The following is a 72,089-nucleotide window of genomic DNA, read 5'->3' as shown; positions in this document are numbered from 1 at the left end:
TTATAGCTTTAGGAACTAAGGAAGTTTATCTCCTCCATATTTAATGGAAGTTTAGGCACCATATTAAAAATGAAATTAAGATAAAAAGAGTCATGTTATCACTGCCGTGTCTTACAGAAATTAAATAAAATACTGTGTAAAAGTAAAGGTTCTTTATAGCTAAAATAGGAGAGGTTTTTCTTTAAAAAAAAATTTTTTTTTCTTGTTAAACTTCATAAAATACTTTCTCCTTCTGGACTAGATTTTGCCACCCTCAATCAAAATAATAGACATGTCCCAGCAGGTCTCGCTGTTTGCAGTTGATTCACATCTAAAATTAAGTGCTTCTCAACAAGAGCAGAATTACAGCCAAGGAAGGACCTATGTCCTCCTTGTCAATAAGGCACTGGTGGTATTTTTTACGTATATATATATATATACACACACACACACACAACATATATATTGTAATACTTCTCTTATATTGTATGTAGCAGATGTTTACATCTCTAAAAGTATTGCTTGGCTTCAGTGTCTGAGCATTTGTGTATTACTAAGTTGGAAAATCTTCCTGCTTTGTTGAATCTGTGAGACTGTTGCAGCTTTGTATTTCTAGAGCATCTTTCACAAGGTAGAAGATACCAAGGATCAAATCTAAGACTTAAGTAACTTCCATTTTCCCTGATGATTCTGGCCTGAATCATGAATGAGTCGATGGTACTGCTTGAGGTATATTAAAACCATGAAAGTGTTGTTATTGGAGAAATGGGTTTGTTTCTACCAAATATCTAATTTGTAAATGTGATGAATGTATCATCCTGACATTTCATGGCAAATCTAGCCATGATGCAAAGGTGAAAAAAGAAAGTAAAATAAAAATGTAAAAAAAAGAAATCTCCAAAGCTATTACAAAGAGAATATTAAGGGGAGGGCATTGGGGGAGGCTTTGTTCTCCTTTAAACTTCCTTTTATGTAGCTAGTGGCTGCATAAATTCAGTACAGATATGGAGAAAAGCTGTGTTTTGCTTAGACTACAGACTTCCATTAGTACAGAATGTTAGAAAAGTTAAGAATCCCATTGCTACTGAAAGCCAAGTCATTATGGGTTACCCGCTACTGCCACTCTAAAAGTTGCAGGACTACTTTGTCACCCTCAAATTTCTGAAGTGGGAGAGATAAGGGTACTGTGGAACCATTCCTTCTAGGTCATTGGGAAGAGCATTCCCTTGGCAAGATGCCAGTTCCAAGGTCTTGTCACACCTCTGACTTCTCTGTGTAAATAGTGCAGGAATCTGTGTGCTTCCCTTTTATTTTGTGAGACAGGAGGGCAGCAGTATTTGCTGGTGTAAATGAGGAGATAGATGAAGTTCAGTGGCAGCCTGAGTCACTCTGTCCAGTGCTCATCTAAAAATGCTTAACAATCTTGTACCAAACACCCTGCATTAAAAAAAGAAAAAAAAAACTTCAACCCTCAACCAGCAGATAATTCTTTCAGCTCCTTCTGATGACTGTAGTCTATAATGGATTGCTCTTTTTAAAGCCTTACAAATCAAGTCACAAGTCTGGCAGAGGCAACTCTTTTTTCTTCTCTGATCCAGTCCATCTGAGCAGGGAACTGTACATTCAGATCTTCAGGAAAACCTTTTAAATTGAAAATACAAAATGAGATTCAGTGACTGCTTCATATATCACCTTTCCCCTCACTACCATTAGGTAGAAGGTAGGGGGGTCACCTACAATGAGTGACCTTGCCATGATCTTGCTGCCTTTTATTTACTGTCCATTTTAAAGTATGGAGTAAGACTGGACAATAAAAACTTCTGCTGAAATTTAGAATGTTTCCTGTCTGATTTGCGTCACTAGAAGTCTTTAACCATCCTGCAACCCTCCCCACCTAAGCCTCACAACAGGAGAGAAGAGACATATTGCTCAGGAAGACATCATGACATTTTCTTCTGTATGTTCTGAACCTGACATTGCTGGTGGTCTGGTAGGAGAAATGCAGAACATTTTTCATATTAAATCACAGACTGTGAGGGTCTGATCAAGCTGCTTGTGACATGTAAAGGATCCCCTCTTGAGTCAGATGATGAATTACAGCGTCTACAAAAATTGCTCATCTAAGGAAAAATAATCAAAGACTTTTACAGTAGATAGTAAACAAATGTTCTTTTCATGCTGTTACTACAAGCTGGGCAACCTCATTATCCAGATCAGGGAATGCATAAGGAAGAGTGTTTTCCAAAATAAAACCTCTCAGCTGAGCCAGTTATGTATTTCACAGTTGACAAAAGTGAATTGTGGCTATGTCTCCCACAGGAACTTAATTAAACCACCACACTCCACTATCAATCAGCCAATATCCTCCAACAGCAATGTTACTTAACCCTTCCAGTTAAAGGAATGTACCTGCCTGTGGAGGATCTCGATAATGGTTTTACATATTTTGGCCTCTGAGGTTTGCTTTATATCACCATTCTAGGAAAGGAGTGTGGAAGGCATGCAAACTAGAAATAAGGAGTGTTTTAGATGCTGTTAGTCACATTAAAAATTTAGTCACCAGGGAAGCAATCAGTTATTTACTACTGCTAATATACATTTTGGGCAAACTGCTGACACAGGTTTTATTTTACAAGATACCTGCCAGTACACGATTTTTACTGCTTGCTATTCTGCCCTTTTACTGCTTGCTGTCCTTTTATTCTAAGTTTCAGTTTCAAAACAGGATGTAGACTGTGTTGGATTTATACATACTTTATACATAATCATGCCATATTTTATACAAAAACACCAAGAAAATGAATCTTCTGGTGTCCCATCGTCCATAAAGGAAGAGTTACCTCATTTTTTGATGTTACTCTTTCTCTGTGGGCCTTTGGAGACTGGAGTGCATCCAGGTAAAACACTTGCTCTAAATCCATCACAGCACTAGCCCATGACAGGAGTGCATGAGGAGGTGGATTTTAAATTGTTAGTTGGAAGAAATTATGGACACACATACACCATACCCTTTAAATGCAAGAGCCTTATCTCATGTGTTCTCATAAACGAACGACTTTTATTCTCAACTTGACTCGCTTAGTGGACGACCAAAACATAGATGGAGATCTATAATTACAAGGCCTTGCAGTCAGCTACAACCTTCTTTAACACTATAAATCAAAGAGAATCAAGGTCAGCCTTTCATGTGAATTTAGGGACAATTCTGTTACATTTTACTTCATATTAATCAACGCATTTAAGGCTAAGTCCCAACAGGCAGAAGGGGAAGTCGTTTATGGGATCGGGCGTGATATGTGAGGTGGCATAAGAGAAGGAATCTTTTCTTTCCTGTTTGCAAAAAGAAAGTCTGATGGCAATTGCTTTAAGAGGAAAGTGGGGCATATTAACACTGTACTATGCTCTTTTATTTCCAGTGCACTGAGTGACAATCATTCTATTTTAAAGTTTATCACTCAAGATGCCTTAGCACTATTCGAGTAAATCTCTGAGAATTCACAACTTCCATTCTACTTCAGTAATAAGGGAACAAGCTTGGGAAGCCTGGGGCTGATTTCTGCACTCTGTCAGTATCTGGCACTCGTCTCGTAATGAGGAACCTCACAGACCCTGCTATTATGGCAGTAGGAAGGAAGTGCTAAAATTTCAGCAATAATAGGGCATCTCAAACTCTCTGGCTTATGGGAAGTATCTAAACAGCTACAGCCTGGTAAAATAAAAACATTTTTATCAGGGCAAGAAATTGATGGGAGATGAGTTGAGCAGCAGCTTAGTAGTAGCTATTTTTCTAGTTCACTAGTTGAAAAATTCTTGGTCTTGAGATATTCAACTATCACACACATTTCTTTTAGGCTTTCAGGGAAATATAAGTGGCTTTTAAAGCAGTATTGTTTTGCCTGCAAAGGTGACTTTATAAAGTGGTACCTTCTTACTCATTGTTTTTTCCCCAGAGGTTACATTCTTTATCGCTTTTTCTTCCTTTCAATGCTCTACCTTTGGCAAAATGAAGAGTACAATATCATGCACCAAACAGATGCAAATAAAGTAAAATTGTTCTGCAAATATGAATGATAATATAATTTGGACAACAAAGTGTTTGCCACTTGGAGAAACAACCTTTATATTTTCCAGAGCACAATTTATAAAGTGTTGGCTGGATGTGTGTCTGTGGGAATGGAATGGAGGGGAAGAAAATAATACAAGGAGGGTGAAGTACAAGTTTTTATCTATTCTGTGGCCCAGCTCTAGGAGACGACAGAGAGGACTGCTGCTATGACACCTTTTATAGAATAAATTTTCATATCTCTGTTGAGTAGACAAATCAAGCACACTGAAGTGAAGACCTACCAAGAATTCAAGCTTGACATTAAATTCTTTAAAAACATGAATACTGTTTGGGCCATTGTCCAAAACATACAAGGAAAAGCTTCCAGTCTCTATGAAGCCACTTTATCCTGTCGCAGTGTCAGAAGTCTGCCTTAAATGTTGACATTACTATCACCCCTGAGAGAGCCAAATATGGAGTCTGAAGCTATTTAGCTTCACATGAGTATTTCTTGTGAGTAGGACTGCTAGCAAAAGCATTGCTACATCCAACTGGTCCCCACTCAAAACCATCTCCTCTTGTATGATTCCTGTGCAAAACAACTTCATGTTTGAACAAACCTTATTTTCAATCTGAGCACTTCATGCTTTTCCCAGCAGACATAAACATGACTTTTTGGCCTACAATCTGCTGAGCATACTGGAGAACGACCACAGCAATTTCATCCAGAGAGGGGCAGATAGAAAACACAGATTCAGGCACCGGGGAGGTGACACATGGTATAAGATTCACTGTGCTGAGCTGAACATCTATATAAGCTTTTGTAATTCAGGACAATTGGGTCCCTGAGTAAAACATATCAACCGTGGAAATCAAAGGGTCAGGAAATTCAAAATATTTTTCTTCCTGTAAACAGGTTGGGGGAAGCATTTTCTCTTGAGCTGAAATGCCTTACCTAAATTCTTGTGCAACACGAACTTAAACTTTTCCCCGAATCCAGCCTGAAGGGCTAATTTAAAATGCTACCATACATCCCATCAAAAAACTACCATAAGACAAGGAAAGGCTCTGGGAAGTCAGATCAGTTTTCCTGTGGGCTCTCATCAGCTGCATTGAACAGGTTTTCCCAGCACCAGGCGGGTTACAGAGAGCTTCGGTCTAAATAGGAGGGGCAGGTTGGTCCTAAAAGTCTCTCTGCTCATGAGAAAGTTCAGAGTGGTGGCCCCTGACTGAGAGAGGCCTTTCAGCAGCCACAGAGTGTTTAACCTCAAGGCCTGATCTTGGCTAATGTGGCGGGCTAGAGGTTGAGAGGCAGCCTTTGAGATAACACCTGGCTATCGACCGCGCATTAAGGCACAGCGCAGCATTCCGCCTCCTGCGCTCCTTCGAGTGGTCAGCAAATAGGGCACAAGATAAAAGGGTACCATCTGCTTTTTCACTTCTTTGCAAGGCTAAAACAGACATTAATTTCTTCAAACAGAAATGGGGAAGAAGCTTCATTTTTTTTTTTTTTTAATTCTCAGAACAGCCTTTCAATCATTTCAGAATAGTCTTTGAGCGGCACCTGAAAAGGTACAGAATATTTTTTAATACTTTGGCTAATGCTTTAGTGCAAATACATGAGCACTGTTTTAGCTGTACCCTAATTGCTGCATTATTTATAATGATTGTGACAAATTTGTTTAAAATGGGAAATTAATGACTTATAAATTAATGAAATATTAATCTGCAATTTTTTCAAACAAAATATCAGAACAGTCCACTGTTCACATATCTTAATATTTAAATGCTCCTTTTGCTGCTGATAAATGTACAAAAAGTTAGAATAGGGAAACAATGTTGTTTTAAGGAAATATTACTCCCCATATTTAGAAAGAAACACACTTCTTCTCCCCTCTTTTGTTGGACCCCTTTTAAAAACATTTATATTAGAATGACATTTAAAAGAAAGGAAGCTAGAATATCAAAAGCAAATAAATATGTAAATTAATTTAAAGTTAGAGGCAAAAGAAAGGAAGAATTTCCTCTTAAAATTAAACCCTGCCATAATAGTGGAAGAAGGAAGAAAAATAACTAGAAACAAAGACAAGGCTTCCAGATGATTAAGCCTGTTTCAAAACCAAAATTCAAGAATAATTTAAAATCAAGGATTCTTTTTTTGTTTGTTTGTTCCTAAGGTCAAGGAAAGTGATTTTTAATAAAACAGATGGGATTAATTCTCTTATATTAAATATATATAGGAAAAATATTAAACCACATTGGCATGATTTATGAATCTGAGAAACCCTATTTTTGGATGCTACACCTTTACTGTTCCCAGTACATTTGCCCATTTGCAGAAAACAACTTGCTTCAGAATGACCACGTCTTGCTGAAGAAACACACAAGTTACTTTGAGCAGCTCTTGGCCTGCCAAAGCCCAAAGGTGCAGCTGAAAGAGGTTCTGCCCCATAAGCAAGCCCTGCTTTTACTCCTTGCTGTGGCAGGAAGATTACTTGTGCCTTAGCTTATCCACAAGAAGTCCCCTTCTGTTGTAGTTTTCTTTTGGCTTAATGCAGAAACAAGTATTGCTTGGGGTAACAAAGACTCAAAGAAAAATAGCCTTTGTTACTTTTTAGGTTCAATTTTCTACAGTGCCAAGAAAATCTACCTTTGAACTCTACAAAAGTGAATAAAATTTTGGCAGTGTGAGTGGAACTGTAAAACAAACAACATGCTCAGACTAAGTTAGTATGTGCTCCAGTTGAAAAAAATGGAAAATGGGAATGATAAATGGACAGTTGATCAAATAATCCCTTCTTCCACTATACAAGAAAGGAAAAATCTATGTGAAATATAGCATACAGAGAGATGATTGGTATCCCTAGCAGTAACATTTTTTCATTATAATGAACAGAAAAGTATCTTTGGCTGTCACTACTGAGAAAGTGAATGCAATGTGCAATACCTGCACACCATGCAAACTAAACCAGAACACAATTATTTAGTACAAGTGCTTTTAAAATGAAACTGCATTTGAAAACCTCCAGAAGATTTTGGTTTTTCTTTTCATGATCAAGACTGCTTCTGTACTGGAATTTCATGGGATGGTGAGCTGGGGATACTGCTTCACTCACCATTTTCACAGGGAACTCTGACCTACAATTACAGAAAGTGGTATTGGGTTGGAATAGCTCTTCTGCAAATACCTATTTTTAAATGTATTATCTAACTGGCATATATGAAGCTGAAACAGTTGAACATAGGACTCACATACAAATAATAAACAGAAAAGATGATAAAGCCCAAATTAAGCAGCTCTTTAGAATACCTAGCAAATCCTTGCTGAAGAAATTCCATTTCTAGTAACAGGGAAAAGAGAATTACTGGAGATCTCAGAGCTGTATGATGCATGCAGAAGCTACCTGAATTAAAACAATGTACAAGCTTTAATAATCACACCATGGAAACCAAGAAGTAAATTCTTCATTGCTGTCTTCCCTAGCAGCAACAGCATCATATTACAGTATGAAGGTCAAATAGTCTGTGAGTTAGAGGTGTCAGTCCTGAAGGAATAGATAACTGAAAATTTAGCTGATCATTTCATCCTTTGTGTCAGAAGAATAACTGACTGGTAGGAACAGATGACCTCTTAATTAAATAAAAATGTTTTCTGAAAAACAAAAAAGTGGGAAAGTATTGGTTTATTGTATTCAATTGTGTGCTGTCAGTACCTAAGACAGTCTCCTTACAAGTAGGGGTTGCATATTGAAAACACTCAAAACTGTAAGGGAAAGCAAACCCTGCCATTTCTCAACTTGAGATCTGGATTCAACCCAATCAGAATCAGAAGCAAACTCCAACATCTGGTGCACTAGCAAGCTTATGAGATCTTCTGCCCCATAAAAATGTGTGACCCCAAGAAAGCCAGGAAAAAAAATCTCACTGTATTTCAGCCCAAGATACTTTTTTTTTGTTATTTTGAAGATGTGTGAGTTTTATTTCACTGTGTATCACTGCAAGGGAGAATGGAGAAGGTATACAAATTTCAGGAACATTATCATTTCTAAGCCCTCTGCTGTGTCTTCTTTGATAGGATTTTTGTAAGGTTATCTGACACTAAACAAGACATATCATTAAAATATCACAAAGCTTTAGAAACACTGCAGAAATCTCCTTGCTCTTGTTCACAATCATTAATGCACACATGTATCATTCAGAGAGAAGAGGTTTTGGTCCATGGCTGTCCTGTGGTGACCCACCAGAAGTCCTCCTTGGAGCTGTGACAGCCATGGCATGTGATCTACAGACACCAGGTCTTGCCTCCATCATTTGATTGTGCCAGATCTGACTGATGGAGAATTTTAGCTTTCCTGATTTTTCTCTGCAATTTTACAGCTTTGTATGCCTCCAGGATGACAGCAAACTTTATCAGAACAATGGAATATTTTGGAAGTCAGAGCAATGGATTTTTATTTTTTTTAAGCCTATCAATCATTTTCACTCTGATCAAATAAGCTTTTTAAAAGCAATGGTCTTTTTTTATAGTTGAGGAAATCCCAGTCCCTTTCACTGTATTTTGGTTGCAACCTGTCTCCATCTCCACAAAAGACACTACCTTCCTTCCATGGATGCTCTTGCAAAGCTCCAAGAGCTTGTGGTAAGTTTATTTGGGTACTTCTGCAGTAGTACAGAAATGGTTGCCCTGGCTGCAGATTTTGAGTTTCCTGTCCAGCAGATAACTGGTGTGTGCCTGGTATGCCTCATCCAGAATTAATGCTGGACTCCAACCAAGCTGATCATTTGCATGCTTAAAAGTTTTTTCTTTGCAGTTCTCCCTTTTCTTGTCTCCAGATATCCAAATATGCTTCCCATTATCTTTATTCCTTTTCTCTGAAGAGTCTCCCTGGCATATTTTGGTTGCTGACAACTATTTGAAAATAAACTTGGTGTAATCAGCAACAGTTATAAAGGAAGACCTCCCCTAAGAAATTAGATTGAAAACAAGAAAGCTGGATGCGACTTTTTAGACAAGTTTGTGCTTTTAGAATTCTGCTTTTCTCCAGAATCTCAGCATCATATAGAAAGCTATGGAGAGCTAAAATAAAGCAGAGTATGGAAGCTGTCATGTGAGTTAAGGACTACCCCAAATATCACACATCCCCACTGTATTTTATCTGCCACTGCCACCATCCAAAGCCATCTTCTATGAAAGGATCTTCCAAGGTGACTTCTGGTGACCTCTAGGGCTTTTCTCTTGTCTTGGAAGGAGAGGTTTTAAAGCATGTAATAGATATAAGGGACTGGAAGAGTAGTAACTGGCTCTAAAACTGCTGACTGAAGGGGATGCAAGACATCTCAATGAATCCAAATAATTATATATGTGCTCTTTTAAATGCATGCTGTTGCAGTCTGATTTGCAAATCAACTTAAAAGAAAATAAATAGCCCCTCTCATTTATCAGTGTAACTACAAAGTTATAATGCTGCTGTATTAAACCTCTGTACCCAACTTGTGTATATCCATTTAGTTCTACAGATCAATAGCTTAGTCTCACATAGTTTTCAGAATATTTAGTAGTGCTTTCTACTCAAAAGCATGGTCCCTCCACACAGCTCAAGTGTACAAAGTGAAATATGGAGTATTCCATGGGACTTGCTGCTGAGCAGAACTTCTGGCATCTCCCAGATCAGCCCTCCCCTTACACATTGCTTCATGCTGTGGTAAATAAAACCCATGCTGCAAACCACCCCAAAGAGATTTTGTATATTCTGATGTTCATGCAGCAGATCTGTTTCAGTTCTCACTCAGCAAGAGGTGCTAGGAACTTGCATTCCCTCTGTATCGAAACAGTTGACTCCACATGGAAAAGAGACACTGCTCCTCCCCCTCAGCAACCTAAAACCAGAAACAAACCACTGGTGAGAAGCAAGTCCTTAGCTGAAGCAAACTGACAGCATTTTATTTTTTCTGCACAGATTAGGGGTGCTCAAAGCATTAATAAGAACATAATTATGGAAAACTTGCAAAATTAATCTTTCATCATACATTTTCAGACCAGGACAGGTCTGTCAGAAGATTTACTTATGCTTGGAACTTGTCAGGCAAAGTCATCCATTATGTTTATACAAAGCTGGAGAAACTAGTGAGCTTCAGGAATTTTAACATCAGGTAATATCATAATCTGTTACACCAACAAAACCTTACTTTTCAGCTAGAAGCAAATCCCAGTCAAAACTGGTGCATAAATGAGCCAAATGAGTTATTTAAACACATCTGCATAAAGTGAAAACATTAGGTTCCACACATATCGGTATTGTATCAACATGCATGTTCACTTTGGTAAGGACAATGTAAACTGCTTGATTAAACCAAGCTAATTGCACTGTTTTAGATTTGTTTGCTGTTAAAGCCATGTTTGTCTGATTTATTGCCACAAAAGAACATGATTCTGTATTTGGGAGAGGTCCTTACATAGTTCAGAGGTTTTTTTTTTTGAGAGTGTCAAAGTGATGCAAACTTCCACATCAGTTTATCAAAAATCAAAAGGGCAGTCATTTAAATCAAAGCAACACAAACAAAATCCTCTACAAAGGGGACTTGAAGCACACCTCACTGAAACTTTGGGAACTACAGAGAAATAATTTAAAGCAGCTAAAAAGAAAAGAAAACAGTGAAATTAACTATTATGACTGCAATAAACTCTGGTTATTTCCCTTTGGCATTTTCAAGATCATGAATCTATCTATCTATGGCATGGAGGATGTCTGGGTTTAAAATATGTCTTGTTTTTCTGTGTCTAGTCCATGCTTTTTGCATGAAAAGTATGCATTGTCTTTGTAAGTGTGGGGCAGTGATGGAAAGACAAGTCAGAGGGAGGTAAAATGGCAAAAGAGAGTTATGGGGGGTTTTGTTGGTGGGTTTTTTTTAAACTTACTGCTTGTTTTTCTACCAAGTCTCACTGACTTGTTAACTGCTTAGGTTGCCTCAAGGGTGTCATCAATTAATTGAACTCTGGCCTTCAGGAATTTGATTGATAGGCAGGTGATTGAAACACAGACTGTCTCAGCATTAATGACCCTTCCTAGAATGCTGGACATTACTCAGCACCCCAGAAAAACTGCAGTGGTGAGAGAAGGGTGGGTTTGATGTCTGGAGGTGTTGGTGTCATGCTTGCACCATGCTCTAAAATCTTTATATTTGAGGGTGTAGGAAACAGCAGTAAGGCACACAGAAAGTTCTCTTCTCAGAAGAGAGCCTGTCTCTCCCTGCAAAGACAGTAGCTGCTTGGCTTGTAAAACCCTGAACTGCTTATGATTCCTATCAGGACTTTAATATTCCCAGCTAATTTTTGGCAAGGCTTAAAGCTCCTTAAAATCTTAGCTAGGCAATTATAAATCAGTCACTGAATAATCCCAGTAGGTGGGAATATCACCTTCTCCTTGCTACCCCTTCACAGTAAAGATGTTTACCTTGTCCAACTCTTAGAAAGAAAGTCCATGGTTAGGCAGATATATGATTGTTCATATTACAACAACACTAAAGAGGCCACAGTGGTACTGAAGGAGACTGAAAAGTACAGATTCTCCAGAACCCACCTTTCTGCTCTGTAACCAAACCACCTGAAATTGTGTTGTCAGATACCCTGTCACCTCTGGAGACACACCAAAATAATACCAGAAGTTAAAAAGAAAAGTTTTAAAAGTAACAGTTGAACACTTTTTTTTTTTTTAATCTCATATATGTCTTAACAGTTTTACAAGTCATACAACAAAGGTTGACTAGACAAGCAGAAAGAGTTGAAGGATGCTCTTTCTTAGTCATGGTTTCTTTAGAAATTTAATATCTATGTCTTTAGGAGAGCCATATCTAGTAAGTATTTGTGTTTTGAATTGTTTCACTTTACCTCCAAATGCCAAGTGGCCTGCAGTGGAAGATGGACCTCTACACATCTCTGCAAACCCTGGGCAACCTGAGCAAGAAAACACTGTTCACACGCTTTTAAATGGCTGTTCCTGCTACTCTCTGTACACATCTCAGCTACCTTACCTGTTCTGCCCCTCAAGCAGGTTATGAAGATGCATTTAAAAGAAATACTTCTTTTCTTCCATGTGCACAACAATCTCTACATCAGGGGTCGTAAATTAAATATCAGTTTATTAACTACTAAAATAAATGCAATAGATTCAACAGTTTGTATTTTAAATGGTTAGAATGGTCCCAGGCATGGTTTCATCTAGTTCTCTGTAGCAGTAGGAGTCAGCATGAGGTAAAGATCATCCCTGCAAGATGTCAGCAGTGTGGCTGTGGGTGCTCTGTGACAGCTGACCTCACAGCCAGGGAATGCTCCCTTATAGTTCAATTGCTGATGTAGATACAGCCAGTGAGGACAATCTTGACACAAGGCCAACCATGACCAGAGATGGGTGGGGTAGAATATACTACTCTAAAAAAATGTGGTTTTCTAAGTAAGAAATGCAGGAAAATGCCTATGTATAACCCCATCTAAATAAGCCCTTTACATGATGATCCTGTATGATCCTGGGTATTAGCAAGCTCTACCATTCCTATGCTCCCAGTGCTAATGCTGAACAAACAGCAGATATTCAAAATTGCATGAAAATGAGAAAATCATGATGCAGCACATTTATTTAAAAAGCAAATACTTCCATTAATTCTTATACAGTTTCAAGAATTTATATTGTCAGAAGTATGAGACTAAAAAGACTGCTAGATTAAAAGACTAGCATTGCTTCTTAACTTCCCACCTTATTTATATTATTCTTCAAGCCCAGTCAAGAATCTGTCATCCTGATTCATGCTGACACAGTGGGGATATTCTCACATTGTTGTTCCCAAATCTGGACTGGATGATGGTGAAGACACTGCAAAAGTACCTTCTACTTTATATTTTTGTGTTTTGTGCTCCAAGAAATAAAGCACTGTGTATGCTGAAACAGCAATGGCAAAAATTGTAGCTTGTAATCATTAATCCTGTAATCATTAATCCTGTGATTTTAGTGATTTAAGCAACTGGACATGAGCCACAAGCAACCAGGAAGGATGTTTTTTTCTCCTACAAGAAAGCATTTTTACAACAGATAAACACTGCCTTGAGCTCAAATTTTCACACACAGAGCAGTAAATTGAATTATATTGTGCTAGAGAGCTCACTGGATTTCCTAATTATTTCCAGACTTGTTAACTTTGGGAAAAAGGGGAGAATGAGAAGAGTGCATGGGGAAGCAGTGGAGCAGGTCATTCCTGGAGAGCAGTGGAAGGGGCCCACACATATACATAACATTGCTGAATTTCCCAGGGAAAGACTTTTTTCCTACTGTCACTGAAACAAGGAGTGGAAGACCCTGAGCTCTCACTATCCAGGGTCCCAAGACCTGTCCCCTTAAAAGGCAGAAAAGAATCTGCTCTTTTCCTTATCCTTGTGAGATGATTTGGGAAGAAACTTTTTTCTTCTTCCCTTTCTCCTTCACTAACTTTTGTAGAAAGGGCAATTTATAAAATTATCAATGTCCAAATCCCCATAATTGAAAAGGATTTTGACATGCAAACTCCTTATCTCCAGGACAGGAGCAATGCATTTCTCATCACTGATTCGCCACACAGGGAAATTTTTGACTTACAAAAATCACTGATATGAACCTTTGATTTTTATGGTTGAATGTTCTTGATGTGAATGAGAGGTCAACAGTCTTCTCCCCCTCATTGTTTTTTCTGTATACAAGGACTTTCTGGAGGTTTATGATGTCACCTTTAACCCAAGTTATAAATACACAACACTGAGATCATAGGACACATTAATTTCCTGCTCTGACATTACACAAATTTAAAAATCTGTGAGAGACATAAACATATAAACAAAAATTCATTCCTAATTTTAATCCATTTGCTTCTGAGTTCACACTATTATGTTGGCAAAGAAACAACATTTATTATCAATTAACACAGCAAAACCAGAAGGCAATGTTCATGTAAAATCCTTCTCTTAATATCCATGTGATTACTCAAAACAAGATGGACTCTAAATTCTCCAGATGGGTTGAAACACACATGTAAAGGCTGCATATTGCAAATACTTGGCATTTTTCTAGGTCAGAATAGCCCTGCTGCCTTCAAGTAAACTGCCTGCATATGCAAATTTAGGCACAAGAACTGGGGAAAAAAAAATTCAGGGAACCACAGAACATATGGTTTTGGTCATCCCAAATCTATTTGCAGTTTTGAGTGGTGAATGTTTAACAGCTCTGTCTGTGAAAATGTTTTTCCTGGTTTGAATTTTGTAGAAAATAAAGAAATAATAATTTTTCTGACTTATATGCAGTACTTCCTTTAATTTCCTTGCATGCACCTGAGATTTTGTTCGGTTTAAACGAAACATTTTTTCAATGTAGGGTTTTTTCAGTTTCCTTTTGAGAAAAAAATACTAAATATTAGCAAGAATACAATTTCCCATTTGCTTACATAGCCTTAATCATTACATCCTAACTGCTTGCCAGATTGGAGCCCACCTAAGTGAATGAAATGATCCAAGTGTCATTATGTCTTGAGTTCTCACTTCCCAGTCAGGGTGCCCAGCAGGTCTGTGGGTCTCTTGATTGTTCATACACTCGGAGACTGAGGGAGAGTACTGTTAGTCCAAATTTTATACTGGTTATGGTTTCCTGATTACATTTAAGAAGCTTTGTACTTTCCGAAAACCAGCCCTAGAAATTATTTGCTTTAAGGATACTCATGTCTGCTCCAGATGCAAAGTTTAAGACAATCTGTTTTCTTTTTCTGCTCTCAGATTCTTGCTTGTTACAAAATAACTCTGCAAAATATGAAAGATATACAGTTACTGCTAAATCCTGTTTGTTTTTAACTTCCCTTTTTTTACAGTTTCCTCTGTAGAAGCATTTAGAATATTCATCCACTTCTTACTTGCTTTTCTAGTCTGTGAAGATTTTTCTCATCTTGAGAGATCACTGAAGTTGATTTAAAACATAAAATAGAAATGGACTCTGATTTTTGTGAAGTGTTTGCTCCTTAACCTGTCAGCAGATTCCTCTGACATAAGAACTTTGCAATGCATCAGTAACCATTTTATGTTCTTGATGAACATCCTGTACTGGCTACAGAAAACCTGCAAGATACCAGAGAATCAGATTGTCAAATATATTTAAAGGTAAGAAGTCATGTAAAGCAGTCCTAAGTTTAGTCTGTTTTGGAGATAATGTCTTCCCCTAGATTGATTGCATACAGCCTGAAAAGTGTGCTCATGCATCCACTCTTGCTGTGTGCTGAAAGATAAAAATCCCATTTGCTGTATTTTATATTGGTGGTCTTTCACACTGGTAATGGAGATCTGTATGTTCCTTGTAAATCACATATATAATGACTGCCAGATAACAACCCACTTAACTGCTGAATGAAGTGTTTCTTAGCTGGAAACTGAGCTGTGCCATGTTCGTGATCTAGCAGCTTGCAGCACGAAGCCCTGGGTGAGTCACTGGTTTGTCTCCCCATTAAAACAGCACATGCAGAACTCTCTGTAGGATGATGCTGTAGTCGTGATCCAGCACCTCTTGTTAGCCAAAGCCTCTGTACTGTGCTTTAGCTGAATTTGTTTGTTTGCTCATGTTCCTCTATCACCACCCTCAGTGTGGTAACCAAGTACTCCATGTACATCCAAGACAAGTTATAACATTTGCTTTGGGTTCAGAGAAAAGCACGAGATGCCTTCCCTCTCAGAGTTTCCTGTTCAGTAGGTAGGGTTGCCATCAAACCAAGAGTGTAGCCACTTCTGAGCCCACACTTGTTACTGCTTGTTGGTCAAAGAGTAGTCATTAAACTGCAGGAAAAGGACTGCCAGGGCTTTTCTGCCAGCTTCCCTCTGCTCTCCTTCATAAACTATTTTGGTACCTACATACTCTGATCTAAGGGGTGGTAAAACACTGGAACAGATAGAGTCCCCATCCCCAAAAATATTCAAGGACAGGCTGGATAGGGCTCTCAGCAACCTGATCTAGTTGAAGTTGTCCCTGATCATTCCAAAGGGATTGGTTTTGGTGACCTTTAGAGGTCCCTTCCGATTTACACTGTTTTATAATTCTATGTGATTTTATGACTCTGTTAGACCTAGGTTTTACTATCAGGTATGTTTGGAACACTAACATGCACAATGCTCTAAATTTATTTTTTTCATTCTGATTATTTTTTTCAATCTGATTTATTATTTTAACCAAGTGATATTCAATCCTGCTACATCTGCAATGCTCACACCTAGCCTCCCATCCTTTCTGAAGCCCTCACACCACTCTTGCTGGTCAGGGAGCTGGTAGTCCCCCGCAGAGAGATGGTTGTCACCATGCAGTCTGCTGCAACAGGCTTTCCAGGTGCACAAGGTTTAGAAAATGCCCAGAACAACATTGTTTTTGTCCTTTCCTGGAGAACTGCATGTCCTTTTCTAAGCAGACAAGGAGTGTCCCTACAAAAAATTCATGAACTGCTATTCTCCATCCCCTTAGCTGCCCTGGGGGTCCATTCCCTCACCAAGTGGTTACTCAGCTTCTCCTCTTCTTCTCCATGAACCTGCTGGTTCCAGTAGGATCATAAACACAGCTCTCTCCTCAGAGAGGCTCACATGCAGCCATAATCCCAGAGGGGCCAGATGTGGCTGTGTCCCCAGCAAGACCCACGTGTGGCCACCTCCACAGGGACAAACAGACACATCTGTCTCCCAGCGTGGCCTGCACAGGCAGCCAGGGTGCTCTGTGTCCGTGCTGGGTGCAGTGGCAAGGTGGGCACAGGGCACAGCAACCCTCTGGCAGGATTTACAGCCAGCTCCGAATCCGCCTGCCCGCGCTTTCCACGGGCTTATCCCAAACTCTGCTTAACACATCCCACGTGGGCCTGCATGGGGCTTATGTAACACACAGCCATCCATCTGCTGCCTCCCTGAAAAGCTTACTCACATGTCTGCTGGGCTCTGCTACCCAGAGGCTGGCTACTAGAAACAGAGCTGTAACTTATTGACAGTGACAACAAACCAGGAAAATCTCTCTGAACCTCCCTTTTTTTCTGGTTGCCAAGCCTATGGCCATCTCGGGGAGGAGGGTACTCGGGGCAGCCAGGGTTATGAAGCCTGTCTAATTGGGTTTCTTTGTATATCTTTATCTGCCAATAGCATTGCTTGTTATAGATGGATAATGAGATGGTTGGCCCTTGCAATTAAAAGATAACTATTGTGTGAATATTAAGAAAAGCTTTAGTGATGTATAGTTATGTTATTGTAGTTTAGATGTCCTCTGTTCTCCCCATAGTTCCCTTTTCCCCCGTATTTTGACCATCAGACAGCTGGTGTGGTCTAGGACAGGTAAAAAAGAAGGGGGGCACATGTGTCCCTTACCTGGGGCAGCTGGGAATGGAAGAGCTTGTTGCTTAGGGGGTGCAGCCTGGCAACACCTGATCTCCAAACAAGTTACAAGAAAGCAGTCTCTACCGATAAATGGCAAAGAAGAGCTGACTGACAGACTTTGGGAGGGGCCAGGGCTGGCCGATGCAACCCCCAGGGGTATGAAAGATGGAATATCCATCTTGAAGATGAACTGGCCACGTTATAAGCACGAGGGGCAGTTCCCAGTGCTGTAGCTTTTTCCTTATGTAGTCCTTTGTTGTATTTTTGTTAAGATTTAATAAACCTTTTTAAATTTCCAAGGTGAGCAGTTGTTTCTCACATGCTCAAAATGAAAGCAGGGACTTAGCAGGCCAGACCTATCCACCGTCCCTCACAAAGGGGATCCAAGACAGGGGCTTTCATCTGAGGCTCTCCTGAACTGCGTGGCCACGTTGAGAAAGCTCACAGCCATGGATGGGGCCACTGGCGCTGCCCTCTGCTGCTCCCTTATGCTCCCCGCCTTGCCAAACTCCTAACACAGGATGGACAAATATTTATTTGCCTTAGATCCTATGGCAGGAGTGTTTAAGCCCAGAAGGTGACAGACATGCAAGTTTGTGTTTTTAAAACACCAAGGAGTTTACAGAACAAATACAGCTCCTCATCTTAAGCTGAATATTTTTAAACAAGGCTGTCATAACGTCACATTTGCCAGCACTTCATGGCTAAGGCAGCACTGGGGGAAAATGGCTATAATGCTGTCCCAAAAATGGGAACAGCTTAATGTAAACAGAGTTTTTCGTCAGTGTTACACCAAGAACTGCAATAATAAATAGAGCTAGGGGGTAGTCCCACACTTCAAATAATTTGTGGAAACCAACTTCCACAAACTCAGCCCATTTCATATTTGTGCAGTTGCTGACCATAAGGATGGCAATAACCCTTGCTGTGTCTTGGACAAGTGCCGTGCTAATCACTCCTCACATCATCTCCAGCCTCAGGAACTGAGATCACTTGACACTGCACAAGTGTCCAAACTAATGAATTTCTTCAGCTTTCAGGACAGCCCATGCAGTTTGACTGGCAGGTCGGCACAGCAACTGGCTGCCTGGGTGGCAAAGAGGAGCTTATTTCTATACCTTCTGGAAGTACCATTACCCAGACAAAACATGGTCATTTCAGATTTGTGTGCAAAGATAAAATCATAAAAATATACCAAAGTGGGGTTCCATTCAGCAGCACTTAAAAGCTTTATATTGGAACATGCAGAACTAAAGGACAGAAAATCAACACTACTACAAAAATCCGGCTGCTAAAATTATTAATGCTTTCTCTGAAGATGTCTGATTACTCATTTATTTTCTCATGTTGACAACAGGATTCACCATTAACTCTAAAAGCACAAGTATGACCATGATATTTAACACCAAAAACCCCACAAGTAATAGTGCTTAGTGTAGAAAGAATCAGCATGTTCAGTAAATTTTCTCTAATTTATTTAGGATTTTCACACTGGATATTGTTTCACAAGAATGTGTGTGAATTTCTTCTCCACTTAACTGCCATTCTCAAAAATAGCATAAGCCAAATAATTTTCTGGTGAAATTTGGCTTGCTTTGACGGCAGCCAGGAATAGCTGCTTTGCTAGCTTTGGAACCAGTCACAGAGTAACTAAAAATTATGTTGCAAAATCCACAGGAAGGATTTTTTTTCAAGTTTTTCCCTCCAACAGGATTTCCTCGCTAAGATTTCTCATTTTTGACAAGAGTAATGCATTTATTCCCCGTTTTTACTGCCCAGAAAAGTATGCTCGAGCATGGCAGATTTCAGGGATTTCTTGGAAAGTCATGTCCATACACATGGAGGTCACCTGTGGTTTTGCAAGAGCCCATACTCCTGGTTCCTGGCAGTGCCACACATGTTCCCAAAAACACCATCTCTGAGAATCTCGTGTTCTTTCACAGTGAATTTGGGCAGCAGAAGTGAGACACATTTCACAAAGAAACTATGCAAGTTCTATTTAAAAGGGAACGAAGCCACATGACAGATGTTGTCCAAGGTGCATACTTACTCCCGACCCCATATCTAGCCTGCCTTTTTCTCCTACTTTGCTCCTATTATGTGCTAATGACCAATTTAAACAGTGGCAATTAGTAGCAGCATCTAAGAGAAACAACAGTGAGTTACAAGCTTTTGGCACATTCCTGAGACAGCTCTTAAAGACTTGGAGAATGCAGACCAGTATGAGACCCCAGCCCAAGCACAGAAAATCCAGGAAAGTAATATTATATTGCCATGTGTCACTTAGGAACTAAAAATGAATATCCCAAAGAGTTTGATTCCTGGCTCTTAGTAGATGGTAAATATTATTATTATTTTTAAACCAATGTTATTATTGGAAAGACATTAATAATTTGAAAATAAGATTAGTGTTGAAAAGACTTCTTTGGTTTTGGCATTTTATAACCTTTAAATCTGGGTAGACTATTCCTGGACAAGAATTTCAGCTGGAATTTTATTTTCATTTTTTCTCTATTTACTCAGTGATCCATTCCAGTATACACAGTGCAGCATTGACTTTGCCTTGGGATATCATCTATATCTTTTTCAAATTTAAATGGTTTCAGGAAAATAAATTTATTAAGCTCTAACTACAGAAATAAACCAGGCTCATACACCATTCTTTGGGAAGCTCATACATATTCAAGTGGCTGTGGCCATCATATTCAACACATCTGTAGAAAGGGTGTAGTAAATCCCTGAATCATTCCATGGATTACTCTGTATTTCTTGGACATAAATGGTTTAAAAGCATTATTTTCTTATTTTCTTTGGGTTTTTTGTTTGTTTGGTTTGTTTTGTTTTTTGGTGTTTTTTTTATTAAGTAGGGTGAGTTTGAGATACCAGATCAACACTTCATAGAACATCCCTATGCAACTTTATGGTCAGTTCCTGGTTCTTTACTTGAGAAGTAGCTCATTTCTTGAGGAGCGACAACAACAGCAATCAACTACAGAGAAATGAGAACTGATTTGAGGGTGATTCACCGGCTTTTATACTATTTTTTAAACAAAATTTCTCACAAAAACCTATACAATGCAATGGATCCCAGATCTGCATGGCAAAAGTAGATAGGATTCCTGCAAACAAAACCAAGCAAAATAGAATGTGCTATATACATACATGCTCATGTATTAACCACAGCCTGGAACTACATAAAGAGCACACAGAAAATTAATCTGCCATTGCCAGGATGTTCAGAAGAAGGAAGAATTACTAGGAAGAAGCCAGTGATCCCTTTTTCTTCTAATCTTTAGGAGATGGGAGCAGATAGACACTCTGATAAAGTGTCACAGGCATGAAATCATGCAGCAAGTATCTTCAGTGGAGTGGCCACTTTCCCAATAACTGAAATGAGAAGGAGGAACAGATTTGGACAGGAGGAAGCAGATCCACTGTGTACCATCCAGCAGTCCCCACAGCCTGCTTGGCAACCTCAGGAGTGCATTGCCCTTAACAACCTTTTTCCAATACTGACTTAAAATAACAGAGTTGGCTTGCATATAATGTGCTGGGTATGTTCTAAAAATAGGAGCACGTGGGCCTTGCCCCAAGCAGCTCAATATCTAAGATGTCAACCCCTAGATTAAGGGAGGGGAAGAGGGATAAAACCTTTTAAAAACTAGTATCAGCTACTTTGGCATGTTATCTAACCACTATTATCTGGGAATTTCTTGCTCAGAGGCATGTTCAGTGTGAGAGAGAGCCAAGCTCCAAGCACCCAGAGGGCAGCACAATCAGAGTTTGAACAGCTGCACAATCTACTGCAAGCGGCAATTCATCCTGACATCTCACAGGGACAGAAGTAATTTTGTGGGAGGTCCCTGAAGAGCTGCTCTGTCTGTCCTTCTTGCCCCAATCTGACCCCAGATACTCAAGCCATATGGCCAGCAGTGTGCATAGGCCCTTGCTGGGTAGGGGACTCCAGGTTCTTCTCTCCCCTCTCCTTCAAAGATTTATGAATTGTGGCCAGACTCAAGCAGATTAAGGTCCAGAATCTCCATTCCTGTCATTCAGAAGCTGTTCACATTTATACAGCACCTCCCTATTTGTGATTAAGATGCTTTCCTGGGAAATGGAAATTTGAGCTCATCAAGACTGAGCAGGGCACTGATACCTCCCATTCAATTCTCTGCCTCGTGGCCAAGGGCTGTAATACTGGAATGCTACCAAAAGATAGGCAGGGCTGGCAGGAGCTGCCTGTTTTCTCAGGTTTGGGGAACTGTCTGTGTGAGTGGATGCCAGGTGTGCAGGTGGCCATCAGTGACTCCTGCAGCCCCAGCCAGGTGCCTACTCACTGAAGGGAGGGACTAAACATTGCAATCTCTCTCTCCCACTGCACAATGCTGGAAATTTCTGTACCTGTACTATGAGGACTGAATTCCTCTCTAAAGTCTGACACCTAATCCATAAGCATCTAAATACTTTAGCTGATCTAGTTCTTAAATAGAATCAAAGAATCAAAGAATCCTAGATAGATATAAGTCTGAAGCAACCTTTAAAGGTCATCTTGTCCAACACCCCTCCAATGAGCAGGAACTTCTTTAACTAGATCAAGTTGCTCAGAGCCCCATCCAACCAAATGGAATGGAAGATGTTCAGGATTGACTGAAATTACTGAAAAGTGCAAGCACATATTGGAAAAAAAAATCCATTCTATTTATCTCTTAAATATACTCAGGAATTCCCTTCCTTCTCCTCACCCAATTCCAGGAAGTTTTACTGCTTTTCTCTAACAAATGATACCCTCCAGGGTATGTCTCATACTCTGCTCCTGTCCTGCAGTGGAAGGTGCTCTGTGCCTGTAAGAAGTGCCCAGTGCTGGCTCTTGCTGTGCAGAACTCTGGGTGGGTGCCTGGAACCAGGCCATGGAGCACACGCTCCTGCCACTGCACCTGAGCATCATATGATCACAATTTCCACAGGCATGATGCTGCACAAAGCTGACAGTTTCAGAGGAATCTGCATGATATAACCAACTTCATAGCTTATTTCTGAATATATCTAACGCAATTTTTTTTCAGATTTCTATTGATGATAAAATTGTATTCTGCAAAGTAAATCTTGCTCAACTGTTTTTAGGGCTAGTCATTTTCAGTCTGAAGAGGATGGGGAACATTATGAGAGTTTTAAGTGTTACTTTTTTAAAGAGAACAAATAAAAAAAAAAAGCCTTTTGGCCAAGACTACCTGGAAATAATCTGTGGGTAGCTAGAAGTGTTTCTGTTCTTACTATTATTATGATTATTATTTCTGAAAATCTGAGAAAATAAAACAGAAAATTAAACAGGGCAATGCAGTAGAGAAAGGTATAATGTGCTATAGCTAGTGTTTTCAAATTTCTGGAGTCCTCTTGTCATCAGAAACAGCACATGAACTCCAAGTATAAGATTTCAGGTTTTTTAAGGAGAAGGATTAAAGGATCCATAGAACTAAAAAAGTGATGCCTCATAAACATGCCATAGGATGAAGTCTGCCAGTCTCCATGTAAGTTGGTTTTTTTTTCTTGGCTGGTAGCATGAATGACAATGAAATGCATTGTGAATTGATAATCTGTAGATTCAGCTGATAGACATGCCTGAGTCTTTTTTTCTTACCCTTTCCTAGGTTTCCATCCTCATGGGCATGGGTGTTAAATGTTTCAAATGTTATGAAATTTTACACAGACTGGTGGTTAATGAAGTTTTTAGAAGTTGTGAAGCTCAACAGTGTTGTATTCTTAGATTCTCTTAAAAGCCTCATCTACCCCCTACAGTCAGTGATGTTGTGGTAGGGACCCAAAGGAAAACAATGTGAGTTCTGATGTGTGCTACTTAAAAAGAGTGTATCTATACTGGCATATTAACATGCAAATTCTATATGTGGATCTGCCAAAAAATATAAGTGTTCTATCCAATATATATAAATACACTCTACTTCTCTGAAGAGGCATCATTTTAATCAAAAGTATACTTGGAGCATTTCTCACTAAGAATTTATACTCCTCTTTTCAGTGTTTATATTACTATGAAACAGATTGCCAAGTTTTAATAAAAAGGCAGTTATCTTCTTTTGCTAATGGATTAAACACAGGACATTTGAATTTCAGTGTTGCATCCAAGAGCATAGGTGGCCCAAGTGTTTTTGTCCTATTTCAATGTCCAGTTATAACACCACATAGACAGAAACACACATTTCTGCCCGCACATAAAACTGCTGGTGTTCACAGAGGGGATCAGGAGGAGGTAAAGAGTTTGTTAACTTCTGTCCACATCAGAGTGCAGCACTCCTTCAGAGAGTACCTATCAAGAAATAAGTCTGCCTCTCAGAGTTGACAGTCCCTCATTATTTCAAGGAGGTCTGAAGGTTTAACAGCAAAGCAAAACATAACTTAATGCTTGTGCTTATCAAATTTGTATTTTGACTCATACAAAACAAAACAATTTTGCATTTGACTATCCCTACTTTGCCAGTACACAAGAGGCGATGTGGTTCAATTATTTGAACATCCTAATTTGTCCATGCAGTTTGCTTTGCTGACTAAAGCAATCACATGGCTCTATGTGAGGTGGAAGGCTGACATGTGGAAAAAACCTGGGATGAATATGATGAGTGGGGCTTTCCATTGTTTTCATGCTGGGATTTGTGCAGATTTAAGAGTCTTCCCAAAATCTGCTGTAAGAGTCTCAAGAGAAGGCTTCTGTTGAGCTGTTGGTACTTACTCCTTTTTATTTAGCGCTGCAAAACTGGTGAAACTTCATTAGATACAGAAATAAAAATGCCAAACAACTGGGATTAGGTGTCAGAGAACAACCTGGGCTTCTGGCTGCTCTGTGGATTTGCTAATTGCAAACATATCCCTCCTGCACCTCTTATCTTGTCTTTTATCTGAGCTCTCCCTGAGTTCAGGTGACAGGGTTTTGTCCTTTAATTGGGCAGATCCCGAGGCAGCAGGGCAGTGCACTAAGCCTCCTTTCCTATGATCTGAGAAGCTCGATTCCTTCCTCCCAACTTTTCCAAGCCTAGTACAAGTGGGAAAAATGCCTGACCCTCCTTAAAGGTGCTGGACCTGCTATCTGAGCTGACACAAATGCACGGCCATCCATCACAGAGTGTTGTTGGGGAAAGCTTAGCTCCCTGCTGATGCACAAGAAAGCCCATATTGTTTGAGGGTTTAAATAGCTGTTTAATACATTCAAGCTTGGTTTTGCTGTTGTTGTTGGGATCTGTTTGTTCTTTTCCAAAAAGCTAGGGCTAACTTTCAGAAGAGTGAACTCTAACTCTGTGAAGAGCTGCAGACAAACACATTGGGATTGTGTTGGACCGTGTTTGGAAGCATGTTCAGGCAGTTTTCCTTGTCTGAGGGACCGTGCTGTACTTTGAAAACAATTCTTCACATGCATGTGAAAACATATTTATGAGTATCAAAGGGTTTCATGACATAAGACAAACACTAGAAATGGAAACCTGATGGCAATTCCTTTCTATATTTCTTCTTCAAAAGCTGAAAATTTGGCAAATGGACTAAACCCACACTTAGTAATGAGGAAACTATAGCAAATAATTACATGTGAAAATGATCCCCTGGTCATGTGTGTGCATAGACAATGAAAGCTGTCATTTATGCATATGTGTAGCTGTTAAATGATAACACTGTAAGTGTTGGGGAATCACAAAGATGGTTATTAAACTATTTTAGTTTCTGCTAGAAAAACGCAAAGTAGTGCCACCAGATAACTTTTTAGGACAACAGCTGATGACCTAAAGAGGATAAAAACTGAATGGCTTACAGAACAAATCATTCTACTCACATAGCTAACTGTAAATTTCAGATTTTTATGATCTGACCTTTGAGTTTAATTCTTACAAAGTAAAATTGATTCTTAGGATAGATCCCTACCCAGAAGCTCTTTTAGAAAATGAGGTTAAAATAAAAAAGACATTTAGGGTGAGTTATTTTTTTGCTTTGTTCCCCAGCTGATGCTCACAAAGGACTCCCAGCCCTATCCATCCTCTGATACGTGGTGCTCTCAGGCAAGTCAGAGCTGCTTTTCTCTTCTTCATCAATAGATGTCAATAGAAAGCTTCCTACTCCTAGAGACTTCAGCCATTTCAGGGCTCTCACCACAACATTAAGGGGGAAATAGTCACTCCCTTCCCAGCAAGAGTTCTGCAGTTGTGTACTTTCAGTTTGTCCTGAGGCTTGTTCCTAATAGGACCAGGCATACTTCTATATTTCACACTCTGAGACTCTGAAGCTGAGCCAATGTTTGTGAGCTTCAGCCATCTCATGACCCAAAATTTGATGCAGATTCAGTGAATTCAACAACATTTTACAGATTTGCAGGAACACGACTCAAAGTCAGCCCTTTCCTTGATGAGTGCTAAAGAAAGCACAAGTTAAAAAGCTGGGCAGGACACATGTTAATACCTTTTTTGTTTCTTCTCTCTTTCTTTGGTTTTGTTTTTTGATTTCCACGCGTGAAAAGTTCCTCCCAAGAATGGCAGTTACACGCAGAATAACCTTCAAAACAAATGACCACATAGTACAGGACTTTCCTGACTGAATTCTTGCTCGGATGTCAAAAGCTGGCATTGAATCAGATGTGTTCTATATAAACACCCAGCCTGCAATTAAAATTTCCTAGAAGAATACCTTTATCACCTCAGTTATTTCAATTGCCAATTAGGTTTCTGTCTTCCAAATTGGGGTTTTTTTGAGTTACTGAAGGCATATTGCATATTGTCCAGCCACATTCATTGCAGGTGAAAGAAATTCAAATGTATTTTACTTATCCATTAGTGTAGTACTGCAGAGAATCAAAACCTGGTGATGATGCTTCCTCTGACTTTCCTTCATTTACTTCCTTTCTTTCTTATGCTGCAAGATCACAATCCACAAGTGATACTGAGCACTTCGAGAAAGAGTCTGGTAGCAAACTATATCTGAACCTGCTGTGTAACTTGCTTTGCTACTTTCCTCTCAGTCCCAGCTAAAAATAAATAACTAAGAAGGTGGTGGTAGCAGCAGCCAAGAGGGCAGAAATGGCAATACACTGTCTCTCTTCTATCAGCCAGGGATTTGGATTGCGAGGACAGGCGCCTACCAGCTGAGTGCACTGCCTGCATTTTTCCTCCGTTCACCTGCCCAAAGAGCAGATCACAAATCATGCCAGTTGTTCACAGAGGCACCAGCAAATGTCAGCATGCTTGGAGTGCAATAGCCAGCAGCCCTGCTGAAGCTAGCACATAGCTGTGATGGCAGCAGAAGCTAGCACATAGCTGTGGTGGCAGGAAGTCTGTGTCATAATCTTCTTCTGAGCAGCTTCTCTTTTATGATTATGTTTTGGATGGTAAGTGGAAGAGTGAACTCCAAAGAGTTATGGAGGATTCAGCTACTGATAAATGCTGAAGTAAAGAGAGTTAATGTCTGGAAATCCAAGGACCTCACATCAGAGAAGCTCTGTGGCATCTCCCATTGCCCTCAGATAAATTTGCTTCCACTGTTTTGCCTTTCAAGACAAGCATTTTCCAAAATATTTTTAATTTCCTTATCTTCAAGATTTCTTTACAAAGAGGCAAGGAGATGAGGTACCTAAAAGCAATTGCAGGGGTTTATTCTAATCAGGTATTTAGAGCCATATATAAATTGCTATTGTCCCTCATTTGGTCTTACAATGCAAAATTTGAAGTTATTATGGTAAATCTATTACATATTATTCTCTGATGTTCCTATGTGGCAAAACAGAGACCTTCCAGGCGCCAAGGTATGTTCTTGGAAACTGCAAACCAGAAGCTTTTAGGGAAAAATCAATAATAAAATAAAATTAACAAGACCCACGTTGGTATCTTGCCAAATGCATCCTTTCGCACAAGACATTGTCATTTCTCTGCTAGACTAGGAACTGACTAAAAGCAACAACAGTTGGAATGTAAGAAAGAACCCAAGAACATGTTGCTGGTGAAATAAGATGAAACCCTCAAGGAGAACAAGCTTAGACCTGTTCCAAATCCCATCTCATCACCTTGATTGTCTTATGGAGACCCTGCCTTCTTCAGGAAGGAGGATCAGATTTTCCAATTCCTATGACTTCCAGAAGTTCTTCATTTCAGTTTGATTAAGCTGATGTCTGGGTGTGTAGAGAAGGCAGCCTTTGTGGTGTCTGAGCAAGAGATCAGGTGCAGTCAGGGTGAGCTGTTCTCTAAAATGGAAAAGAATTTCCACCAACCTGGAATTCCTTATTTGCAATGAGAGTACTTGAGTTGCCACCAAGGGCTTTTGAAAGCACAGCCTTCAGACTGCTGTTCACACAGCCTGAGCATGGGCTCAAAGTGATCCCTCTCCAAAAAGCCCATGTAATAGCTGATTCTGCCAGACTGGCTGCCAATCCTCAGTCACAGCTGTGATTCACTTTAGGGGGTGGGCTACCTTTCCTTACCTATAAAGGGGACACATTGCTCTTGAGGACCTCAATAGTACAGGACTTTCCTGACTGAATTCTTGCTTGGATGTCAAAAGCTGGCATTGAATCAGATGTGTTCTATATAAACACCCAGCCTGCAATTAAAATTTCCTAGAAGAAAACCTTTATCACCTCAGTTATTTCATTTGCCATTTAGGTTTCTGTCTTCCAAATTGGGGTTTTTTGAGTTACTGAAGGATATTGCATATTTATATGTCTTACCAGAGTTATATTCCCTATAAGTTGTAATTAGGGGCCCCATAAATTCTTTCTGACAAGCTACAGAGACAGAGTTTGTAGGGAAGTCTGAGCTGGCACATTTTCTGGATCTTAAATAATTATTGTTAGAACTAAGGAGGAAGTAATTACTGGTGGTAAAGTCCTTATATTCCCTCTCTCTCTTTCTTTCTTTCTTATGATGAAAAATATTGAAATCTTCAAATTACTTTTTCTACTTAAGACAGAAGGAAAAAGCAAAATAACTTTTTTTTCTCCTAGCAACAACCCAAAGAAAATGGCTTTGAATTATTTTTCACTACAACAAAAGTCATTTGCAGCTGAAAAAAAAATAAATACAGATGTCCCACATTGATGAAAGTGAAATTAATAGGTGGTGGAGAAAATTTCCTAAGCCAAGATTTTCTAAAAACTTTTGAGTTTTTCTGCGATTGACAGCACATTCAGAAATGTTGGACAGAGATTCTCCTGCAACTGGCAAATTTGACCAGGAAAAGTTCAAGTACAGATGTCACAGTGGCACAAGGCTGTGCTGCTTTTTAAAATTTCCACCCCTAATGCTGATTTCTGCCACATGAGTTCTGTCTTTCTCTCCTGTTGTGCATCACACTCCTCCTTTGCAGGCACTTTGGCCAACAGGCATCCCCTGACTCGAAGAAGTTCTGCAGAGATGTGTTCTGTCTGCCTGCCAGGTGGGGACCCCTTATCACTGCAGCCTGTCAAAGATCCCCTTGTGTTTAGCAACAGTTGCTCTTGCTGTTCTTCTTTCTGGTTGGTAGCACTGTTATCTCCTCTGCAAGAACAATACTCATGTCTGTCATTTCTATGCCTCTGAATTTCTTATTTTTGTTGGGATGGATGGAAGTGCTGCCATTCCTGTTTGTTGTACACCCTCCAGGACTGACATAATGACTCATTCTGGTGTGCTCTGTGATTGCCAGGTCAAGTTCTTTTCATGCAGGGGAGAGGCTTGTAGAAAGATTGGATAAGGAATATTGCCCAACTAATGCCCTAACGTAGCTTTCCATGATGTGACTGAACAGTATATCTCAAAAGTCTGACAAATAAGATTATTTTATTTGAGTAAAAAATGAGAACATTAAAAGAAACAGAAGTGGCTCATAGAAGTATTCCTGTGGCTTTTCCAACAGCAGCATTGGAAACACTGTGGTGATTTGATGCAGACGATAAATATGAAGGTGAATATGTTGAGCATGGAAGGAAGGATTCACACCAGTCACCTGTGCTTTTCCACATAAAATTCAAATGGTCAAGAAAACATTTGTTTCCATGGCCATTTGAATTTTGGCCATTTCAGACCATCAAACTATGTTCTGATTGTAAATCATTATTCAGCTGAAGTTATACAAGAATTGACCATAAACACTTGGGGTTTTTTTGGCCTGGGGAGGCTGGGAGCATTTTTACTTTTCCTAATTGAAAGCTCATTTTTCCACCAAAGTGTAAACAAGCTGACACAGATCTTGAGTCAGAAATACAGGAATCTAAGTGTAGTTTGGCTAGTCCATACCAGAGGTCCATCCAGATGAGTGTCCTGTCTCCAAGAATGTCTCTAGCAGATGTCTAGGGAAAGCAGCAAGAACTGTGCAGGTCTGCAATAATATTTCCCCAAAACACAACCTCAGTCTCACAGTAGTTGTAGCTTAGGAGTGTTTTAGTCTGGAACTGTTTTTTTTTGTCTACTGTTTTCAACTCAATCACCAGTTAGCATCCAACTCATTCAGTCACAAGGTGTCCCACAGCTTACCACTGACTTATGGAAGAAACAGACCGTTCTTTTCTTCAACACCCATTAGCTCCATAGAAGGTCTCACTGTACTGTTTTGACTGCTTTTGTATTTTAAGAGACAGTGGATTTCTATTTCCTATTTGTCTTCTATAGCAGAAGCATGATTTTAGAGAGCAGTACTGTTCCTCTTGTCAGGTGTCTCATGCTCTCCTCAGTCACTCCTTACAGAAGCTGCGCCCTGCTTTGACAAATCTTCTTTTCCAGCCTTTTCCCAGCTCTGTTAAACCCTTGTGGATGCAGAGGCTAGAACTCTGTGCACTGCTCCAGCACCACCAAGGCTCTTTGGCAGCATAATCATAAGTAGTTTCTGCCCTCTGTTTGCCGCCAATGCCTAACAAATATTTGTTTTTTCATGGTTTCTGCAAACTGAGATGGTGTCTCTGTGGAAGTGTGTATTGCAACACGAAGATCTCATGTGTGCAAAGCTGTGGCAACAGACCTTGACACCCGCCACTGAATAGGTAAATTAGAATTGCTTTTTCTTTAATGCATTATTTTACATTTACCTACATCAAATAGCTTCTGTTTACTCAGTTACTTTATCTTGTCAGGTTTTTCTTCAGCCATGAAGAGGCCCTTGTCCTTACCACCCTAAATAACTTACTATCATCAGTGTACCTTGGCACCTCATTATTCACTCCTTTTTCCATATCACTTATGAACATGTTGAACAGCACAGGCCAGTACACAGATCCTGCAGGATTTCACTCTTGACTTCTCTCCACCTTTCATTCCTAACCTTTTCTTTCCTGTCTTTTAATCAGATAGAGACATGTCAGAGTTTTGGTTCTTGTCCCATGGCAGCTTAGTTTTTGTAGCAGGCATTGGTGAGGAAACCTTGCTGAAAGCTTTCTGGATTTTCAAGAAGGAGAATACAACTTCAGCTTCCCTGATCTGTGTGCTTCAAAGAACTAATATGAAAGTTTGTAACTGCAAGCACTGAATACATGGAACAAAACCTTAGACATTTTTTAAAAATTGAGATCACTCTACACATAATTCTCCTTGCAGCAATCAGCTCTGCCATGTCTGCCCTGTCTGCTTAGCTGACAGAAGACAGTGATGCTTATTCAGCCTCAGCAATATCCTTTCTGCTAATCCATACAGCCTTACAAGACTGACTGTTGTTTTAAGCTGTGACATTTTTTGCTCCAGAGTTTGATTTTGTATAAGGCAATTGATAGCACAATTGACCCAAGGCCAAGAAGCGTGTGATTTGGTTGTTTGAATGATACCTCCTGGAAAATAATCATCTTTTCTGCTCATTATTTTGGACCTAAAACACATCCTCAATAAAAATCCTCACTGAAGTCTGCTTTGAAAACACACATACCACATTACGAGCGTGTACTAGGCCAAAATATTTTTGACATGTATATACACTCAGAAGGTTATTAAAAAATATTCAGCTTGATATTATTTGAAATGAGAGAAACACTGAGGTATGAATATCAGGAGTTTTAATCAAAATTCTATTGGGACTTTAATTTGGGATTGAAGCTATACAAAATATTTGCATGTGAAGCAAAATCCACCAATATTTGGATTTTCATCAGTTCTGCTTGGATGAAAAACTGTCAGGCTCTGCAGTTTTGGCAGTCAAAAATTTCTTTTCCTAAATGTTGACTGTGTTTCCCACCCATTGCAAAAATTGCAGAAGACCCAGGGGGGCTTCTAGCTTGTATAAAACCAAGTGCCAAAGTAAAGAACTTCCTCAGGGGTTCCTTGTTTCTCCTCAGGGGTAGTCTGTCACCTCCAAACCTATGCTTCATTTCCATGAAGGAATAATTCCTTATGGCAAATTTCCATGATTCTGCCTTGGAACAGGACAAGTCCCAGCAGCCATGGATGCTGCAGTCTTACATCTTTGTTTAAACATCTGCTTAGATTAAGAAAATATTAGGACAATACTGGTCACAATGGTCTTTCCGTAAAAGGGCTGTAAAATGTCTCTGCTCACAGAGTATTGTTTTCCCCAATATGCAAGGGAAGGAACCAATGGCAGGTGTAAAATTTCAGTGTGTGTATATATATTTTCCCAAAATCCTTTGAGCAAAATGTCACAGCTTGTGTCATAGCTTCAGAGATGCAAGAATCTAATTCCTGATGATGAATGTTCTGAAACCTTATTGCATGACAGAAATACTGACTCCCTTCTAAATAAATTCTCCCTTCTCAGCTTAGAATTCTCACATATAAATCTACCAGAAAAGTCATCAACTTTTATGTTGTTTTATTAGCTCAACATATCTTTTTTTTATATAACAATAAATTCTTTAGTGAAGGGTGTTAAGCAATTAACAGGGGAAAATCCAGCCACTATTCCTCTTTCTGTTGTTCATCTTTTTAAGAAGAACTTTGTTAATACACTCTTTATGTTTCCAGATATTTAGAGAGTACATCCCAGTTATAAGTAAAGTTTAAAAATTAATTTTTAATTCAGCACTGATCCCTTCATCAAATGTAGATGAGCTCTGTTGTGAGACTTGCTCATGCTGACCATGTGCTGTGACTACTATTGCAGGATCTCTTTTCTCTTCATTGAGACCTTGGGGTCTGTGGCTGAGTCAAATAGGAAGCATTGCTGCCTCCTGCCTGAGGTGATGACTCCTGAAAGTGCAGAGCTGTTTCCAAGACAACTATTCAGGAACTTGGGGCAGCTATGTGTGCATTAGCACCCCTCCTTCTCTGAAAACCTTCTCATTGGCACGGATACCCTCACATGGGAAAGGAGGGAGGGCACAGAAGAAAACCATGCCAACCAAACCACGCCAGTCTCTGTATCTAAAGAGATGCTTCTGGCAAGTGCATGGATGAGTTATTGCACACCAACCTCTGCCCTGCAGTTTCAGTATAAGAATAAAGTAATGGTGTTGTGCAGTGGATGAAAACACATAAAGAAACAAACATATAGATCCTTCCCATATACACAGATGAAGGCAAAACCAAAGTTGAGCAAGATTTAATTTTTACCAATGTACAGATATTATTCCTTTTTTCCTTTTTTCTTTCTCTTTTTTCTTTTAGGGACTACTCGGCCATGTGAAATTATTGTGTGGAAATTCAAACCCTATTCTCCCCTGTATTTTAACTATAAGACTATCCTGCCTGCTAAAAATAAGTTGACTCCAGCCTGAGCAAAGTATTGGACTGAGTTTTGTGTTAGTAATGAAATCTTATAGCCTGTAAAGTTTTAAGTTTCATTGTGAACCTTTCACTCTGTTCTAACTTCATAATTCCTTGAAAGCCTAATGCTGAAATATTTTTCCTTATCAGTTTAGGTGTCTCTGAATGTACATGTACATACTCATAAGTACTCATATAAAATAGCAAGTTATATATGTAAACTTTATATATATAGAATATGAAGGCAAGATTGTGTGGCTATTGGTATGAAACAGAAATGACAATATTACTCATGACTGATAAAACCATGAATGCTTTTCTCAAATGAGTGTGAATACAATGTTTCAGCCAAGCAAAACTGGTACAAGATTAAGATTAAGATTAGGAACATTATAATTAGATATATAAGTGGGAGCAGTAACTGGAAGTTTCTCTTCAGTCTTAACTGTAAGTCACAACTGCAGCAATCCATTTATTTCAGCACAGATAAGTAAATGTACAGGGCTAGTTTACTGCTAGTGAGTTACAGTGAGTAAAGTAACAACTATGGACACTACCATTATATACATAACTACACAACTTTGTATCAGTATAGTTCAATTTTTACTATAAAAAAGCAGGAAAGAGAGGGACAATCAGCCCACACCTAATTCTTAGTGGCTTTTATAGTAAGCCTCATTGAGGTCTTTGACAAAGGAAAGGGATTTTAACTTTGTGAAAGTACTGATCTCTGCTCTCAGGATTCTGTAAAAAGGCACAGTGTAGCAGCTCTAGTCAAAGCCTGGTTTAAGAACAGAGGCAGCTAAGTTGCATTGCCAGTGCTCTTTGACAGTGCTGGAAGAATTAGGCCACACCTGATGTCCAAAACACAAAGGTTTTAGGTTTCTGAACAGACACCTGTGCATGTCCAGCACCAAGTGCAAAATGTCCCCAAGTGCCACTTCAGGAGGAGAAATAGAAGTAGCTCATGTTCAGCCCAGCAATGTTTAGAGGGTGTTGCTCCAGGCACAGGTATAAATGTCACTCTGTCTAATGAGTAGCACCTTGCAAAGCATTGATAGAAAAGCACATCCTTTTCCAAAGAAACCACAGGACTGGAATGAGCAAATCTTAGACAAACGCGAAGCAGTTGCTATGTGCAATGCCTGGGCTGCTGTGTGTTATGTATTATGCCTGTGCATACGCAAGGAGGTCCAGAGGAAGTCAGAATCATTAGCACAGAGATTTTAGATAAAGTTCATCCCACCTGATTACAAACATCTTGTTACATCTGAGCTGGGTTCCTGTAACTGCCTTTTATAATTCTGGGAGAGTTAGCAGTGCTTGTAGAAAGTAATTTATCTGACCTGCTTTATATATCTTCTTTGGGGGAAAAGGAGAAGTTTCGACTTTCTGCAGTGGGCTATAAAGCAGTAACTAGACAACCATCCATGTGTTGTAGCTATGTATGAAAAACACGTACAAAAACCTGTGTACATGCATGGACCCCCACCTTTTCAAATGGTGGCTGCTCAGTTTGTGTTTCCCCAGCTGCTGGTAAAGCTTCCATATACAAAATGACATGACCCTGGCATGGCATATTCATGCATGCATGATGTATTCACATTTCTCTCTATTTCAGCATTGTTCTAGTCTTATTCTAGCCTTGCCCCTCCCCACACCCCGAATTCTGCCCCTGGAGGTATCCTAAATGATGCAGGGGAGATAACAACCGTGGCAAGCTGATCCTTAACCTTGCTTGTTCAGAGAATCATTTTGGGGTGTCACTTTGATCTGCAGCTTAGGCGTCCTGTTAACTAAAAAGGGCAAGAGCAGCAGGAGCAAAGGTGGTTTCTGCTCGCGAATTTTACTTGAGAAAAATGCTCCCTTCCACTCTAACAACTTCTCCTTTCACGCTTGCCTCTTTTTTGATTCTTAGTTAAACAAAGATAAATGTTTCTGTATTTTAAATCTGAACTTTTGCAAGCATCATGATAGACAATCATATCCTTACAAAAAACACAGCATGGTTCTAATTAATTTTTCCAAACATCAGTATCTCAAGGTTTCAAAATATTTTCCTTTAGAAATGCTAATCATCAAAAAAAAAAAAACAAAAAAAAACAACAACCAACAAAACCTCTCTGTTCACTTCAGTGAACCTCTGTTCACTGAAGTCTAATTGTTTGCAAAGATTGTAAATCACCACCAGTTAGAAATCTGGTTTTTTTAAACGTCCTTTGTTTCTTTTTTTGCCACTTTTTATTTGTGGGGGAAGGTATATGGAAGTAATGAAGTTAGTGGAAAAAAAAAAAGCAACAAGGCTGACAGCTTTTTGGTCAAGTTTCAACTCGATGTGATTTCAAGTGGCAAAGACTTAGAAACCCTCCCAAATCAGAGCTGACAGGGAGAGACAACGCAGTATCTGCTGAAATGCATTCACTTCCCCAAAACTGAAATGCTTCACATTTCAAAAGATTGCAAAGTGCAGTCTTATGCAAAACTTGCCATTTTACCTTTTGGGATAAGACAGCAGTGCTGGCAGCTAATAATATACCACATCAAATATACTTTTTTTAATAGGAAACCCTTATAACATAGCTTGGTCTTAACACCTGGTGTATAGAAACAACGAACAACAAGATCTTAAGAACATGTGGACAAAATCTGCTCATGTGCTGGCATTTTAATTATGCTTGCCCTGACCCTTTTCCCATGTTCTATAAAACAGACCAGCAGAATGGGGGATGGAGGAACCCACCTCAGTAGCACCACCTCAGCTAAAACAGATGAGCACCATGTTCAGAATACTATTAGCAAATAGAAACAAAACAAAAAATATATTGGAAATTAACAAGGAAGTTGAAGCTGATACTCAAAATAATTGTGTAAAGAGCTGTCACATAGTTTCCTCTTAATAGCTTCAAGGACACCTTCCTCTGGCTTTTAAGGAGGGTCACAGGCAGTGTTTCATGCTTTTATGGAGTCAGACTGTTTCCCTTCCCATCCTCCATGCAAAAGGCGAGCAGGGTGAAATGGATTACAGGGATTACAGATGCTTGTGATCGAACACACCACTGAATCAGAGACGATGAATTCCAGCCCCCAGATTCAAACCTGAAAACAGCCTGGGTGGATTTATTCCATTTGGAGTGTGAATGGAAGAGCCAAAGTTCAACACAGGCAGGACCCTGCTGGCGGCCAGGGCACCTCCCCGGGCATGAGCACTATGTGAGGAACCCTGCTAGCACATGCCAAGGACAGCTTGGCGTCACTTTTCCAACGGGGAAATTGTACTGCATGCAAAATGCTATCACATTGCAAATTCTCCACAGTGAATGTGTTTTTTCTCAGAGTTCAAGCACTCCAATAGTCAAAGCCTTATCTTACCACTAATAGCACTGCTTGTCTTGTTGGCAGTATTTTCCAAAAACTAATTAAAACAAACTGATAGCAAGTCCACCTGGGACATGTTTTTCCCTCATGAGTCCTGTCATTTAACAGCTGAATGAGGTTATACAGATTGCATCTAGGAGTTTGAAAATCAATAACCAAAGAAACAGTGCAGGGAAGGCTTATTTCCTCCAACAGTAACACTTGAGCTAGTAGTGATGATGGAGTGAGCAGAGCATGGATTCCCTGCCCTGAGCCTCCAAACAACAAGAAAAGAAGCAGGTTAGCCAATGAGCCAAGCCACAGCTGTCCATAACACCTTGTGCAGAGCAGTAAAGAAGGGGTAAATGCCTGAGCAGTGCTGGGAGGGGTCGGGTTACCTATAGGCTCCTCAGGGATGATCTGAGGCTCTTTCACAAGGACAGGCTATTGCAGACTATTGCAATGACAATGCACTTCCAGAGAAGTGCCAGTGGAATACAGTCTCTGCCCCCCACCTCGTGTCAGCAGGAATAAGGCAGCACCTACAGCCCTGATCCTCAGGGAAAGCAGTTACCCGCCCTTATCACTCTGCTGCATCTCACTAGGAGTGTGAATTCACAGCTGCTCCAGTATTAACATCAAGCCCCTAAGCCTGAGCAGAGGAAGGAAGCTGAAGTGGCAGGGACTATGACAGATGTTGCAAAATGTCAACTTATTCATAACAGAAAGTCAGGCAATCTTTTGAAAGCTTTTTTTTTCTTTTCCCTCCCCCCCATTTTTTTTAATGTGCAGACTTCAAAGCAATGAATTGTGGCATCTGTAACAGCTACCAAACCGTGCCAGTTGAAGCCAGTGGAGCACAGTCTACAGTGATAGAATGCAAGTCATGCAATTATTCCAGTTTGCAGTCCTGGTTTTTGAAAAAACATATGGTCTGCAGCAAGGAAGCCAGGATATTTTAAAAGAGCTCCTACAGGGTTTCAAACTTTGATTTTACAGAGGTGTGGGAAAAGAAGCAGACTCTGATATTTAAATACATGTGTTGTCGTTTTGCTTATTGAAGAGAGCTGTTCTGTGCTTTTACATATGCAGGGAGTATCCTGAGTTTCTAAGACTCAGGCAACAACATATAGGTATTTCACACATTTCCTCCTTTTTGTTAACATCCAGGGAAACAGGGTGCAGTATTAGTCCCATAGTGGACAGCAAGGGACGTGAACAGCTTTCTAGAAAGCCTAATATATCAATGCGAGAAAATTTTTCTTGATTATCCCAGTGAAATTGTTCATCCAAGTAATCTTAGTTACTGATTATATTCTGAAACACTGTTGTCAATGCAAAGTGAGGATCCATGAGATCCCATCAGGACTTACAGCCATAAAACCTGGTGACAAAATAGTGTCAAATGCCCTGGTTGAAACAGCTGTCAGGTCAAAAGGGATGATGAGTATCTGTGCTGTGTCCTTGCCTGTTCACACTGAGGGCTGCCAGAGAGGAAAGGTGAGCCCAGCCAAGCTGTGATACCGTGAACTCCAGCTTGCATGTATGGATGATTTATATGTGCAAATGTCCCTTCGGTCTCCTCATTCCCTCTCAGCCATGAAGTCTTCTTAGTCTAAACACCAACTTTTAAAAGACCTGAACCTCCAAACCAGGCTTCTGTGTCAGTACCTGTGTCCAGGACACTTTCTTTTGGGTTTGGTACCTATATATGCTATAACAGAAAGAAAGCAATTAGCTTCTCTACGGCTTTATCTTATAGCCAGCTACCTACAGTCCTCCAAAAGCCCTTATCACTCTTGGATGTTGAAAAGCTAATCCTGGATATAAAGCAAGCCTTATATAAAGCATAAAAAAATCAACACTAGGCACCACCACAACCACGGTATAGCATGTTTCTGTTTATTACATGAGTTCTAACTCCGTTTCCAGCATCACTTTTTTTATTGTCTGCCTTTAAAATATATTTTAAGTATCTATTGCCCAAGGCTAAGCTCCCAGGAAGTGTGGGACACCTTCTCTAGCTTTCAACACCAGAGAGTATCCCTGTCACATCTGGTTTAAACCTACACCTGACACAAATCAGAGCCCTGACTAGTAACTCCTGCAACAGGTCCAGATTATTTGACTGAGCTGCAGCTGCAGCAAAGCCCTTTGACCTCAAATACAAGGAAAGATATTAAACCTGTTCTGAAAAGTTGACTGGGTTAGCTCCAGAGTGTGAGATCTCAAGTACATATTTTTCATGAAGAGGAAAGAAACAACAGTCAGCTCAGAAAACTGGATTTGTTTCTTATCAGGCACCAGGTGCTGGTGCTTTATGGGACTGCCCAAACTCTTTACCACATGGTTGTATAAGCTTTCACCAATACTCTCTATCTCTAGAGTCAGTATCTTCCTACACACATCATACAGGTCACTCAATTCTCCCTGGTTTAGCAACAGCCATCCTCTATGAAGCTTCTGCAGTCTTCTACTCCATGCCCATGATCTGAGTAATTCAGAAGAGAGTCATGCAGGATGGGAGACCCAGCAAAGCAGTTTTCTTTTGAGAGGCTGAGGGCCCAACCACTCTGCTTTCTGTTACACACTTGCTCAGAGATTCTGAGCAAGCTGCCTCAAATTTTCTTCTGGTCTCCCTGGAATGTTTTCACTAGGGAATGTTGAAAGAGTTAAATGCATATGGCTTGGCTACAGGATCACTGAAGAAGGTTATAACAGATAATGCCTGCTAATATATGAAGTACATTAAAAATCTATGCAAGAGTAGTGCTATTTAGACTCACGTTGAATGTGTAACTATTAAGAATGGGATGGCAATTATTGAAGCACACAATGCAGGACCATTTCCTAGAAGGAAGATCTATAGCTTATGAAATCCTCTCTAAAAGAAAGTTATCAGCAGCCAGGTCTAAGTCAACTGTAAAGCAAACAGAGTATGTTATTACTGACACAGAAATGACTTCTATCTGATTTTGCCTTGACCCCCAGGAGCCTCCAGTGTTCACATGGTTTGTACAGAACTGACAGATATTTGGAAAGTCACTCCCCTATTCATAGTGAATCACTAGTTTTAAATTGTGCTCCCACTTTAAACAACTTTTTTCCTATTTCTGAACCATGAAAATCTTAACTCACACTCCTTTGCAAGGGGTCCTCTTGCCTGATGGAGGGTATTTGGGTGTAGTTCGTAAACCTCGTCCTCTGCAAATTGCTGCAGAGAAGGAATGGAAAAGAATGCTCTCAGAAGTGACATTTTGTTTGACATGTTTGGATTCTTGAGTCTGGTCTTAAGGGTTGGTGCCTGGTTATAGAATAGAAGCTGAAGTTTTCCATTTTGCAGCCTTGGAAGAGACCTGCAAAAGGAGTAATTTATATTTGATTTGGTCTTACGCATCCTACAGTGGTAATTGAGGAACCTTCTTCACCAGCCATTATATGCTTAGGAGAGATTTTTGCCTCTCTGGAGAGTGAAGCCACTCAGATGAGGTAGCTTGATGAATCCTTTTTGCATTGCATGAGTGTAGATAATCTGCATGTAGCAGATCTTGTGCTTATGCAAACTTTAAGTAGCAAAAACCCAACAAGTACAGCAACAAAAACAACTAAAGCACAGTCCTTCCAGCTGCAAATTTGGTGTGCAGAAGCACACATGTAGGAGTGCAAATCAACCCCTCATGGCTGCTTTCAACTTCCTTTGAAGTCAGTAGCAAAATTCCCATTGAGTTCAATAAGAACAAGAGGCAGCCCTTGAACTAGTAAAAAGTCCTCATGAGGTTTTATAAAAAAGCTCTCTTTTTATACAAGCTCTTTATACAAAACTTTATTCTAGTTGTATATGAAATACATTTTGACCCCATATCCATACACAAGATTGAGTGGCTGGCTGAAAATAATGTGACACCTCCACTCTGCCCAGGCTGTGGCTGTCACTCAAGCCCTGACTGTGCAGATGTCTGAGGGATTCCAGGTTACCTAAGCAAGCTTTGCTTTTCAGAGAAGAGCCACTAAAGAGAGGATGACAGCTCAAGTAGCTCATGTCCAGCTATTCAGGAGCAGGTTAGGTCAAGGCCACTTTTGGCCACCGATCCAGCCTCCCTCATGACACCAGACACATGACAAATGTCCCAGCTAATTCTGCTTAGTTTTGTGGTAGTCTTGGACACAGATCATCACAGAGTATTAATACCAAGACTAGAAAACCTGGCACAGGAAAAGAATTGCATTAGGGCCGTTCCCTTTCACTCTTTTCTGATCCTGTCCAGAGAGTGGTGATGGGCAGCTATTCCTCTGCTTGAGGGTGCTCAGCTGTGAATTCTCTAAGGGATCACTCATGTTGCTTCAGCTGTTCTACATTTATATGAAGTCTCTGCAAATTTGTGAGACAATTTGGGAAAATTATTATGCTTGGTACTTTGTCTGGTCTCCAGCTGACTCAAAAACCATGGTCACTGGGATTAACCAGTACTGACAGAAGTAATGTTTTAGCCAAAAGCCAGCTGGCAGAAAGTCCACCCCAAAAATAGGGGAAAGATGGTGATCAGCAAATGCAAACACTGTTGGCCCTGGCAGCAGTAGAAGCTTCCAGGTGGTGATTTATACCTCTGTTATCTCTCAGTCTGGTGGCACCCAGATTAGGAGATCCATGCAGACCAATCAGGAGAAACTCTGGGGATTCCAGGCAGCTCCATAAAACTGCTGCTCAGAGACTCCGTAGAGGCTCTAGAGAAAAGAAAGCACTTCTGCACAAATGCTGGGGTCATGGAGATGAAATCCATGAGCAAGTCAGCTCAGTCCAGACTATGTAGCCCTGTACTTTGGCCCTAAAAAAAAAAAAAAAAATACCGGACTGATCCACAATTCATATTCTCATCTTGAAAACAGGAGCATTAGCTGCCTTATGAGAATTTATCTACGAAATATGCAGCAGGATAGAGACCAGAAAGAAATGGCTGCTTTATGGTTGATTCATCTACAAAAAGACAAATGTTCTGTTGTTTAAAATATTAACATGAAAATGAATTTTCTCGGATTTTTGAAATCTTCCTGATTAAATTGTACCCAAATACTGGAAGAACTACTTCAGGAAGACACTATCATGTCAGGTATTGAAGTCCTGTCACTGTCTGGAACAAAGGAAAATGTTTTGTGGAAAGTACACATTAGTAGGCTGAATTCATTAAATGCTGGTAATTTTAGCTCAGGTTAAAACATCTGAGCCCTCAATGAGTTCAAGGGCACAGTACTAACCAACAAAGAAAGTTTCTAATCGAATTTGGCCTTGGGAAATTTTCTTATATATTCTTTCTGGGTGATGTTATTGTTTTTGGGGAGCTTATCTACTATCTTGCTGGGAACAACTATCCACTTTAATAAAGTGCCTAAAATAATGTAATAAACACACAGCTTATATCAATAGCATCATATTTCCCCACACAGTATTTGTGTGTGGTTTAATTAGATGGAAGGATTACAGGAAAAGTTTGTGTCATAATGATTCTTTAAAGCGAAACCATAGATCAAAGTTCATAGCTGCCAAATATACAACTTTCAAAACAAGCTCAAGTGCTGCTATTAATCATGGCTGCTGGGGGATTTGATGACAAAGATTAAACTGCTGTAAAGGATACTGCTGTGCATCAGATTCTTGCAACTGTCATCAAATAGTCTGCCAGCTATTAACAGGTCAGAAGAGTTGTCCAGCACTTACCATGGGTGGCTCTGTCACTGCAGTTGGTGAGGCTGTCTATGCCATGGTGACAACCAGTGACACCCTCCCAGAGAGACTTTTGTGGGTTGTTATTTTTTATAGTGCGGCTGAAGCCTTAAGGTCTGCCTGTAGAGCAGACAAGAGGGAAACTGCACAACCTCAGCCTCAAAGCACTGTAACCTCACAGGAACATCCCTTGTATGGAGTATTTTCTCTCTGATTTTTCACATGGAGCACCTTCTAACTGCATGTTAAGAGTGCCCACCTGTGGAGCTGAGGTGTTGTAAATTCACTCCTAGTTTATTTCTCTGCAACCACTCTGCATAGACAAGCCCTCAGAGAGGACCTCAAGGAACAGCTTTCATCCTATTTACAATTACTCCAGCCCCCTCTCCTTCCACACTGGATCATGTAATATCCCTGTGGGAAGCTACAGCTCTCACTTACACAGAAACATAATATAGAGGAAGTATACAAAGCACACACTTTGCAGGGTGGGAGCCAACAATCTGTGGCCCACCAGCCCGTGCTTCGTGGTGGGTCATTGATGGCCATTAGATGGCACACAGGGAGCTGCTAGCCTACAGACCTACAAAATGCTGCTGTCACTGCCCATGTGTATCAGTCTGCTTGAGAAGGGACCTTTCTGAGCTTCAGCTCTGCTGAGGCTGAAACTGGTATCACCGTCTTGCACTGAGCTGGTGGTGGAACAGATGTGAATGACAGCCTGATGCAACAGGCAACTGGAGATTCAAATCCAAAACCACAGATTTGACTACAGGCTTCAAAGTTGAGGGGAGTTACAGATCTGACTCCAAACTTCACAGCTGCAGCCAGCTATAAAACAAACTTATCTATAGAATGGGTTTAATTCAAATTACATCTAAATATCTGTCATCTCTGGGAAAGTTTGGAGACACATCTGGCTGGAAATTTTTCAGCATCACCTCATCTTTGCTAATAGCATCTTAAAAACAAACAAACAAAAAACAAGAATGCAAGAATGTTAAGACTTAAAATGGCATTCAAACTTTAAGTGATTCAGCTAACCAAAAGCTTTCATTCTACCCAACACTTCACAGATCACTCCTTAGTCTAACTGTTCTGCTCTCTACTGAAAGCAAGGGTGGGACACGAGACAATTTTTAGACATTCATGATGGACATTTTGATGTCTAAACAGTCCTTACTCATAAACCAGTATTCATTTTCCTTAATTTAAATTTTGTTTTCCAATGCTCCTTTCTTTCCACAAAAAATCAGTGTGGGACTGGAACCTTCATTGCTATAGCCCAGAGATATTTAGTCCACTTCTCACCCTTACCAACAGGTTCAGGAAATTAATACACCCAGTTATAGCAAAGTGAAATAAATGTCTGCTTAGATAATTGCTTTTATAATCACTGTAAGATGCTTTTTAGTTACCACCACAAGAGTAACTGGATTGCACAGGCTTGGCCTGCAATGAGCTCCCCCCAAGACCTGGTCTCTTAACATAGCTTTGGGATCTGTTTAACACTTGTGAGGCTACACTTCTGCACAGGATTACTAGAACCACATAAATGGCATTTGCTTGCACGTCCTTGTGTGACACTGACAACAGCCTGCCTGAGAGTGTTGCAGGTAATCCCTAGTGCTCCCTGCATCCATCAGCAAGGCCTTTATCACACACCAGCAGCAAACGTCTGGGGGACGTATCAAAGGGCCTTTGCTGAGGTCTCTGGAAGAATTAGTGTCCATATTGCACTTCAAAGAATACAAAGACTATCTGGGAACACTTCCCTGAATTGGGACCCATTTTTCTGCTTTTCTGGTTTCTGCCATCTCACATTTAAACATGGCATCTGGTTTTCTTCTTGCTGAAGCCATATACCGAGTATAGCAACCAGGAAAGGGTGGGGAGGTGCTTTGCTCTGGGTTACTGAAGAACGTTGCCTGAGGAATGGAAACACTGCTTGGATTGTGATACAACCTCTATTTTTATTACTTTTCTCTGTAAAATACAATAAAAACATTGTGGGGAAATATATAGTCAATTATCTGCAGTGGAAAGGATACACCCTCCATCGGCAGGGCTTCTGGGGGATGGAGCAATGAGTTGCAACCTTGTCTTGTCTTTCAGGCTATGCCTCAAAAACTGCAGAATCACAAATTTAAAAACAAAATACAAGAATGTGAAATGCAAAAAGCCACTTTTCCATCTGAAAAACATCACAGATGGACAGAAAAATGGTCAAGACCATTATGACTACAGCTGCTGTGTGGGTAAAGCGCTCTGGAACATAAAGGGGGATGTCTCAGGGTCTGGAAATGTGGTATCCATAAAGCTCAAGTCAGTGGCAACATTACCACTGGCCACAGTGGGTCCAGGTTTCCTTCAATGTGCTGTAAATTTATTCTTGGCTCTCTATTATAGCATCTAAATAAAACCAGTGGTGTGCAAATGAACGTAAGGGCGTGGATTGGTCAAAGTGGCAGCAGCTTTGACAAAGGCCAAGCCTGTGCTGGGTTATGCTTAACATTCACTGCCTTGGCCCAGCTTTCTGGTACAGCAAGGATTTTCACATCACACTTTATCCTTCCTGCCCAGCCTTTGATGTCAGTTCTCAGGCTACAGCCTCCTGTGAGAGGGGCACTGAGATGTGCTTGGATAGAAGTGTACATTGTGGGTGCCACCACAGCACCTGTGACATTCCAAAAGTGTGTGGCGGCACTGCAGGCTCCATTTGTGTGATCTCCATGTCTCCTGCCACTCCCTGCTGCAAAACAAGCCCAGGTGCTTGTCTTGAAACCTGGGTGCCACCTCCAACATTTAGAAAGGCCTCAAAAAAAAAAAAATTGGAAATTTATCCATCTTATAGAAGCATCATGTTCATTCTGCAGTAGCAGAACAGCTGAGTGTCTCTATATGCCCACAGTATCTGAGCAGATTTACTGATGCTTCTTAAAAACATTTACTTTATGGACTTCAAATTCTAAAATTGAGGCAGAAGATTCAGATTCTCATTTTGTTCTAATTGCTCTGTTTGGGGACCAGCTAACCGAGATGGTTTTATGGCCAATTCAACACTGCTTCTCAAGAGTAAGTGGTGACTACACAGGATTTCAAGAGTAAGGGGTGACTGCAAAGGATTTGTTTTTTTGGGTAACAAACACCTTTTCAGAGTTTGAACACAACAGCACTGACAAAAAGCATTTAAAGAAACTTGAATTCTCTAGAAATGTTATTTCCTAGTGATGAAAGTCATCACCTCTTAGAAGTGTGTGTCACCTTGTCGAATCAATGTTTTGAATCAACCATGTAACTAATGAATATGATGGCATATATGGCAAAAAATGAATTTTCCTGTAGTTTTGCATATATTAAATTGACATATCTACAACTTTGTGTTAGATACAAGGCAAAATATTGAATCTTGAGGATCACATGAATGAAGAACTCAATTGACAAATTAACAGTTTTTTTCATCTGAAGTGCAGAGTCAACCCCAAAAAGATCACTAACTCATTATCATGAATTGCAACCTTTTTAAGCATACTTCTATACAGATTAATTAAATATATTATCTTTACAGGAAAAATATACCAATATAACGTATGAACTATTTCTGAGGATGATTTATATTTTTTTCTGTTGAACTGCTTAAGGAACAGGTTTACTAGCACTAATGACAGCAATGTCCATGACTTTCAAGTTGCTCCGGTTGTCTCTCTGCTGAAGCAGAAATGAGCCCTCTTAGAGTCTGATGGTGCTATAGAAAAAAAATAAAATAAAATCATAATAAAAAAAGGACTGTTCTTTTATTAAAAACAGAAGCTTTTATTCTCCCTGGAGGCCTGATATTTATGATCAAGCATTTCATGCCTACTTCTCTTGTCCTAATTCTGGTCATTTGCAACAATGCTGGTGTTAAGTGACTATGAAACCCCAGTCTCTGAAGTAATCAGATTTTCAGGCCCTGTGCCCTATGTCACATGGAATCGTTTATTGCAGTACAATAGGAAATAAGGCCACTATGCCTAACAGTATTCCTGGAGGGAGAAATGCTGCTCATTGCTGAGTAACAGTATACCCAGATGATTATTGGTCGTAAATTCTGCCTTCAAAATCAATGGCTTTTTGCATTTAGAACGAGCAGAACCAAAGGGCAATTACCAAAGAAATACAGAGAGAGAAAAAGCACAGAGTACCAAGCTCCTGCTCAAGAAACTGGTCACATGGAAGTGCTAACTTCCCAGATCCAGTTGATACAGGGCAGCTGAGCTGGTCTTGGCAGCTGGGATGACATGGGCTGCGAGAAGTACCAAAGTTCCATCACTGGCTAAAGACCCCGGCAAGCAGCTCAGTCCCTTTTCCCCACAAAAAAACCTCACAGCTCTGCTTTCAGCCCACTATCTCCTTGTACACAGCATTTGTTGGGACGATTCTTTTGCATAGAAATAACAAGAGAGGTTCAGCTGTAGGTGGTTGAAGAACTGTGGACTTGTTGGAGCTTGTTGTATTAAGTCTCTGAAATTTAGAGCTTACCTTCGAGTCACTGCCTTTGGTCTTGCTGAAACTCTAGTGAAAAAAATAGGCCCAAGCCTCTCAGTTTTCCAAATGTAGTAAAAAGTGTTTGAATACACACTTTAATATATTTTCTGTGGCATTTTTGTAAAATACAGATATATAATTATAGATATAATGCATATATAGTATTTACTGTATTGATAAAAAGCTAGTCTTTTCACAACAACAAACCAGTATTTACAATATTATTCAAATTTTAAGGAACAATAAAACAATATTGTGTGGTTATATGATAAGAATAATTTGAGGAAAAATAAGAGACCAGTTCTAAAAAATTCCCAGAAAATAAAGTACATAGTCTTGACAGGAGCACCACCATGAACATCCATGCACAACCCTTTTTTTTTTTCTGTCCTTATAAGAACATGCATGATTTAGCTCTTCCACATTTCTACCTAGTCACAGCTCTTAAGTTATTATGGCTACTTATGCTTTTTCAAGTATGGATTAATTGTACCATTTCCACTTAAGTATTTTTCCAACTGCAAAATTTCAAAGTTTTGCCCAGAGCAGGAATAACTATACCCAAGTAACTTATTAATTTAAATCAATAGATCTATAACAATTTGCATAGCTGAACATTTTCCTATCTTCTACAGACCTTAGAACCATTTCACAAACCAATATAATGAGTTTGAATAGCATTTTTGGCATTGCAGGTCTCTTCTAGGAAGTTTGCCTGAAAGGACACTGCACTGCCAAGACCAGCAACAGAGCTGAACTACATGAATTTACTTTGTTATCCTCAAATATGAACACCACCCAGCCCTTCATCTGCAACATACTGTCCACAGCACAGCAAATGTAAAGATGATCTTCATCTTCAATGCACTGTCACCCCTTCCTCAGAGGAAGAGAAGTGCTATTATCACATTTTTCAGAAGAAAAATATCTGACAGAGACTGAGTGAACTTAGGTTTACTCAGAAAGGTCACTTAGAAAGTTTAAGACAGCAAAGCAAGCCCACATCACCTCAATTGCATCATCTTCTCTTTCTAATGTTGAAAGAGATCTTTATACATATTTTAACAGAAACAAATACAAAACCAATAGAAATAAAGCATTCTTCAGGCACAGGCTTAAAGATTGCTATTCTATTCCCAGATAAGAGGAGGTAGCAAGAGGGCTGTTTCTGCATGTATTATTTCCATCCCACTGAAGAAATATTAGCTGAATGAATCTTTTCTGAAGTGAGAGTGGTTAAACTCACTATTTGCCTGAAAAGGTATAAGAACACTTGAGACACGTGAAAATTCACCTTCACTAAAAAAAAATCCTACAAATATAAACCTGAAAGACCTTAATCTCCTTCAATGCTGACCGGGGAAGCATTTTCAAGCACATCTGTACCCACCTTAGAATGCCTTTACATCACCTGCACAATATAAATTAGGATTAGCATACTGTTGAAGATGACCTGCTCTCTCAAGCACTAAAATTTGTTTCACAGACCCTGTGGCTCAGCTCTGACAGACTGGCAGCTGAGAGGCAGCTGTTGCAAAAGGACTGATACACACCTGGGCTGTGCAGGTGCAGATGAGGGCAGAAATTTCACCATGGTGTCTCCCTGTGTCCTTGTGACTCTGGAGCAGTCTGGTCAGGAGCAGATGGTGATCTACATTCCTACAAGTGCCATTTAGAAACCAGAGGGGGGAATGAAGGAAACTTCTCCTATTCCAGGAAAATAAAACCAGAGCAACAGGAAGGCAGCTATGACAACGTTCTGCTTCCAGAAACACTTTTGGGCAAACTGGGTCATTTTTGTAACACTGAGGATGCAGGACCTTTTGCCCTTATTAAAAAAAAAGGAAAACAACCAAGTAAACACAAAAGAAAAAAACCAAACCCAAAACATGTCACACACACAAAACAGGTAAAACCAATAAAGGAATTTCTCATCCTGCTCACTTCTTTTTTTCCGTAAATCAAACTGAATTTCCCTTTAAAAAAGTAAAAATACAAAAAACAAAGATACATTAGAATATCCTAGTGTCCAGTAAATGTCCTATAGGCAATATTTATGGAGGAAAAAATGCATCAAGCCCTACCTTTGACAAAAATTAAGCACCCCAACATTAATTTCATACAAAGGAATGCTGCTTCTAGTGCTGATTTGAATTATTGATTTGAATTATTGCTATCACCACAATTTGAATATGCATTATTTGTCTTCAAATATATAATCATAAATCTAGACTAATGCTGAAAAAAACAAATTCTAGTGAGAGTGCCATGACATTGATAAGCTAAAACCAGCATATCATGAGAAGGCAAACTAATCTTTCTGTTTACTTTGTAAATAATCCATTAGCTAAACTTCTATTTTAGGCTGGATGCTTGATGCTTAACACTGAGAAGTCCAAATACCCTTTGTATCCCTTATAACAGAAGAAACTTGTAAAATGTCTTTGGTGCATCAGCTTATTGTATGAATGTTTTAAAGAAACTCACTAGTACTATAGGAAATATAAGTGGGCTTTTTTTGTGTTGTTTAATACTCCAAGTGTCACTTCATTCTTTAAAGGGGTTAGAACAGAGGAGGGGGAAAGGGGAGGAAGTCTTACTTAATTTGTTGCATATGTCCCAACGTGTTATACAACTAAGTGTATTATACCAGAAAACTGAAGCAGTCTGCACCGCAGCAAACTCTGTGTAACTCAAAATAGGAGAATAATCTGGCCACGAGCAAGTCAAAATTTCAGTGAAACTTCCTCTCATATTATATATATACACACACTTTACAAGCTACATCGAGTGTCCTTTCATATTCCAAAAGAAATACATTGTAGACACCAAACATACTGTACTTTTACTTAAAGGCTTCATCAAACCATATGTGCAGACACTTGAGAAGACGAGAGTGTCAAGCTTCCTAGGGTCCTAGAGTCAAAGAAATTCTGCTGCCCCCCACTGCTAAGTAAGTGCACTCCTTCCACGGGGGGCAACATCTGCCGATCCGTCATGGTTCCACTTGGCGAGGACCCCAAGAAACTTCCTTGGGAAGAAACGATTTTCTCAGGACTGGCAGCCAGTTTAGGGGACGTGGAAAAGTTATATCCATAGAGGGCACAGGGACTGTGCAGTCTAAACGTGTTGTAGGAGCCTTGGTGGGTCTGGTTAGCGGTAAAGGCATTGCTGGATGGGGAAGGCATGATGTACTGGAGCTGCGGAGACATCCCTGAAATCTGCATGGATAAGCCAGTCTGCGGGCAGCTGAAGGCATCCCCATCGTTGCCACTCATGGACATATTCACAGTTGTGCTACTGGACACGCCGACGTAGGAGGGAGTCCTGGGGGGAGCGAAGGTCTCGCCGCCCTGGCTGGTGAGCCGGTTGTAGGTCTCGGCCAAGGAAGTGCTGTATCTGTTCAGGGCCAGGCCTGAGCGGGCACAGGCGGTGTAGTCAGCTGGAGCAAGGGTGCACAGCTGGCTGGTGTTGGGGCTGAGGTGGAAGGCTGGAGAAGAGCAAGGGGAGCCCGGTAAAAGGTGAGGGTGGGTAGATGGCACTCCACTGCCAGATCCCTGGAGTAAAGTAGAGGAACCTGCATTTCCTGGAAGAGAATATTACAGTGTAAGAAGCACATTGGGAAAGACCCACTTCCTAGGTGAAAGACAAGACCTTTGTCTTTTATAATAACCTTTGAGATTAAATCCAACTCAAATTAATTAAAAACTTCTACATACGTGTGGCAGGAGACTGTGTGAGTAAACCACATGCTTGTTTCTAAAGAAAAAGCTTGACCAAGAAAGAGAACTGAAGTTATGTTTTTACAACCACCACTGAGTACTTAGAGCTCCAGCCCAAAAGGTTAACTGCTTCTTATATAACATGGAAGGAAATTTCATGGCAGTTAAGACGTAGCCAAGTGAGTACCACATCACAGGAAGCCTTCTTCAAAATTATGATTTTTGGCTTGTCTATGCTCTTGCTACAGTCCAGAATGTGTTTCAAGTGCTCTGTGTCTGACTGTCACTGTCAGAGCTGAGGAACCAGCTCCTTAGCTCAGAGGCTTTCACAGAGAACAGTTTCAGGAAAGTTCCCAACTTCAGAACAAAAAACTTCTGACTTCAAACAAAAAAAATTATGAGAATGACCAAAAATTTCAGAACAACTTCAGGAAAAGTGTGGGCTGAACACTGCACGTAGCTGCTTCACTTCTGGAATGGGTAGGTTTGCAGCAAACTGTTTGCAAATTGTTCATTTACTGATATCAGAACTTTTTATATTACAAATACCAGAGCTGAATGCTCCTGAAAACACACTTCTTGCCACAGGTGAAGCCTTTTTTCAGGACTGAAAGTTTCCCAGCTGCAAGGAAGATTTTCTTTTCTTAAAAGATTGCATTTTCCTGAAAACTGAGCGTGGAAAAATTAACTGGGGCCTTTTACAGTCTCCCAGGCAGAAGACACTTAACAAGGAAGACGTCCTGTTTATGAATCACACTAACAATCAAACAGCTTGATGCTGCAAAGAGAGAAGTTCTGTCAATAAATTAACAGATTATTATAATAGGTGAGCTAGTGAAAAGAAAAATACATTAATAAAGAGCACTGCCTGCTACTGCTTTTCTGTTAACAGAGCACAAGGCACCATTAGACACTGCCACGTTACAGAAATCTTGGTATAAGACACATGTCTCTTTAATCTCCATCAATGCCTCCACTGCCTGAAAACGGGCATTTTCAGCATTATCAACCAGGACAAATTTCTAATGGTGTCTTTCACAAAGTCCCTATGTCCAATGTATAGATGACTAAAGATTTTGCAAGGACCCCAGTTTCCATTCCCAAAATATCAAGAGTAACTTCCACAATCTTCTGAACCTCTGGTAACAGCAGGAAAGGAAGCGAGAAGCTCACGACAGCAGTTCCCCTGCTCCCAAACCATGCTCCTACACACAAACAGCCAATAAAGCTGTTCTGTCTCCTAAATGGATTAACTGCATCATCAGTTGCCTCTCAGTCTTACACAGTCTGACAAGGTACTTCAGGTCTCATTCTATTTTCTCATTAAAGACCTTTTTGATGAGACCATCCCTCACCCCCATGCTACGCCCAAAACTCTGCCAACACTCATCCAATGTGTCTGTGACCCTGCACAAACCTTCCTTTCAGCTGCCCACATCAAGGACTGATACACAGAATTTCTCAAAGGAGTGACCCAAAAAGCGGACAAAAGTGATTTCTCTGAATTTCTCTGTGTTCTGGGTTTTTGCTCTGAAGATGTTTAACAACTTTGCAATCAATACATCATCAAGAAACCAGACTGGATGTTTTTAAATCTGGTAGCGGAAAATGCAAAGAACTGATTTGATTGAATTGATTGAACTGATTTAGCTGGGAAAAGGCCAAGAGGTTTTCTATGTGCATTGTAGTATAGTCAGGAAATTAAAGAACTCAGAAAAGAGTACAGAGATTCCACTCTCTGTCCAAATGGGCCATTTAACTATTTTTCTCATTCATGACACTCCCTGCACAATGGGGAAAGGGGAAACAAAGGCTTCCAACAAAGAGTGAGGAGCAGGAAAAAGCAAAACTGAGAGGCGATCCATTTCTTTAAGCTCTAGGATGCAGAGAAAGTTTGCTGGCCCATTTACTGAACAATTTTCAGGTCTTTAAGAATCAAGAAGGGGACCTAAGAAGGAAACAAATTAAACTTCCTTCTATTTACTCATTACTTAAGAGAACATTTCTTCCATTTCTTCTCTCATTCTTTTATTTTTAATTATTATTTTTCTTAAAAACACAAGTAATTCATACGCTGCAGTTTGGATGTGTACAACAGAAGTCATCTTTGGTGATCTCTACCTTTTGTATCTAGCCGGAGCATAACACTAAGGAATAGGTTATTTAATCCTTAAATAACTAGCATTCTCCTCCACAGGTGATATGATTTTTCTTTACAATCTAACATTTTTACTGACATGGTGGTTGAGTTAGCATTAGTTTTCTAACTTAGAATAACTCTGATGAGGGGGGATGGCTGCACTGCGATTAGTTGGTTGTTTTTGCCTGGTGAGTGACACACTTACCTGGAGTTTTGTAAGGTATGAGGGGCAAAGCTTCATCTTTCATTTTTGTTTTGAAAGAACGCAAAGACAATCGTTACCTTGCTTGGGTATCCCAGGTATGTCTTCAAATGTAAGTGTCCTCAGAGAAGGTCTCCAGAAGGCGTAAGACTCTACCAGAGCTTCCAGTCCCATTCTATTTAGAACAAAAGAATCATGGTGTCATGAAAACAAGCTGTATTTTGCCACACGTCTCTGAATACTCTACCTCAGAAACATAAAAATTAGTAACATTTCAGGATTATTTTCAAATTGATTTTGCTTTTTAGAAAAGAGCCTTATAGCCTATCCATGAGACCATGGCGACCTGCTACCACTGGGCTGCACAAAGTGTTTTCCAATTCCACAAACCTGGCTCTCTATTTCAATATTTTGGGCCTTTTGGGAGGGCTGTTTGAGTGGGAAGACTTGGCTAAAAGGATTTGAAATGTTTTACTAGTATGACATTTCTTAAAGAGATCATCCCTCTGGCAGAGGAATGATCTGCTATTTCTTCCTAGAATAAAGGTGATACACTGACAACTTCCCAGTCATTACTGATGAGCTGGAAAATCACAGTTAGAACATGAGCAAGGTATGGATGTACAGCTATTTTGTTACTAAAATCATGTGTAAAAAAACCCCAACATTGTTTTGCTAAGCAAAATGCCTTTAGAAACTAAAAGTCTTCACTCATTTTCTTGCAACAGTGTCCTGAGAAATCAGAGACAGTGGTGGCAGACACTATTTAGGAGAATCTCTGTTTTCTGAAGATAAAGGCCCATTTGTTTTCTGACAATTACTTATGAATAATACACCTTAGAGGTGTATAAACTTAGAGGTGTAACTCTGGTGTTATTTTTGGCTGCTCAAAATAATGAATAGGCCTTTTGACTGTCAGCATCAGGCACACACCAAGTACAAGTGCTTGCCTTTGAGCAGCAATACTTTGTAAACTCGAATTATGCAAATAGGCCATGTCTGAAGCAACAGACATGATCTGATACTGCTCCTTCCAGCAGAAACACAAATGTTTGTCATGAAACATTTATAAAGCGTTTATTAGCTGAACCTGGCCTAAAAAGATAGCTTTAATTTTCTGCAGTAATGGTGAATTTTCATTTCTAGTTAAAGTGGAGATAAAAGCCACCTCCTGGAGGAGTGCAGCCAAGGTGGTAATTTATACAAGATGCCTTTGAACAATTTCCACATTTTATCACCACCCTAATTTGCGCTATCAAATACCCAAGTTTATTTAATAAAACAGTTATATTTTTCCCAAAGTATTTAAAGGGAGAAATTCTGGTCCTTTCCTGAGTAAAAGTTTTTATAGGGTCAAACTTAAGGCCCGACTGAAGAGTAAAACTATTCTCAGCACCTAAATTCTGTTGCGCATTGCAAACGCACGGGGAATGTTTTTAAAAGGCGAAGCTACTGATTTCTGTAAAATGGCCTGTGGGACCAAACAGGAATGACCTAGAAGGGCATATTCTTAATAAAAACTGAATTACTGCATGCAGCAGTGAAGAGGGAGATAGTTGCATAAAAACAATATTGAAAAGTTTGGTATAATTTAACCACAGTACTTTTTTAAACTTGTTGCAGACTAAAATGCCTCAATGATAAACTCACCAGCTAGAACAATGAGGATAACAGAACATTTAATTTCAGTATTTAGTAACAGAGCAAAATAATAATCCATTGAATACACCAATAGAAATTTTCCTTGGCAATTAAACTTCTGAGTTGCATTCCCAAACATACTTATCCAGTAATGCCGACTATAAAAGAAAACTGATACTGACTTCAGTAAAACAATGTCAATTTGCAACAAACAAGAGTTTGCAGAGTCAATTCTGTAATGAGTGTGTTTGTAGAGTAAAAGCACTCAGACCTCATCTAAAGGCTGCTCCAAAACATTTTAGAGATGCTGGCTCTTCCTTCAGAACTTGCCTTTCTAATCCATTTCCATTCAAAAAGACTTTCAATCAAAATATCTTGCATTTTTTTTTCCAATGCCTGAACCAGACTATTCCTACCAGCCAAACAAAAAAAATAAATCTCTCTGGATACACCCAGTCCCATAACTGTATTTGTGTGGTTGCAGATGCAGCACTCTTACATCATCCTCAGGTAATTCCAGAGCTGTCCTGCCACACTGAAACCTGTTCAAAACTAATTTCTGAACCATAATTTCCTCGCTGTCTAAAAGGGTATCTTCTCTTTTTTCATATAACATTATGGAAGAAATTCTAAGTCCGCCTAAATCTGCACGTTTCAGAGGATCAGGGTTTCTTAGGAGGTTACATAGTACTTATTTTATAATTCTGCAAACAGCAAGCACAGCAGAGACACTGCCTAGGAGAGAGAGAGCTTTAAAACAGAGCATGTATGGCAACCCTTTTTCTTCCTAAAGTACACACAGCAGGTTTTGCTTCTTCAGTCACTGCATTTACCGGGAAGCTACTGTTCACTTCATTTCTAACCAGAAGGTTACAAAAGAGGGCAAAACTCTATTTATGTCAGTGGCCACAGAACATGCATACTTATTTCTCGCTAGAAGATGAAATCTCAGACATACTAAAAAGATACTTACAGTGAACAGTATTAGATTTACTTACAGTAAATCTTTGCAACTACATCATCCCTTCTTATAAGTAGCCATTTTCCAAAAACTACTGTCATTTACTGTCCAGTTTCAGGTTTTATGTAACTTGGGTTTTATGTAAAACAGGCTTTAATGCTGTAGCTTCTGCTAACAGAGAAGCTCAATAAAACAACTATCAAAAAGAAACTCTCTGATCATTCCTACCAGCACAGTCTGCTCCCTTCTCTGCAAGGCCTGGTCATAAATATAGCAGCTGCAGACACCAAACACAATGTGGTAGCTGGAACTGATGTATACTATACACCACAATGAAATACTGCTTCTTTTTTTTTTTTTTTTTTAGCTGAAATGGTTTAACATACAATTCAAAACAGGCTTAAGTAGCTTGCATTAAACAGTCATTGGATAAAATACCTCATATTGGCAAATACTGGCAGCCCCGACCAGACCTAAGTCTCCACTTTGCACTACACAGATTTCCCACTGCTATTTTGAAAGATTCATAGATCAAGAGAGAATAAGCAATAATCAGTCTATCTGCCACAGAAGAGGTGGAAACCAGTCGCATTTCAAGGTCTTGTATGGCCTGCTAGAAAAGGTATTCACCTAGGAAGCAGATTTAAAACTCCTTAGACTAAACAGACATTGAACATAGGTCTCCCACCTCCTAAGCAAGTGTACTAAACATAAAGTTACTGCACAAACCAGCTTCTCCCCCTCAATGAGGAAACAAGCCATTAACCCATGCTATGTGCACTTACATGCAAGAGAACCTGAGCTTGCAGTTTGACAATGGTATCTGCAACTTGTCTCCAGCCAGGAGAAAGAGGAGATTTCAAGCACTGAAATCACAGACCTGAGTACAGCTCAAGTCCATTTGCAGCCTTCATGGTGTGTCACTGCTATCACTGAAAGGGAACTTGAGTACATGAGTCAAGCCAAGTGCCAGTCTGTTCCTGACCTAGATGGTCAGAGGTGTAGCAATGGCAACTCACCACAGAGAACATTACTGGGAAGTCTGAGTGGTCCCTCAAGGAGTCTGAGTTCTCAAGTTTGTCTGTAAGTACAAGTGTTGACTTTGAACAGCCTCCTCAAACTGATTTGGTCAGCAGGAAGCAGCCCAGCTCCTTCCCAACACCTACCTGTTACGGCCCGAATCTCTAAAGCCTTTGGCGAATGGATTCCTATCAATCTTCAGACGAGTTATCTGTGAATATTATTAAGAAAAATTATTATCTGTAAACTCAGATAAGGAGCACAGAAAACAACTCTCCTGACAGAAAAAAAGCTGACAGTGGAAACATCTTCATATTTGTATGGTTTAAGATGGCTGCCCTGAAACATAGCAAAATAAGGACCAATCTTCTGCACATCCCTGGAAGAGCTAAGAGTTATTTAAAGCTGCCAAATGGCAGTAGGAATTACTGAGGAAAAACATCAGGCAAATGTCATTCTTCATTTAAGAGAGTTCACTGTCTAACTGCAATAAAATTTAAATTAAATTTTATTTCTGTACTGGTCAAGAAGGAAATGTGAAAAGAGAGATTATCTCTAAATTATTATCCTCCATGAAAAAAACCCCAAACCCACCAACCGACCAAAAACCCAGCAAAACACACCACAGCCCAAATAACCATAATTTATTTTAATAAATGGAAAAAATTGCCAAATACTTATATTTCAGTATTTACATGGCTCTCCTGCTCCTCTCTTTGTAAAGTTATCAATGCATATGTAATTTTGAAAAACACAGCTGCAATAATTTATATGGAATTAATAAAATGCCACAACACTAACTATGGTGTCATTATATGTGCTGAAACTTAAACGAGAGGTAGAAAGAGCCTGCAGTTCACTTCTGACTTTGAACCCGTGTGGACCCAGATAAATTGTCTTTAATAACATAGGCTGAATGCAGTTAATAAAAACAACTGCAACTTTCTTCAGAACTCAGCTTCTCTGTTAAGGTCCTGGGAGTATTAAAAGCACTGGAGTCAGGAATAAAAGTGCTTTAAAAAGTCTCTCCTGACACGTATCTACATTTAAAGGTACAGAAACACCTTTGAAAATTAGACTGCTCTTTGTCTTGTTTTCAATGCTGTGTTTATAATCAAGACACCATTAGGCACGCTAACTGGACTGTGTGATCTCCATAATAAGAAAGATTTTTTACATGCAGCATCTCTGAAGGCTCAGTTAAAGCCTCCAGGCACTACAGCAATACTAACAGTGAAAGCTACTTTTAGTTAAAAAAGGGTTTAGAGAGTTCTATTTTAATAAGTGATAAAACAACAGTATCTCCTTTTCTCCTATCTCTTACATCTCTGGTCTGCTCTGAAAAGCCTGTGAAGTGTTAACCAGAAAGCCTGAATTACCTGTTGATTTTGGTATGCTGTGACAGTGGTGAAGACCGTCTCAGGGAAGGAGAAGGCTTTCACCCCCTCTCCTGAAGGGATGGGCTTGACAGGGGACAGATCATCGCCACAGTCTTTTCGGATGACGTGGACACGAGGCTGATATTTATGCATAGAGTGAAGGATAATCTACGCAGTCATGCAAGGAAAAAGATAACATTTGTTAGAAAGGACACCCTGCTGTTTCAGGACTAATAGCTTTTTGGAACAGATTATGGTATGTGTTTACCATGCCACTTACTGGAAATCAAATGTTTTCTTTAACCTCTGAAGGTTCTTGTTACAGTAGTCTAATCCCTGTGCATTTATGTTATTGCCAACCCTAAGCATTTAAAAATTACGACTCAGGAGCTCCAAATTCAGAGACTGGCTTAATTGAAACTAGCTCAAAAAAAGAAAAAAGAAGAAAAAAAAGCCAAAAAGAGAAATCAGGAGTGAAGTCCAGGCCCCACTGGAATTATGAAAGTTTTGTCACTTTTTTCCACTGAAGTCTGGATTTGACCTAACAGGATTAACAGCAGCAGAAATTTGCCTTTTGTTTTTGGAACCTTCAGGATGGACTATTGGAGCAATTTTTTTCCTTATATCCCAAAGGCTTGAAACAAATCTTGGCTGGAACACAAGCTGAGACTCTCACACACTGAAGAAGCATAAAATTAAGAGTAAAATGATAACAAAATCCAAAACTCCAAAGTGTTAATAACAATCGATCTATAAGACAGACAGTGAATTTCAATTACAAAACCCTCCCAGCATACAAAATCTCAATCAAAAATAAATAATAAAAGAGGAGTGAATGAACACACAAATACCTCTTGGCACTGCACCACAATTTTAAAGGAGATTTAAAATACAGAATTGTTCCTCTATTTTATTCCACTTCAGCTAACCACTACTAAAATAAAAAATTTCAAGGAAAAAAAATTGAAGTTCAGTTATTATTGTTGGAAGACCTAAGAAATTAGTAACTTGATAAATAAATAGTCCCATGGCTATTGGCCTGTGGAACCACTAATCAGCATTCTGGGGAAGCTTTTTAATTTCCTGCTCCCTGAGTAGGCTCAGAATGTGCACGTGCTCAAGCACTCAACAGAACCCCTATGTCAGACACCATGGAAGTTCATTCATCCAAATCATATAGAGGACATTACATCTGTTTGGATAAACTAGAGTTTGGCTAGTTTAATACACTTGGTCCTGTCCAGATTACATGGGCCTGTTTTGGTAAGGCAAGTTTCTGGATAATCAGGGGTTTTATTAGCCTTTGAGTAAGGTTTTGACAATGACATCACAGGCTCCAATTAATTTGCTCAGGGAATGCCCTATGGATGTTCTCATATGAAGTCTTTTTCAAGTTTCTGAACAGAGCAAGATTTTTTATCATGCAGAAGTGTTTTCTCTTTTACAACACTCCTTTCAGTTCTCCAACAGCAAAGATCTACAAAATGAAAACGCAGAGAGGACAGCACATTCCTCACCCTGTTTCCCTGTGAACACCCAGTGGTACCAGGGGAGATACTGGTGCAACAGAAAAAGAAATGATCAAGAAAAGACGTTGCACAGTTCAAATCCACTGCTATTCTGTGCCTTGCCATTTGTCTGGGTGCCACTGAGCATGCCATGTTCTCTCCCACACGGATTACTTGACCCTATCAGCTCTGTGGCGCAAACCACTGCTGGCCCACACATCAATGATAACCCTGGCAGCTACAAAGAGCTCTGCTCACACATCAGAACAAGTGATATCAAAGCAGCACAGAGATGAACACCTCCCACTGCTTATCTGGGTGGCTATTACAGCTAAACTGATCCATGTCATCTCCTAGGAACAACCTATCTGGCCTCTGTCCTGCACTGAAATTTCCTGTGCTGACACGCTGTTTTGGCAATTAGCAAATCCATAGCAGTATTTATTTTTTCTTGATTTTGTACCATGTCTTCTAACAATGGGATCTTTGTTCATGATCTGAAGGACTCCAAACTCTAAATAATGCATAACTGCAAAGCCCTTGTGAATTACAGTGCAACATATGAAGACAGGACATGAAAGGAGAGGGAGATGCAACATCCACTCCAAAAACAATCTAGCTCTATTATTCAAAGGATCACCTAAAGCTACTGTGAAGAAATAGCTAAAGAAAAGGAGATTCTGGGATTTCATTTCACAGTGCTTGCACAATTAAAAGCATCAATGGGATCTAACAGTTTATCTGCAGTAACAGCAACTTTCCCTTCATGCCCTTAAAATCTAACACCAAAAAACCCCAATCAGAAATCCCACTGTGCTCCCAAATATGAACTGGCATTACATTTAACTCACGGAGCCTGCCTCTCTCTACAAGGTTCTCACAGAACAAGATGAAAACACTTCATGCAGGAATAAACCTCTCTCACAAAAAGTAAAATTAAACTTTGGTCACAGCAGCTGTCAAGAAATCATGATCAGACAGAAGACACTGCAGCAGGGAGCCCACAGGTAGGAGGCAGAGCAAAGGCCACCAGAACACCTGCAGCCACACAAAGCTGGGATTACCTTTGCAATGGCTTTTGAGAGCTGCTGCCACGATGAGGCCTCAGAACTGACCCTGAACATAAGAACCACCATGGCACAACCATCTCAGCCAGAGCAAATGAGAGCCAGAAACTCCTTCACAGGGGAGACGCCAATCCTCCAGCAACTTGGCCGTGCCAAGACTACACGGTCACCTCCCCACTACTGACACAGTCCTTGCTGCTGTTTTTGCCAAAAATCCTCCTTTATCCTCCCTCCAAAGCACAAGCACTCAGGCTCTCTGCAGTTAGGGAAGTGCGTGGGGCTAAGGAGCACTTACTCCCTCTGTACTAAGACAAAGACTGCAAGTGCAAATACCGATGTTTCACAGCTTTTCATTGTGACAAGAACTTATAACTGCCCATTGACTGTAAGCAGAGCTCGCTACTTGGAGCCAAGTCTGGGCAGAGTTACAGTCTGCCTCTGCTTCCAGCCTCTCCCCACTTTCAAATGGGGAAAAAACCCACCCCAACCACCAAGGAACAATTAACACACTAACAGCCTCATTTTCACTAAAAGTTAAAAGATGTTCCTCTGCATCAAAAAATACTCAGTTGAAAAGCATGGAAAATAGCATAAAAAATGTTGACTTTTCCCCTCCACTGAAATTCAGTTTAAAAACTGCATTGAAATCGAAAAATTAGCCAGCTGTAACCAGCCGGAGGGAGAGGCTGCTTTTACAATGCAGCACTCACTCCACAGATGAGAGAGGGATGAGAGGCATTAACAAAGAGCATCCAGACCATGCACTTTTCAGCGACAACTGCAAAATCCAAGTTTACTTTTCCTTAGCATCACAACTTAGGTGAAAGACACAAAAGCCATAGTATGTGTCTTAATGACTCTATAGTATTTCCAAAGCAGGGAATTCACTCTGGAACTTCTTTTGAGATCAGAAACACACAAGGAAAACATGTCTGCACAAATTTTGCTCCATCTCCGCAGACTACAAGTGGAACCCATGTATCAGAGAGTGTTCTATGTGCAGATATGTACTTCCAAAATCTCTGAGCTGAGCAGCACTATTAAACTGCACAGTCACAAAGTCCCACTTGAAATGCTGATGAAAATAGCAGCAGGCAGCCCGGAATCTGGAAAGTGCTCGAGCAGCGAGTCTCTTAGAGATGGCTGATCTCCTTTCACAGAATGCTAATCCCAGGGCAACACGATGCAAGAGGAATGAACTGGCTGCCACCAACTACTACCACGACATAAATACTGCATAGGAATTCTACCTTAGTGCCTATTTGCAAATACTGTCTCTATTCCCACTGACATGGACCACTTCTCTCAGAGATCCTGAGAGTTAATTCTCTAGAATAAGTAAAAAGGCTCTAGACTGACATCATGCAAGCTCCCTGCCTCAAAGCCTTCAAGATCAAACCTACCCCCAGGATTTTAACACAAAAACTCTGCAAAAGCTTACACCTCCAATGAGCACAGGAAGCATAAAGGAACAATTTCAACAAGGATTAAGTTGACAGAAGCAGAAAGCAGGGAAAGCATTCCCAAAGAACAACAGCTAAAGGCCAACACTGCTTGGTGGAAACCCCACTGAGGTTTCTCTGAACCACTCTGCTACGCACGAGAGGAAAAAAATCTACTTTCTAATCATCTAAAATATACCCCATGTCCCATACAGGGGTGGGAGAGTCAGAATTTCTGATACAAGAGTAAATATTGGAGGGACTCTACAGCCTTGACTCCTAGCTCTTCTAATTTGCCATCCGTCCCCTGGTACCCTCCTGAGAAAAATGGTTTCTTCCTGCTTATGAGAAACAATTGGTTTTTTTATATTCATCACAAAATATGATTATTCGTTTTCCATTATTGCTAGAGGCATTCAGAGGCTACATAGCTTTTTCAATACAGCATTCCACACTACCATAACTTTAAAAGAAAAAATGTACCCATTGGAAGAGACACTTTTCTGCTTTCTGCTTTTGCCTTTTCTGGTAATTATGAATGACATGTTTGCAATTTTCCAGATTTGAGAAATATGAAATTATTTTACAGTCATCCTTCTTTTGTCCTTTTATTTTAATACTTAAATTTCCATTTTGGGGAGGAGGGGCACTGCCATAGCTCTGAATCAGTTCAATGTGTCTCAAATCACAGTACTTGAGCTTTGCTTCACTCGTTTCCAAGCCAAAATACTTCACTAAAGACCAGAAAATTTATATCCCCCCGTATTACAAATAATGGTGTGCTGTGTACACTATGCAGGTTTCAGTTCAGAATGAACACAAAGCTAAAATCTGCGATGGAAAAATAGAATAACACAATTCTCTGCATAGCTGAGATTTTATCACAGGGAAGTTTGCAACTGCAAGTGCATGGATGGACCACACAGTACCCACAGATCGTCCCTCTGCACCCTCCGAGTACAAAAACCAGCTCACTGCTGGAAAAGCAATATTTTATCCATTTGTATCTGCTTCACTTTCAAAGCCCTTACAACAGACTCGGGATTCAGGGAAAACAAGTCCCACTTGAGAGGAATCACAAGTACACAAATGCTAGGGAAGCTAACCTTAACTCAAATGGACACTGCCAAATAAGACTCCATAACTGTAATTCTGGAGAGTAGCAATATAAAACCTCTTTTGTACTATCTAAGAAAAGCACTGCTAACTTAAGAGGCATGAATACGCCCAGATTTTTTTTTAAGGAAGAACAAAATAAAATAATGAAAATTATTGCACAAATGGAAGTCTTTTTATCCTTGTTATCAATTTCTTAGGTCAGCCACGCTCCTGTATTCCTGCCTCTGATCATGGCATTTGCAAACACAAATAAGGGGGGAAAATCTCAGACTATGTATTAGCAAAATACCTGGCTCAATGTTACAGAGTTACAATCATACTGAAAGATGAGTGTGGTATCTTTGTGCTCTATGCCAGGTATATTTTCTTTCACTCCTTTCCTTGAAGGAGAAAGTATTCGGGTTAATAAATTGGGTTACGCTAAGGACAATGGAATCCACATCCTGTCTCAAAACTTTCCTCTAACATCTTAAAACTCTACCACTTGGAACTCAATGCTTCTTCTGAAAGGATGCCAACATTTGTCATTTATTACAGGGGTTTGTAAAATCAAAGACTTCACCCTGACTAAAAACAATCCTTATTATTTAATTATTTTTTAAGGTGTCAAGTAAAACTATTTTAGGGATTGCTGGAATGATACTGGCTTACATCTGTCATGTTTCAACAGTTTTGAAGAGAAAAGGAAATATTAACATAACACATTTTGTCACATTAGATAATGTCATAACTAAACAATTTAGAACTTGCAAACAGAACACTCATACTGCATACGTCTTCGCCAGCTTTTCCAGAAGTAATGAGCCTCAGCTGTGAAAGGGTCTTGCTTCATAAGGTATGCAATAAATCATCATCGGAGCAAACCCAGCTCCCATGTTGTTCGCTTTTGACTGCAATTATTAACACCTCACGGGATTTCACACAAATGTTTAGGTTAAGAAAATACTTAAGTGTATTTTTATTCACGTGAAGTTATTACACACTAATAATGTTCCTCCTAGCCACTTGTGAATTTAAGAGTCCTTTTCGATCGGAGGAGAAGTTGCGAGTAACACGCTCGGTGGGAAATACTGAGAGCAATTCTGCCCCTCTGTATTAGGCAATTTAGCCTTGTAAAGTCTTACTTTGCAGAAGGAGTTCTCTATTGGAGGGGGGAGTAAAACAGCAGGCTCTAATAAGCAGTTAATTATGGGAGCAGAAAGTAAGAAGCTTTTAGATGCGGACAGTAAAGTTCCAAAACAGCTCTGAAAAGTCAAGCCTATTTCTGGCACCCCGAAGCTGTACGTCAGAGCCTCTCAGGGTTGAGCAATGTGCCTACACATAATGCCACCGAAGAAAGAGCAAGTACTCACATGCCCTTGATCATCCAGCTCGTTATTGGTAAGCTTCAGTTTGTCAAAGCTGATCACTTGTCTCATCCACGTCTCCCCCGAGGCGGGTGAATCAGGGTGAATATAAACACGAGGCGGCACCGGGGAGTCAGCATTACCAGCCACCATCCACTTGGAACTATGATAAACATACCTGTAAAAAGAAAACAAATACCTCTAACCACTAGCACCAAAACAATCTATTAGACACATTCAGCATTAATAAATTAGGGCCCATGCTTACAGCCAAAACCCATCAATTAACAAAACATGAAAGGACACAATTTCATATAAACAAAAAGAAATTTTCTTTGTTTGTTTGTTTCAAAACATAGTCCTGGCACCTGCAAAAATAAAGTTAAAATCCATGCTCTGACCTGATCTTACTCTTCCTAAAATCAGTCAGAGTCTCAACACTAGGTTTCAAAATGAGCTTTGAGCTGCTGTCAGTTCATTGACTGCTACAGCTCTGCTCTGAAAAGGCATCAGCAAATACGGAAGAATCTGATCCTTCTTTTATCAAATTGAGTAGTAATTCCATATTTGGAAGATTTATCATGTTGAGTCTAATGTAAGACTCTATAAATAAAGCTATTGAAGGGAAAGAACATTATGATTGAGAAAAACAATGAAAGTATGTGAAACTATGCTCTTGATATTTCGGTAGGTTATATTCATAGGCTTGAATAGTACTGCAAAAATGTTAAAAAATCAAAACATGGAGTCTGTATTTCATTTGATATCCCAATGCTGACAAGATGATTTTATAACAAAAATTGTACCTGCTTTGGTTAAAAACCTATTTTGAAGGCAGGCACTTCACAAGGCAGCTTAAAAAGCACTAATTGAAAGTGATTTTTTTCAAGTACGGTAAAAATCCAGTAATTCAGCTATATTTTTAAATGAAAACAAGAAAGACTTCATCAAATCATATCTTTGCACAATTCAGTTCCTTATTAGAAAAAGACAAGCAACACAGTCAGAACAGAGAACAAAATGATCCAATGCAAGTATCGCACCACACAATTCAGATCAAGCTACATAACTAAGATCTAGAATGGCGGTGAAATTCTCTCCTGGAGACAAATTCTCCACCCCAGATCACTGTTGTAACATTTTTCACTTATTTTATATTTCTTGGTTAATACTAAATATATGCTTTTTGTAGAAAAGTAAATAAAGTCATAAATTGACATAAATACAAATTTAGTGATAAAGACACATTTTGAGCTACAGCTTAAGCTTCCAAATATTTAAAAGGTCAAATTTTGCTAGAAATCCAGACCCATATGTAATTTTCTTCCTTTCCCTTAGTTTTGCTATCTGCTCTGTCAGCAGACTAAAGACTAGGCTCCATGCAACTGCTGTCATTTCTATGAAATTTAAAGATCTGCAAGACAGTGTGTGAAGCTGCACAAACAGCCAGGGCTGAAATAACAGACAGCAATTAAAAGCACAGAAGAGAATGAGAAGAGGCACCAAGTAAAACATGTAAAACATTAACATTTAGTGGAAAGCTTAAAGGCATAGTTACTAATACATGAATACAAAAAAATCCTAGTTTGCCAACTAAGAAAATACCGCCCTTCCTACAACTCTTGTTAAGTTACTTCAGTTATCTGGGCACCACGTAGCACACTGTGAAGATAGTGTAGGTCAGTATGACTGTAATTATTTTAAATGAAATGAGGTTTAAACAATTCATACTCAGCATAACCACTCTTAATTTTTAGTATTAACATTTTAATTCATTTGGAATTATTACCTTGGTTTTTCTATGAATTTATGAATTGTTCAGACCTTCTAGGAATTATATGTTTAGACTGTTAAGCAAATGCACACATGCAACACAAAACAGAAAAAAGAAAAAAAAAAAAGCTTCTATTTGAACTGCACTGCACTGGTACAAGGAAAAAGAAGAATTTTTTTCCTCTATGGTAGATTCAGGAAATATTCCCCTGACTGTACAGGCTGAGCATCGTCAGCCCTGGTATCTGGTGCCCCTTGTTGAAAAACTCAAAATCAAAAATGGTCCTAAGAAAGGTCTTCTACACCACATAAGAAAATGATAAAATAGCACTCAATGAGGTAAGTACAGGAAAAACACAGGGCAGCATTTGCTTAGGAAACATGGCAGCATTCCTGCAGAACCAACCTTTTAATCATGGTCTGCAATATTCCTAGCTCTAGAATTAAATCTGGAGCGGTTTTCCCTACATTACACTAAGTATAGGTTAAAACAATCAAACCCTCAATTGGTAAAGACCTGATCCTGTCTCCTCTGAGCTACTCTGGCCAGGCTTCCCCCCTGGCTACTCTGGAGCATGGGATTGCATCTAGAAAGCAAGACCTTGGAAACGGCTTCAACTCACAACAGGAATTGCTGGGGGCCCAATACTGAAAATATTTCCACAGGACAAGTGGCTTCTGCAGAGCCCAACCAGCTCCCTTAAAACATAACTACCCTCAAAACAGTGAGAGCTTCAGCACAAAATTTCTACTTCTAAATGTTCAAAGAACAACCTCTTTTGTTCTTCACATCATTCTCCAGACAATAATGACATTAATTAATGACATTAATTCTTTAGATAACTGTAATTAGAAACATTACCTTTTTTAGTTTAAGCAACCAAATATCTCACTTTTTAAATTAAATTGTATAAGCAATTTGAAGCATGACTTACTTATTAAGTCACATTACATGGTTTGTAAGTATTTAAATCAGATATCCATGCTATTAATGTTATCAATTAACGTTAATACCATTTGGCACTTAAAAAATGTACATTTTCATATTTATTTGTTAATAGGAAATAATTCCTACTGGCAGGAGGAGGAATAAAATATAACATTTCCTGACTGCACTAGAACTGCACTCTGAAAGCCAAACCTGAGCATCTGCCCGCAGTACATACGCAGTGCGAGGCAAATGTATCATAAAGAGCTGCAACACGAATTTTAGTTGCCTTTGCATACTTGGTACAATATGGTCTTCTAAAATACGCTGGGATGAAAATAAGAACCTTTAAGGAGAGTTAAACATGATCTTCTGCTAATTTATGTTGTGCTAATATTTTCTCCCAACAGCCAAGCACCCTATAGCTTACATCATATGCTTTTTGCCTTAAAGCCACCATACCTGTATCTTTTGTTATCCACTGGCACAATATCCATAGCAATGTAATACTGCTGATGTGGGTCTAAACCTGAGATCTTCACCCTCATTGCAGGAAACATCCGCCTGAACATTGGAAAGAGAGAGGTCATTGTTAATACGAAACAGACTCGGGAATGGTTGTTTAGGAAAAGTAACTGCTTCGTGGGATTTTTCTCGTTCTTCCTTTTAGCCTACAGAGTCCTTTTGGACGATTATAGTTACATAGCCATGAAATGGCCCATTCGATATGTCAAAACAGATTTCTAAAGTGCATTTGCTCGAACAATGCTTTGTATGTTTGGGGATACGCTTTGGGAGTACAGCTATTACCACATCATTTCAACTTTATTGTTAGACAGTAAATCATTTGGGTTTGAGACTTTGCTTTAGCAGTACACACATTTAAAACCCATTTGAGATATTAGTAAGAAATGTATTCCTGGAGATGTGCAAACACCACCTCCACCCAGGAAGCCCAAGGCTTACAGAAAGGCAAATAGCCACTAAAATTTCAAGTGACAGCAGAAAAATGGTGTATCATTGCTGTAGCAGCGAATTAGAAAGCTAAATCTACGGTGATACAATTATAATACCGCAAGGATGCAGTTATGAAAGCCAATGTGCCATGCTCTAACCCAACAATATGGTCTTTATTGACACGGGACTTCCTGTCTGCAACTTACTAAAGGTGAAGTGCGAGAGCTACTCTGTCTTTGAAAGGTATAGTAAAACTTCTTTATTGAAAGCAGAAACGAATCTACGGGCAAATTTCTGGAAAAAAAATAATAAAACAAAAACGACGAAAAACCAAACATTCAAGATTTAGATCCTTCTGTGGAGAAACGGATTAATTAACCAATGAGGTGGTTTGAACATAAAACTGCCCTTAGCTCTTAGCTTGGCATGCTTTTTATCAGAAAACTTCATTCTTGAAGCACAAAAAAAAAAAAAAAAAGGTCCTAACTGCAAGCTAATAAAATACTTTTCTGCATTTTATAAACCTGAAAGTTTTTCCAGTTTACTCAGTATTTGCCGTTGTGCTAAAAAATATGTATGTATTAAAAACCAATCTGTTAAAAGTAGTTACTGGAAACAAAAATCCTATCTCCGCTATTTCTGAATAAGCAGGAGGGTAAAACCTGACTATGGCTAACTAGCTTTTGCTGTTATTTCAGTGCACCTGTAAGATAAAACAGAAATTCCCCGACTGGACTCTCTTAAGACAAATGCAGCTTTGTGCTGTTTAAGACTGCGTTTCAATCATTAATAAAGCCTTTCTGAAAATGCAGACGGTAGCATATGGATTCAATAAAATATGTTTTTGTAATTTCTAATAAGTTCAAATACTTTTATACTTCCCAGGTTTTTACCATGTGTATTCCCTGGAAAGGGGAAAAGCTTCCCCCCAGAAGGGCACGGCGCTCCCAGACCTCGCCCTAATGAACAGGAAACCCGAAACGCCACATGCTCCCGTGCCCATCTAACATTATCGCCATCTACCTGCCTCGTAAATCTGGAGGGTTCCCCCGGTTTTGGCCCGCTTTGATGTGCCCGCCCGCCCCGGGAGCGCGCGGGTGGCGGCCCCGCCGTGCCCGTTACCTTCCCGCCTTGGTGATGATCATCTCGGTGCCGATCTCGTGGAAGCGCTTCCAGAGCTCGGCGCCCTGCAGATCCACCCGCGGCGCCTGCGGCGTGGGCAGCGGCGAGCCGGGCCGAGAGCTCTTGGGGGATCCGCCGGGGGAGGCGGGCGGGGAGCTCGCCAGAAAGCCCTCCTCGCAGCCGCCTGCGGAGAGAGCGGAGGGAGCCTTAGCGGCCGGGCCAGCGCCGACTTCTCCATCGAGGTCTCCCTCAGCCCCGGCCGAGCGGCCAGCCCGGGCCGGAGCCTTGGCTCCGGGGTGGGGGGCAACCCAGTGCCGGGACCGCGGCAGCACGTCCGGGCTGCCAGGGACGAGCTGCCCCCATCGCCACCATGCCGTGCCCGGCTGAGGCGGGCCGCAGCCCGTCCGGGGTGCGAGGACGGCGGCGCATTTCGTTTGGCCACGGGCTTCGCTCTGCAGCGTGAAACTGCGCTCCCCTCCACACACAGCAAATTACACACATATAAACGTAGGTGTTATGTACGTGTCTATTTATATATGTATATATATATACGTATATATGGCCACATAATTATATACATAGTTGCATATGCACTTTCAGTAGCACACATACACATATGTGTCATATAAGCGCTTTTGCCTTTCCTCGGAAACAGGGCTCGGGACAGCCCCCCGCCGTCGCTCCACCGCGCCGCGGCACCCACAGCCCCGCCGGCCGTCGCCCTGCCCCGTGCAGGCGGCCGAGGGGCGCCGCGGATCCTCACCGCCAGGCCACGGGAAGGGTGGTGGGTGCCCACGCAGGGCGGAAAGACAGAAGGGATAACGGGGAATCAAAGCGCCGGTGGCGGCGGGGAATGGGGATGCCGAGCCCAGCCGAGGAGCGGGGCCGGGGCAGCGGCGGGACGCGGGGCGGCACTCACCGGCGGGGGCGCGGGCGGCGCAGCCCAGGTCCATGTCGCCGCAGGTCCTGCCGGCAGCGGCGGCGGCGGGAGAGCTCTTGGCGCAGCAGCCGCTGCCGCCTTCGTCCTCCGCCGCCTCGTCCTCGCCGCCCAGCTTCCTGCGCTTGGGCTGCCGCGGCGGCTGCTGCTGCTGCTGCTGCTTCTCGGCTCCGATGAGAGCCTCCACGGAGAAGGCGTGAGCCTTGAGGCTCATGGTGGTGCCTGGCGAGGACCGCCGCTTGTCGGCCATGCCCGCCACCCTAGAGCCCGCGCATCCAGGCGCCCCGCGGCCGCCGGCACCCGCGCCCGGCCTGCCGCGCCGGCCGCCCTCCCGTCCTCCCGACCGCGCAGGCAAGGGGCTGGGGCTTTTCCTCGCCTTTCTTTTTAAATCCGAGTTATCAGCCAAGTTTTTTTTTTTTTTTTTGGGGGGGGGGGGGAATTGTTTTGGGTTTTTTTAAAGTGGAAAAAAATTCTATTCCTTTCTGCAGATGCGTTCCTTCTCTCCCCCTCCTCCTCCTCCTCCTCCTCCTCCACGTTCTGCCCCGTCTGATGGGCCAGGCAGGGCTGACATGGGTAACAAACGCTCTGCGGACACAAATTAGGGCTTGTAATTGAAATTTGTTGCCTTGATCTGTCAGCACTTCCAGGCAGGAGACCTGTGGGAAGAACTCGCTCATTAGTGTCACTGCGGCGGCGGGGGCCGGGCGGAGCCGCGGGGCGGGGGCGGCGCGGCTCGGCCGCCCGCAGCCCAATCAGCGCCGCCCCGGCCCCGCCGCCCCGGCCCCGCCGCCCTTCCAGGGGGCCCCGCCGCCGCGGACGAGGGGAGCGCCCCGCCGACCCGCGCCCGCCTCCGCCCAGGCCCAAACAGCCCCGCGCCCCCGGCCCGCAGCAGATGCACCCGCAATGAACGCTAAAGGGACACCCCCGCCCCCAGCCGTACCTCCCCCCGAAACGCCGAGGGAAGGGGGGGCTCCCCTAGAGCGCGGCGTTTCGGCCGGGAAAACCGTTCGGACGTTAAAAAATGACGTTGTGCCCTGTTTTGCAGTAAGGAATTAGGAATTATTGCTGTTACTGTTGCGCTTGGAGATTCATCGCATTGTTATTCAAGCTCTGGCTGCAGTGAGGTTCCAGCGTAGCATCCACAACCTCCGCTAAACCCAACGCATTAGAGCTGAGGCTGCAATAAAACGAGAATTAAACCGAACCTTGTATGAACATCGATGCATCCAGCCACAGCAACTTTAATAATAATCATTTCAGGTGCACAAAATAGTCACAGGGAAAATCCTCTTTGGTATCTTTCCAGTGAGTAAAAACTGAAATTTTGGAACCAGATATTTTCTTTGCATATCAGGGAAATGAAAAAGCAAGTGAGATTTTTGTTGTGTTTTTTGTTGTGTGTGGGTTTTGTTTTTTTTTTTCTTATTGGGACATTTTTCCTTTTTTTTTTTTTTATCCTCATAACCAAATGGAGTGACGCGGTCCCTTGAAAGAAATAGAATAGAAACCCTCCAGCTGTAAAAAAAAAAAAAAAAAAAATCAATGGGGCAGATTTCACTGTTTAGGGTACTAGGATCTCAAACTCATTCTGTTTTGGGCAACGGAGAGAAGGAAATTCGTGATGTGGTTCGCCTGTGTCACAGTCTTGGAGGTCCTGTTCAGGCCGTCGAGTGGCACAGCTGAGATTTCTGATCGTAATCTGAAACGGAAATAGCTGCCATTTAGGAGACGTAACCGTTTCCACCATCGCATTTTACCTACACGTAAAATGCAAATTTATCGCTAATTTCAATAGCTGTTTCGTCAGAGACTGTGAGGAATGGGCTGATTAATAAATATACCCTAGAGATAAATTATCCCTTCGAATAAGGTTATCAGCGTTAAAATTGCAAAAGTACTTTCCAGACGTGAAAAATTAGGTATGTGACAAAAAGATAATTAATTAAAGAAAAAAATAAAACAGAAACGAAACGCCGTAGGAGCACTAACTCTTTCCACATTGGAAGAAATGGAAACTTGTCTGAGAAAAATTCGTCACTACGAAAAAAATTGCACTGCATTTGCTGCCGCTCTGAATTGATAGGAGAGCAGAAAATGCTTAATGCCTGTCACCGACGAACAGTGCTGTGGAGTTAGTTTATCTTTACATTAAATCTGG

The 72,089-nt window shown here is 40.5% G+C and overlaps 1 protein-coding gene across 1 annotated transcript; it reads right to left on the bottom strand.

The window, feature by feature from the left end:
* Positions 1-48,345: 48,345 nt before the first annotated feature.
* On the bottom strand, positions 48,346-70,222 carry TBX18 (T-box transcription factor 18). Its single transcript, XM_050972722.1, has 8 exons — positions 69,948-70,222; positions 68,995-69,290; positions 67,378-67,479; positions 64,221-64,392; positions 57,733-57,900; positions 56,500-56,564; positions 52,812-52,906; positions 48,346-50,253 (listed from the first exon to the last, which is right to left on the bottom strand). Exons 1-8 carry the CDS (start codon positions 70,179-70,181, stop codon positions 49,529-49,531), a joined length of 1,857 nt encoding a protein of 618 aa, XP_050828679.1. The 5' UTR covers positions 70,182-70,222; the 3' UTR covers positions 48,346-49,528.
* Positions 70,223-72,089: the final 1,867 nt, after the last annotated feature.

This window comes from Serinus canaria, chromosome 3, assembly GCF_022539315.1.
Source record: "Serinus canaria isolate serCan28SL12 chromosome 3, serCan2020, whole genome shotgun sequence".
NCBI classification, from domain to species: Eukaryota; Metazoa; Chordata; class Aves; order Passeriformes; family Fringillidae; genus Serinus; species Serinus canaria.
This window is presented reverse-complemented; position numbering and strand designations above follow the sequence as displayed.

Bases quoted from the DNA above. Each gene is read 5' to 3' on its own strand.
- TBX18 (XM_050972722.1), bottom strand. From the start codon at position 70,181: ATGGCCGACAAGCGGCGGTCCTCGCCAGGCACCACCATGAGCCTCAAG. The intron at 67,480-68,994 runs GTAACGGGCACG...TCCAATGTTCAG, and splicing joins ATCATCACCAAGGCGGGAAG to GCGGATGTTTCCTGCAATGA. The intron at 64,393-67,377 runs GTATGGTGGCTT...TTCTTTTTACAG, and splicing joins GTGGATAACAAAAGATACAG to GTATGTTTATCATAGTTCCA.